General features: G+C 36.3%; 1 long non-coding RNA gene across 1 annotated transcript; it reads right to left on the bottom strand.

Annotated features, from left to right (window-relative positions):
* Positions 1 to 565: 565 nt before the first annotated feature.
* Positions 566 to 45,062, bottom strand: LOC113926270. Its single transcript, XR_003521258.2, has 3 exons — positions 44,959 to 45,062; positions 5,415 to 5,546; positions 566 to 758 (listed from the first exon to the last, which is right to left on the bottom strand). It is a non-coding gene; the product is annotated as an uncharacterized LOC113926270 (long non-coding RNA).
* Positions 45,063 to 72,089: the final 27,027 nt, after the last annotated feature.

Raw genomic sequence — 72,089 nt, forward strand, 5'->3', positions numbered from 1 at the left:
TATGGGGCAATCACAACCACTTAAATTTTATAATTTCAGGGCCTCTAGAGCAGCTTATTAAGTGCACATTAATAGGTAATATTAAGACTTAGGGTGCCTGGGTGGCTCAGTCGTTAAGCGTCTGCTTTCGGCTCAGGTCATGATCCCAGGGTCCTGGGATTGAATCCCACACCTGGCTCCCTGCTCCACAGGAAGCCTGCTTCTCCCTCTCCCACTCCCCCTGCTGTGTTCCTGCTCTCACTCTCTGTCAAATAAATAAATAAAATCTTAAAAAAAAAAAAAAAAAAAGACTTATATGGCATATATGCCATTCCTTTCATTTTAAAGACTGACCTTTAAAGACACTTAGGCATAGGAGATTAGCGAATATATCTAGATCTAATTTATACCCAAATTGACAGATATCTACCATCCCTATCTTGTCTATTTCTATATCTGAATCAACTTAGATATTTAAATAAGGATTTGAATATTCAAAGTGCTCACATGTGTAGAAAGTATTATATTTTAGTTTTTATTACATCAAACTCCATCTGATTCTCTGAGAGAATCAGAGAATCCTCAGCCCTCTGAGATGGTTGGAAGTTCAGTCTCGGACACTTAGGATCCTGCAGCTCTTACACAGGGCACAATCTCCAGTGCCACTCCCATCCCAACTGGGTCTTCAGTCTATGCCAACTCCTGGTTGCTGGTTCCATTCTCTGGGCACTCTGAAGTTTGAAGATGATGGCGGTGGTGGTTGGAGCTTAGGCTGGCTTCTGAAGGAGAGCAATCTCAAGGTTTAATAGGCCCTAAGTGTTTTTTGTTTTGTTGTTTTAAATAATGTTAGTCACCTAGTTCCTTGGCTACCTCTATATTTTACAGCATAACTAGTATATGCCCATTTTTGTGTATAAAGTTTTTAAAAGCAGGCTAAAGATTCTTAATAGTTCACCCATTTATACCTAAATATAACTTTTAAAGCTATAAAATTGACAGTGCTCACTTAGTAACCAGACATCAGACTTCCATCCTTGAAACTTCCTTAATTTATGTAGTTTAAAAGGACTCATGTTTTCACAGAACACCCTTCTAAGTAGGAGGTTATAGCAAGAGAGGGACTGAGGTTAAAGTAACAGGAGTAGGCAGAGTGTTCTTTAGGTTCTGCTTAAATTTACTAACTCCCCCTTTAAATATTAAATTTAACAATTCATTTAACAATTATGTTTCAATACATATGTTTTTTGAACAAATGCCTAGGTTTAGGGAATTCTATGGGTTTCTTCCTAATCAAAAATGAAAATGAGATTGAAATGGTAGTACATATTTAGTGACTTTCAAAGTTTAAAATATTTCTTCCTGAGGGAATTTATTAATTAAGGTCAAGGTTTTGGGTGATTTTTTTTATTGCAGTTTCATGAATTTTGGGGTGCAGTTTTAGGATCCATTCAAAAGATATCTGCCAACCTAATGCAAGGTGCCTTCCATATCAAAACAAGAAGGCCATGAAATGTGTATATAGTGTTATAATTTATAGTTGGTATTTGGTTTATTCATGCTCTCCAAAGAAATCCCATTGTGGTAATTCTTGATAAACAGACAATGAAGCTATATAATGCAACTGATTTCTCAAGGTAAGAATTTGAGATAAATAAGTCTTATGGAATTCAAGTTTCATTAATTTTAATATCGTGAAATGGTGATTTACAAGTTTAATGAAAAGATATTTCACCATAAAACAAAGGTAATTTAAAAGCTACTTTTTCCAAAAAATAAAAAAGCTACAATTGCTATCTTTCTTATTACACGTAGCAGTGAAAAACTATCTAAAGATCTATATTATGTGAAGGTAACAGTTACTACTTTTAGGCCACTAAATATTAGTTAATAGTGAGAACTGCCAGTTAATGTGTTTAGTTCCAACTGTATAAATGGTTATAACTTTGTGGATTTAAGTCTATATTAACATCCAAGTAGGTTTAAAATTTGAGGTTCTTCACTTAGATTAACTTCCGGCCAAAATCCATTTTCACTGTCATGTGAATGCTAATAAACTGATAACATGTGTTATCATTTTCATCACAAATAGCTGTATTTGAAACTGAATTTTTTTAATCATTCAGGAGGAGTTAACAATTGTCATCCTTACCTACATAGTATTATAAGTTTTAGAATCAGAGCTCTTCTTGTTTTAAGAGTTCAACTATTCCCCATCACAGAAATTCATGCTAAGCTATTTCATGCAGTCTAAAGATATCTCACATCTGTCCTCTATTTTATGGTGATTTCATTGAATCTCAAAATTTTGTCAAACACCTCATAAAGGTGTTAATACCTGAGAGTGGTAGCATTTGAAAACTTCATTAGAACACTTAGGTGAGACCACAGACACAATATAAGTGGAGTATAAAACACAGGGTAAGCCCTCAGAGACACAGGATAGTGTGACTTAGGAATGAAGACGAAGAGGCCTCTCTGAAGGAAAGAGGGTGAGCAATGATCATAAAGATCAAATTCTCATTACCTCCAAATTTTGCCTCAGGTAATTGCTTTTGAAATTATGCAATGCTTCTAGAATGATAGATTTCAAAGTATTAGATGATTATGAAGTTTTTTTTAAATGTAGAATCATTTTCTAAGAATGTATTCTGATAATATTTTAATTCTCAGTACTAGTATCAAGGACAGAAAGTTGTTCCCATATTTCCCAACAGCATTTACATAATTGCTAAGTTTTCCTTGTTAAAGTGATATATTTAAGGGACTTTTAAAACACTTTATAACTTGGGATAGAAAATGATATGAAATATTAACTGTTTTTGGTGTGTTCCTTCCATGGGCAACATTTTCTTATCAATTAAAGGGCCAGATCTATCACAGCATAGGCAGGGATATAAATGTACTTTGGAAACATAAACGTCGTCTCCCTTGGAAAGGTAGGTTTGAAGAGGATACCTTGATTCTCAGGAAAAAGATGTAAGGCAAAATTGTGTCTCTTTCCTAAAACAAATACCCTGCATCTTCCACTGAGAAGGAAGGAGTGCTAGAAAGTAGGAAAGATGGGAAATGAAGTAGAGCCAGGTTTCTGGAAATGATTTGCCTCTAGGAAGTGACTATTAGAAACCAAGAGAGCTATAACTCTGGATCCCAAGAAGGATGGCATGATGTAAAAGTGTAGAAGCCTGGATGTGGAATCAGCAAAGAAGGTACAGTGTTCTGTCCAAATGACTGTGCAGAACAGATCAATAATAGAAACAAGAAATGACTTTGTCATTTTATATGTGGCTTTGGGAGAGTTATGTTTGGACAGGTTTGGACAAGTTTCTTAGGAAACTCAAAATGTGTATATGAAGGGAGTGTTAGTATTTGAATATCACAACCTCTGGTGATTATCTCATCTTCCTCTCTTGATTCACATCACTCTTATTTCAGAATTTTTTTATATCAGTTCTCTGAATCATTTGTTTTCCTTTATAATAAAGATCTATAAATAAACCATTTTTGTCTGTTTATTGGACATTTCAGATACCAAAAAGCAAAATACTTACAAATCCTTCTCTTACAAGTACATTAAAAACCACCAATCCCAAAATTAACAGGCTAGTATTTTACTCTGTGTTTAACAGACCTATCAAAAGCTTTCTTCCATTTATCTTTTTTCTCATGTGACTGATCTTCAGCCCATACCCAGATATCTTTTAGGGTAGTCTCACTCAGTAGCTATTACTTCTAGACAAAATTTATAAAGGATGTTTTGAACACTCATGAAGAACTCAAAACTACTCTTACAGAGACCCCATGAAAGTCTAATACATGGAGCATACAATCTCTCTCCAATGAAATTTCAAATCTTTCCACCATCTAATCCTAAGTATTTTCCTACATTTTACAATGTAAATGTTCCTACAAGGAACTGCTACTGTCTCAACTGTGTTGATGGATGCAATTAAAGTACACCCATTGTCTGAACAGCAGAAATGGAAAAGGCTAGAACCTATCAAGGCAGAAATCACCAGCTGCTCTAATAGTCTACTCCAAGCCAATGAAAAAGTCATATCTAACATAGGAACAGCAAGTGCAAGCAAAGCATACTACCACTTTCTACTTCCATCTCCGTATCACCAGCACCAGTCTTGGCTTCAGAAGCTATGTCAACAGAGCAATCCAGGTAGTAACTACAAACTGATGATAGTGGAAGAACTAGTTAGAGTCCATTTGTCATATTGGAATAGCTTGTTTGTAGAAACTGTGGCTCATCCCTAATTACAGAGGATACAGAAACTAGTAAACTAGAAAAAAACATAGGTGAAAACTAGATGATCTTGGGTATGGTGATTCCTTTACAGACATAGTATCAAAGATATGATCTATAAAATAATTGATAAACTAGACCATTAAAATTAAGAACTTTTTTTTAGGTGAAAGACAATATAAAAATAGGAAAACAAGCCACAAACTGGGAGAAAATATTACTAAGAGACATCTGATTGAGGATTGTTATCCAAAATATATAAAGAGCTCTTAAAATTCAATTAGAAGATGAACACAGATTGCTGGTCTTCACTCCTGTGATTCAGAATTCTTAGGACAGCTAACAAGAAACAAAGTATTTTGACATTGTCAGGCAAGTGATGGATGCTTCCAAGACCCTTGAACCACATATATTTTAAAAGAATAATTATTTTAATCTTCTAGTATTCTGCTTTATGTGGAAATGAGAAGCTTGAAAGACCATTTTGCAGATGTATAAAAATTCATATGCATTCTGCATAAAGAGACAGCACAGACTATAAAAGGTTGTTAGACTTTGTTCTACCTGAGGTCTCTGTGGTTATGTATATTATTTCGCAACTTGAAAGAAACAGGTTATTAAGTTTGACAGAGACAAGACCAAGTCACAACAGGAAAGTTCTACTCAATTTTATCTGCCGTGCAGCCCTAGGATTAGGAGTTGAACACCTCAAATTAGAGAGCACTAATCTGGGGTCACAAATCTAAATATTACTAAAATGAGTGTTTTGATACATATGGAGCTGAGAAGTAGTTTTATGCCCAGAGAAAACGAGTCCTGTGTTTACTTCTAACTTCTGGCCTCAACTTGCTCTGATTTAGGTGTCTAAGGATCCTTCTGATCCCTACTACTAGTCAAGTCAGTAGTAAATTGATAGTCAGCTGGTTGAAAAGCTTCCAGATTTAGAAACTTAGGAGAAAAAAAAATGAGAAATCTTCACCTATCGTAAACACTAATATTCAAAACAGGTTTTCCTGTTTGAATGTGTTTTTTAAACAATATTTGCTTAAATCTTTTAATTAATTCTAAGTATTTGCTAATTGGCATATTGAGGGTTTTTCCCCCAATAATGATGAATATTATATTCTCTAGAAACACAGTGTTTAACCATTTTAACTGGACTTGCAGTTTTCTTGTGTTATACCTTTAGAAGAGATTGAAAGAGGCCAGTGAGTTGTTGGTCCATGTCTTGGCACTGGGCATTGCTGCAGTGATCAAGGTCCTTCAGCTTTTACTGCCAAAGAATGATGTAATCAGTTTTTACCATCAGCTGGCCCTGGGGGAATCCATGATGTATTTTAGTGCATTGTGGTGTCGTAAGTACACTGCTGCTAGGTACACACATTTAAAATTGGTCTAGATAATGATTGCTGGCATTCCCAGTCCTGCATGAACTGACTCTAAATAGTAGTACTAATAGAGAAAAATTGAAATCAAAATTAGATTCCATCAATCTGCCAACAGATCCCCCCACCATTTTTTGTTGTAGATGTTCATTTGCGGATCATTTGTTCTTCTGTCAAAAGCTAGAATATGATCAAGGAGTCATTAGTATTTTAGGCACATCTATGTTTCTAGAAAGTGACTTGACCAGTACTTTTGAAGAAAGCTTTAAAATGGCAGTCAGACTTCTATGCTTAATCCTGCTTATGCTGTACGTTAGTTCTACAGTCTGACCTCATGCCTGGATCTTTTTCTGCTTTTATATCTTTAAATTGAGACAACCTCCCTAAGGTTTTTCTGCTTCCAGAAATTCTACAAGTTTATAACTGACTGCAAAAATCAACATTTCAGATTATTTTTAAGGAAATAAGGCTATTAAAATATAAGCATATTAAGTTTTTTGTTTAAATTTATTAACATAACTGTGTCAATTTCAAGATCAAAGACCAAAACAATGCATCTTTTAAATTTTATTTTATTATGTTATATTAATCACCATACATTACATCATTAGTTTTTGATGTAGTGTTCCATGATTCATTATTTGCGTATAACACCCAATGCTCCGTTCAATACGTGCCCTCTTTTAATACCCATCACCAGGCTAACCTCTCCCCCCACCCCCTCCCGAACCCTCAGTTTCTCAGAGTCCATAGTCTCTCATGGTTCTTCTCCCCCCCGATTTCCCCTTTCATTTTTCCCTTCCTTTTTTTAACATATACTGTGTTATTTGTTTCAGAGGTATAGGTCTGTGATTCAACAGTCTTACACAATTCACAGTGCTCCCCTTAGCACATACCCCCCTCAGTGTCCATCACCCAGCCACCCCAACCTTCCCACCACTCCAGCAACCCTCAGTTTGTTTCCTGGGATTAAGAATTCCTCATATCAGTGAGATCAAATGATACATGTCTTTCTCTGACTTATTTTGCTTAGCACAATACCCTCCAGTTCCATCCATGTCATCACAAATGGCAAGATCTTGTTTTTTTTGATGGCTGCATAATATTCCATTGTGTATATATATACCACATCTTCTTTAACCATTCATCTGTTGATGATGAACATCTTATGCTTATTATCACATAAAGACTCATCTCCATATCAACTCAACTTTCAAATTTGTATTAGTTAAAGTTCTTTGGTCTCAAGTAACAGAAGCAACTCCCAAAACACAATGGCAGGGAATACACCTGGACCCTGTGAAGGAGCTGAACCAGAGCCTGGACAGCCCTCAGGAGACCTGTGGCAGTCAGAGTTCATGTTCTTCTCTAAGCCCTTCTATTAGCTTTAAAGGGCACTTTTTCAGAAGAGTTCTATCCTTCCCAACTTCCTCCCATCTGAAATATTTCCCCTTGTTACACTTCAAGTGTTTTTGCTTTCTTGGCTCCTCAGAGAATTTCTATTACATATTTACTATATGAGTATACATATTCATTATGTACCTATTGTGCCCATCTCACTGTGAACTTAAGCTCTCAGAAGACATAAGTCATAACTGTTAGGTTTATTGTTTCCCAAGCAGCTAGTACCAAGGTAAAGTAGGTTCTGCTGGATGGATAGGGCCACATGGTCTCTTTCATCTTTATTCTTCTCTGCAGTGTCAGCTCCTTCCCCTCCCCTATGTACAGGCCTCCTTCCCTGTTTCTTCGTAGATATGGTTGTCATTCTGACCATTGATCATCTACCTGTCAATCTTAATTCCAAATGCCACCTCTGAGATCATCACTATATAATAGAATGTAAGCGTCAAAAGTGCCCCATCTGGCTTCATTTAAATCACTAATTAAAAATTTAAAAAAAGTTCTCAGGGCATAGTAAGGGAGAGATGCCAAGATTAAGATAGAAGCTCTCCTTCCCCACCAATAAAAGCATAGTCTCAAGCAGGGAGAAGAGGATCACCAAAGAACACGGACATATCAAGGAAACATTTTTTTAGTTCCTACTATATTTTTAGATCCTTTAAAATATCATCACAAAAAGGGTATCAAAGTTCCTACCCTACAACTTATATTCTTTAAAGTTAAGCTCTACATTAGACATAGAAAAAATAGTTTTTTTCTAGTATCTAATTATGATTTCTATCCTTTGGAAGACTTTGATTTATGAAGGCCAAATTCCTTGATAAGGCATACCAACTCTAAAAATATTTATGAAAAGTATACATATACCTATATGAGCTATGTGAAAATATATTAATGAAAAATTATATGAAGTCTTTGAAGTCTTCAAAAAAATAAATCATTGATGTTTCTATAAGTTTCTTGGGTGTCATGTATGTAATAAAGAAAACTTAGAAGATAAACAAATATGATGGTTACCTAGGTGGGTCAGAGAATGAGGTAAAAAAGGTGAGGAATAGAAGCTAGTTTCGTTCTGTTTTTTTGAAAAGTATAGCTTTTTGTATAAGTAGGAATTACTTGACAAAGAGTTGACTGATTTTTCACTAGAAGAGAGGCCTAGTACATTAAGGTTAGAAACAGCATTTGTGGTCTTAAGTTTATTAGAAATAATTTTTGTTTGCTAGACAAATCAAGCATTGTTTCTATGGATTATGTAACTAAGGAAACTGCCTAGTTGAAAGCAAGTTCTAGTTATGTTTGCTGCAAGAATAAGCAGTAATAGAGACCACTAACAAAACAAATGCATTGATTTTGCATTTCTTCCTATATTATCACAGTGTTATTCATGGTCTTTAAATGCTTTTCCTCTAGCTAATACAGCCACAGTCCATAAGTCAGTCCTCCTTTTACTCTTTTAGAGCCAGTTAGCATAAGAAAGTTAGCCTTGTTTCAATTTTTTTTTTCTCTCATGGAAGATTTCCCCATGACCTATCTCTTGGCATAAGAACCAGGAGATATATTAATGACATATCAATAACAACAAAAACTAAAGGAAGTTAGACATTTTGAAAGAGATGGAGAAATATATGTAGGCAACTTGGGGCAAAGTAGAGCATTAACAAAACTGAAAATTTTGACATCTTCACATATCTACTGCAGATGGACAAATTTGCAACAACATGGATGAACCTGGAGAGCATTATGCTAAGTGAAATAAATCAGACACAGAAAGGAATAACTGCATAATAACATTTATAGGTGGGATCTGAAAGAGTCAAATACGTAGAAACAGAACAATGAGTACCAGGGGTGGGGAGGTAGAGGAATGAAGATATGTTGGTCAAATGTTCAAAGTGGCAGTTATATAGAATAAGTCTAAAGACCTAATGTACAGCTTGATGACTAAAGTTAGAAATACTGTATTAAACACTGGAAATTTGGTAAGAGTAGACTTCAGGTGCTCTCATCACAGACATACACAAAAATGGTAATTATATGATTGGTATATTAATTAGCTTGCCTGTAGTTATTTTACTGTGTGTATATCAAGTCAAGTTGTATATCTTAAATATATACACATTAAAAAAATTACATAGAAGGTAAATTTAAGAGAAATATAAGATTGCCTTTCTCTATGCTATAAAAGAAAAAGTCAAGGAGGGCACATGGGTGGCTCAGTCCATTGAGCATACAACTCGATTTCCTTCAGGTCATGATCTCAGGGTCATGAGATGAAACCCTGCATTGAGCTCCTCACTCAGCATGAGTCTACTTGAGATTCTTCCTCTTCATCTGGAAGCCCTTCTAATATAGGAATCTCATTATAATGATATCATAACTAAACTCTACTATAGGAGTATACTCTTACTAAAAAATAAAAAAAATGGTAGTTTGATAAGAGTTACAACATTGGAAGACATCCAATGAGGGGGGGTGCAAAATGTTCTAAAAATGTGTTAAATCACTGGAAGTTAGAAAACCTGAATGTTAACACTTGTTCTACTATATACTAGCTGTGTGATAATGTGCACATAGGGTGACCAGGGAGGAGGAAACTTGGTTGCTAGTCTTTAACAAGAGATAATAATGACTCCCTTTTTACCTTACAGTGTTGTTAGGACCAGGTATCATAATGGACATAAAAATTCATAAAACCATTTATCCTTTAAGTATTAAGATAAGCTCAACTATGTTGTACAACTACAGTCATAAACATTTTCCAAAGACATTTAGTGAAGGTATTTGCCACAAGGATCTAAAATAAGAATATGATCCATTCCTGTGTTGTGAAGGTTTCTATAGTGTAGACTGCCAAGACTATATCACTGTAACAATCATGTGTGGTTGGAGAAACACCCCCCCGCCCAACAAGCATCTTTAGGACTGAGAAAAGTTTTGAAAGAAACTTTCAGCTACCATCTGAATTATACAAATGTTAACATTTTCACACATTTGCTTCACAGCTTAGGATTTCTAGAGAAATATGAAGTCAAAGCCTCCCTCCCTCCTCATGGATAACTATTCTCTTGAAATTGTGTTTTCCATTTCATGATGAGTTTTCCTAAAAATGAGTGTGTGCATCTGTGAATAACACAGTATTTGATGTGATTTTTTTAAAAAAATATGAAAGTTTCTGTAGCAATTATCTATGGGCAACTCATATTTTCAACCATCTATGCTCTCGCCTTTTCACAACTGCTTGGGGGCCTGGGAAATATTTCCCAGAATCCCTACCAACCATGTTGTGTGTTAGTGTCTTTCTGTAAAGCAACTTATAGATCACATTATAGTAAAAATTTTAATTCCTTATAAGATTAATTTGGTGATATTAGGTTTGGAGAGAATAAAGACATGTGTGATCAGGTTATTAAAAAAATCTTAGTGTTTCTCAAATCATATGACCACTGTGTTTACTTATAGGGTCTAACCTGTGTGGCATATGGCAATTAAATAGACTTAACTGAAATTAGATACCATTGTCTTTCCATTTCTGCCACTTACTGTCAACTCTAAATTCCCTTCTAGGGGTCGGTGGGTGGGTGTGTGGGTGGGTGTGTGGGTGTGTGTGTGTGTGTTGATACTCTGCTACTAAAATGAAACAATTTTTACATGTCAAATTATATGGGAAGAATCTGTAAAAGGGATGCAGATAGTTTAAAAAGTGTGCCCCATGTTGTCATCAAAATATTAATATTAAAGTCTTTTCCAACCCTACCCAGTATCTACCCATTTATAAGAGCAGAAAGTCTAAGCACTTCTTCTCAGTCATGTATAGGTTTAGAGACACAAAAATATGTATCGTCCATTCCTGTTTCATTTCAAAGGAAAAAGTCAAATAGGTTGTAGGTTGTTTTATTTGAGGTATAACTGACACATTAGTCTCAGGTGTATAACATAACGAATTGACATTTGTATATATTGCCAAATGGTCACCACAATAAGACTAGTTGCTATTTGTCACCTTACAAAATTATGAATATTCCCCATGCTGTATATTAGATCCCCATGCCTTGTTTTATAATTGGAAGTTTGTACTTAATCCTGTTCATCCAGTTTACCCCCAAACTCTACTCCCCTCTAGCAACCACTAATCTGTTCTGTGAGTTTAGATTCTCTTGTTACTTTTTAGATTCCACATATAAGTGAAATCATGCTGTACATATGTCTTTCTCCAACTTAGCACAGTACTGAAGTTCCATCCATGTTGTCACAAAGGCAAGATTTTTTTATGGCTGAGTAGTATTTTATGTGTGCACACACACACACAGATGTGATATTTAGATGTTCTCAATTGTGTTCTATTAGGGGAATATGAATGTATCCAATTAAAAATAGTAATCCTAAATAATTCTACAATTCAAGATGTTTCAAAATACATTACCAAAATTAATTCTAGTGTATTATTTGAACTTTCACTGTTTAGTTTGTTCAATTTAACCTGCTTTTCTGGATTAAAATTGTATGCCTTGCTGCTTGCAAGCATTGTTTTTAATCAATTAGCTATAAGCCTCATAGGATTATTTTTTCTGGCCCTATTAATATTTTGATTAGAATTTTATAAAAATTGATTTTGAAAATACAATAAAATAGTGGACTCAAATTTAAAATCTTTGCTGTACACCTAGGTTGATCTTGAAAGTAACAGTACAAAGGCCCATGCATTTCTAAAACCCATTTGATGGGGGGGGCAGAATCCTTAGGCAAATTTTGTTTTCAACATTAACCTTCACAAAAATGCTTTGTAGTTTAGTTATTATGTTTATATCTAATATTTTTAATCTTGAGAACTATTTTAATTTCTATTGGTAGGATATTACAGTTTTTAAGTTATGAATTGTATATGAACATAAATGAAGTATCTCTGTTCCCTGGGTTTTAGTTAGAAAACAATTTTGACCACAGAATTATGCCAAAACAAAATTTGTATTCATATTGTTTAAAAAACCCTACCAATTTTGAACTACTTATTTATGATGGCATTTATGATGAGGTCTCTGTAATTGCTAATTGGAATATCTAAAGTTAAATAGCTGCCTTTTTGGAATTAACTGATAGAGCATCTGATGACTGATTTAGAACGGACAACATTTCCCTATTTGTGAAGTTATTTTTCAGCTAACTGGGTAATATATTAATGGCTATTGTTTTATTTTTTCTACAAAGCAAATTTATATTAAAACTCAGAAAAATTAGTTTAAATCATTCATTTGATTAAGTGAAAAATGTTTCAAAAGTGGTATAAAAAAAGCATGTTTTGCTGCTGTACATGTAATATTGTTGTCTTTGAACACAATGTCCTTAAAATAACTCCTAAGTTTTGAGGTAGATTCTGATTCTTTATCATCAGATTAGTGTCTTTGTGTTTTCATAAGATAAGAAATGTTATGGTACTCATAGAAGATAGTGAATGCTGACTACCTTTTGTGCAAGGTAAGCATATCTATTTTCTTGAAAACAAATTCAGTATTTGACTTCATTATATATTTACTCCTATTAAGTCATTGCTGTCAGTTTTTAACTGCAGAACAAACTAGTGTTATCAAACAACCAATTAGATTTGTACTATATCCAAAATGGTAATACCATTTTAAAAAGAAAGTTTGGGCTATATAATACACACTGATGATTGAACTACTCAGCTATTTCCTGCTCATACATGTGTATACACGTACACATGTAATTTTCACTCACCCCCACCAACTGGCTTCTAGTGGCTTTTTACTTTTCAGTAGCAAGGGCAATGACATAACTGGTTGGAATACCCAGTGAACAGCAAAGGATAGCAGTTTAAATACTTGGCTAATACAACCTAAGAGCAGGAAGAACTAGTAGTCTTCAATTGCTAATATCCAAAAAGCACTTACCTTTATCAGCAGACACTTTGAATGCTGCCCTTAAAAAAAGTGTTGAGTAGGTCTTAAGTGGTCTGTGAAGAATCAGTAAGAAAAATGGGATACTGCTATTTTCAGATTTAAGCAGGTGTCAAACCACTAACTTTGCTGCCTGTATTACTAGCTGAGACCATGGCAGAAATGACAGATTAAAGTAGAAGCCTATAAAACCCACCCCAATGTATTTTAATTAGTACTCTAAAATGAAGATGAATAAGTCAGAAAGACAAATACTTCATGACCTCACTTATATATGAAATCTAAAAAATAAAAAACGAAACCAAGCTCATGGATTTAGAGAACATATTGGCAGTTGCCAGAGGGGAAGAGGTTTGGGGTTGATAAAAATGGGTAAAGGGTTGGAACCCAAGGTACAAATTTCCAGTTATAAAGTAAGTCATGGGGATGTAATATATAGCATGGTGACTATAGTTGATACTGTATCATATTTGTAAGTTGCAAATGGTGACTCTTAAAAGACCTCAAAAGAAAAATTTTTACCTGTGGGGATGGATGGTAACTAGATTTATTGTGATCATTTCACAATGTATACAAATATTTTGTTGTACACCTAAAACTATGTTATTTCAAATATATCTCAATTTTTTTTAAAGCGAAAAGAAATGTAGGGCAATTGCTAAATTGGGCAGGGCATAGAGGAGCTCCAGCATAAACCATGACTGGCCAAGGAAAACATAGTCACCCCAGTGATAGCCTGAGGAAGAATACTGGCATGAAGTAGAGGCTGGTCTGGCTGATTCCTGCCCAGTATATAGAAGTTAGAATTTGCCCTACATATTAAGCAAAGGATTTAAGGCACATGGAGAAGCACATGGGGAGAGGTTCTACTTTAGTCCATTCAGGCTGCTATTAATTCTGTAGACAGAATGTCCTTTCTCACAAACCTGGAGGCTGGCGGAGTTCAAGATCAATGTGCTAGCAGATTCTGGGTTTGGTGAGGGTCTGCTTCCTGGTTCATAGATGGCTGTCTTCTCACTACATCCTCACATGGCAGAAAGGGATGAGGGAGCTTGCTGGGGTCATTTTCATCAACTAATTCCATTCTTGAGGGCTCCACCCTCATGACCTAATCACCTCCCAAATACTTCAATACCATCACATTGGGGATTAAATGTCAACATATCAATCTCAGTGTGGCGGGGGAGGGGGTACAAATATTTAGTCTATAGCAGGCACCAGTGCAGGTGAAGGTGTCCGTATTTACAGGGAATATATACTTATCCAACCATTCTTAATTTGTACGCAGATTCACCTCTAGGGATTATGCATTAGTTCCAGGATGTCCTTTCAGATTTGCTTCAGATACTTACCCTCGTGAAAGAAACCACCATCTTCCTTCTTATTCCCCTGGGAGTACTTTAGGGGTTAGGAAGCATTTCCAACAACATCCTCAGATTACAAAACATTCTAATATTATCCACTTTTCCTAGAGTTCTCCTCACTATTTACTTCTAAATATAGCTACAGTAGATTCAGATGACCCTCTAGTTCTCACTTTCTAATAGAGACTACTTTCAATGAGTCAGACTATTTTCAGGTACTCCTACTCTTTGTGCTAAGAGGATAAACAATTTAACCATTAACAAGGTCTCTAACAAAAAACATAGATGTCATGACTAGCATCTCAAAAAGCAGTTCAGTATATAAAACCATTTCTAATTTGATATTTGTTTATTCACTTTATAATAATCCAAGTCTATTCTAGCTCATGTTGGTCCATTTTTCTACCTCTTTGTTTATTGCAGAAGTTAAATAAGAGCCCATTTTAAAAATATTCACAGAATATAAGATATTTTGTGCTGATGCAAGCTCACAGAGGGAAATTTCCATTTGCCAAGAGTACTTTTTGCCTTCTGGCACACAACATTTTATTTTATATAAAGGAGTTCTCATTTGACAAAAGTGAAACAAATGCTCATCATAAATCAAATCAATTGTGGAAAAAAGTCATACTTTAGCTGAACTGTAGTAATTTCTGGGGTCAAATCTAAGATGCCAGAACCACTAGTGCTTGCCAACACCTAGGATGTGTCACTTAAAAAATGAGGGCTTGGGACCCTAGCAAGGAATAAGGTAACCCAAATTGGATAAGAACCTCAGAAGGATAAGGAAGGGCAGCCAAGGGCAGTTCTATTAGGAAAATTTAATACAGATATGTTAATAGGATAAAGAAATTATTAAGAGTAGGGTGAGGCTATAATTCTTTCAACCAGATAGATACAAACATCCAAATTAGAAGTCCTTGCTGATAGGGAAGCTTATAATAAGGGAATCTGGGCTATGAATGTCTAAAAAGAAATCCTATAGAGGGAGGGTAAGTAGTCACTAGAAAAAGAGCAATAGGTAGAGAGTGCTGTTTCATGGAAACCAAAGGATGGTAGTGTTTCAAGGAAATAAAATGGTCAATAATCCTGAGTGTTGCTAGGATGTAAAAGATGAGAGCAAAACAATGTCTATTAGATCTAGCAAAGTAGAGATCAAAGTTGAATTAGTGAGACCCAAATAAAGCTTATGTGTTTTTATGGTTTGATAGGATCTGAGAAGCTATAAACTATGTAAGTCATACAGGATAACAAGGGTTAGTTTCAAAGCGTTGATTTTGGTACCTTAAAGCTATCTTTGAATTCTGTCTCTACCTCTTGTCAGGTCTGTGACTTGGGGTAAATTTGTAGTTTCTCTAAGCCTCCATTTTCTTATCTCTGGAATGATAATCCAAGTCTTGTCAGCAACATTTATTGTTAATATTAAGTTGGAGAATAAATGTAATAGATTAAACATAGCAACAAAAAAAATCAATAGGAGCAGCGAAATATATTAACTACAAACAAATAATGGCAAATGAAGTTAAAAATTGTTGAAATGATTATTCATTTGGCAACTTTGGCTCTAACAGGATAGCTACTTTAAATAGAGGAACTTCACATTATTATATGGATGGAAAAGAAAAAGTAATGTAGTTTTAGAATTCTCAGGCAAATTAGAAAACTTCAGAGGACTTAATATTTAAATCAATATTAAGAGAAATTTCAAAAGAATAACTTTTCCTTGAATCCGAATTTTCAAATCAGAATCTTTACCTCAGAACACACAAATTCCTTCTCTCAGTACCAAGAAGAAAAAAATAAAAAATCAATTTCTTTGTCCGACATTATACCCTTTGAGGTAAATAGAGGCATGTGTGAACTTGAAGGACCTTTGAGCTTCCATTTGAAAATGAAAACTGATTTCAAACATAGCCTCTCCCAGATTAAGCATTACAAAAGATATTGTCACTCTACAGAAGACTTTGAACTTACACTTCACAAAAGATGACCAAGAACCAATAAACAAAGATGTACTCATCAAGAAAAGGCAAATTAAACCTTAAGGTACAGCACATGCCCATCAAAATGGCCAAAATTTAAACCATGGAAAATACCAAGTGTTGGTGAGATTCTGGAACAACTAGAGCGCGCATGCACTCCTGGTACAACTGCCTTGAAATACTGACTCAAGCAACTCATTGTGACCCAAAAATTTCTCTCCTAGGCAACAAAAATTCATATGTATGTTCACCAAAAGACATACTATGATGTTCATAGTGAAACTATTTCTAATGGTTTTAATGGTGTTAGTCGAAGGTCCAACATTATGGATGAATGTCACAATGTTGAGCAAAAGCCAGACAAAGAGTATGTATGATAGGACTCTACTTAGATAAAATATAGAAATAGTCTAAACTAATCTGCATTTTAGAAGTCAAAGAGAGTGGAATGGAGAATAAGGAGAGATTAAGAAAGAGATTATGGCCAAAACTCCCTAAGAGAGTTAACTGCAGGAATGTATTCAGTTGTAAATATTCAGCAATACATTTATGTATATTTTTCTTTGTGTATTATGCTTCAAATGCAAAATTTTAAAATTTGTTAACATAGCTATTCAATAATTGTTTCTTTGAAAATTGTGTTAAACTTTTTAAAAGTTAAGTTAGTGAAGAGATTGAGTTTTGAATCAAATTACTCTATCACCAAATTCTTTCCCTACTCAAAAAAATCATAATGAAGTGGTTAAGAAAAATAGCTAGCAAATATTGATCAGTTTTTAAAAAATCATCTTATTTTATCTTAGGGTATGGTCTTGTTTCTTATTCCCATGATTTTGAATTGACACCTTTTTCAGCCATGGTTTTGACCCCTTCCCCTTAAAAAAATAATAATAAAGCATTTTTAAAGCCTATTCTTACGTTGGATGTTAATACCTTATCAGAGAAGTGTATCTACTTATGAATAGTTGAGGTTCTGCAGGCCACATCTAGGTCCACTATTCAAGGTGACACTATGTACAAATATCTGCTAAAACCATCTATAGATGCTAGATAATGATTTTGCTCTGTAAGCTTTTGTATCTGAGATTCATAATTTGAAAATTCATAAGCAAAACCTTTTGAGTGAAAAATCTACATAAACATTCTATTTCCTAATCGACTGTTTTAATTACTTATTAAAAGTAAAACAAACCAAACAGACCAAAAGTAGAAATAGACCCATAAATACAGAGATGGTTGCCAGAGGGGAGGAGAATAAGGGGATGGCAAAATGAGTGAAAGGGAGTGTGAATCACAGGCTTCCTATTATGGAATAAGTTATGGTAATAAAAGGTACAACATAGGGAATATATTCGATGGTATTGTACGGTGATAGCTGACAAGTAACGACACTTGTGGTGAGCATTAGCACAACATAAGTTTGTCCAGTCACTAGCTCATATCCTTGAAACTAATATTGTGTGCTAAATACTGACTTAAAAAAATAAGTACATTCTCTCATTTTAAAATCATTGGACAAATATACGATCTGTTATATGTGAAATCTTAAAAGTTCATAATTATAGAGCAGACTGCTGATTGCCAGAGGCAGAGGTTGAAGGGTAGGAAAAAGGGGTAAAGGGAGTCAAAAGATATAAATTTCTGGTTATAAGTCAGAGATATGTTTTTTTCATCAAAAAATAAAATAATCTCATTGAAGAGAAGCTAGGCTCACCACCAGGAGAATCCTCCAAGGTATAATTCTTAAGGCACCACTTGCAGAGGGGTAACATGTTATTCTTGCTTATGCTCTGACCTCAGGAACTCGGTTCTGTCCCTTGGTTCCTTTATCTATTCCTTATGATCTAGACAACACTAACACATGATTTGATCAGTGGTTCAAATAATGATCATGAGGACCCAGTGTCTTTGATTCCAGTCTCTACTCTTCTCCATGCTGACTTTATCTCAGACAGAAAACCTCTGGTAGATACAAGATAACTACAATACCTCCTAACCCCGTCTTTCTACTTTCAAATTCTGTGGGAAAGAGCAAGAGTTTTTCCTCCATGAACAAAAGCTTAATTTCATCTCAATGGCTCAGGTTGGGCTAAATGCCCAGCCTAAGTCCATCACTGTAGCTAAAGAAGATGCAATATATTAAGAGGGCTAAGTGTGGTTCATTTCATCCATATCCCAGGAATAGCAGTAAGAAATGTATTCAAACCTCATGGATTGAACATAGGGAGAGAGAAGGGTGTATTGCCAAATCATTGAAAGTTGAGCGCATGGATCTTGGTCAGCCAAAAACCAATCAATGTCTTCTATATGTTCTTTGGAGTAGCACACATACTTCTGTCCCTTTTAAACAGCCCCTCAACTACTTCCTCAAAGGGACATATTGGATTCATATGTAACAATCTGGTTCTCTAAATATAAATATTAACTACTGTGGTAAAATCACAAATAAGTTACTTATCAAGCAACTACTATTTACCAGTTGATACCCTAAGTCTTCTGCATTATACTTATTCAATCTCATACATAGAAGGTAGAAATACTCTATGATGAGACAAAGATTCAGAGACCCTAGAGACAGGTCCAGTATTTCATGGTTTAATAGAAAAGTTACATTTTGCATCTAGACCTGCTGGACTCTGCATGCTAGGTGCTTGGCATATACCATATACAATGGCCAGTAAACATTTACACTTGAAGAAAATCACCCTTAGAAGCAATATCAAAAATAGACTTACAGTATCAGGATAGTTCCCAAAATAAGATAATCCAGACATCAATCACATGCTTCATTTCTTACTTTTAATACAGACATTTTTCTTCTCAGGAAGGAAAAAAAACAGTCAAATACTGAAAGTGGAGGTGTTCTTTTAAAATATCAAAATTCCAACAAGATTTTTAAATCTAGAGGAATGTTATTTTTTTAGTTTTAAATTTTATTATGTTATGTTAATCACCATACATCACATCATTAGTATTTGATTGAGTGTTCCATGATTCATTGTTTGCATATAACACCCAGTGCTCCATTCAGTACATGCCCTCTTTAATACCCATTAGCAGGCTAACGCATCCCCCCACCCCCCTCCCCTCTAGAACCCTCAGTTTGTTTCTCAGAGTCCATACTCTTTCATGGTTCATCTCCCCCTCCGATTTCTCCCCCTTCATTTTTCCCTTCCTACTCTTTTTTTCTTTAACATATAATGTATTTGTTTCAGAAGTATAGGTCTGTGATTCAACAGTCTTACACAATTTGCAGCGCTCACCATAGCACATACCCTCCCCAATGTCTATCACCAGGCACCCCATCCCTCCCACCTCCCCCCACTCCAGTAGAGGAATGTTATTTTTAAAACAAGTCTGTATTTAAGTTAAATAGTTTCCTCTGAATTTTTGCCAACAATGGAGTCACATTTCCCTCTTAAGCATCCTAGGTGTATACTCTTGATTCACAATTTATTCATAGTCCACTGGTTTCAGAATGTAAAGTTTCCAGCTTATAGTATTATGTTTGCTAACACATGAAACAACATTTAATAAGCTATTCTTGGTTTTTCATTGTACTAATGACTTTACATGAGATTTCATGAACATAAGCCCAGCATCAAAGCCATGCTTAATTAACTTGTAACTCAAGCTTCAGTGCCAGATTATATATCACATAATCCTTTAAAGACCCCAGGTTTTTAGTTCCCATCACAGAATTTTTAGAGCAAAAATCCCTTCCTTCTGCAAGAAGGATCCAGAGAAATTCATACTTCCCCTGTTATCTTTTTTCTAACATCTTTGGTACCAACATCCATGATTTCTGTTCATTGCCTGAGAGGATACCATACCACTACCTAGTTACCCACTCAGTCCTTATGCAGAGACTGACCTTAGCAGCATATATTGACCTCTGTAGATATTGTTCCTTTAGATAAATACAAATATGAGACTTTTGCTATAGACAAATTATAATTGTCTAGAAAGATGTTCAAAATATTAGGGAAAAATGGATTCAGAACTGATGGACTTTCAAGAAATATTTTACCTAGATTGGCTCAACTATCCCCTGCCAAAGTTATATCTTTATACTTACCTATCCAAAATTTCTGCCCTGAATAGAATGGCCTAGGTACCACCCCTGCACATAGTTGCTCATTTTTGCTTTTGGGTCTCACCTCAAACTATTCTCTCCCTTCTTCCAGTCTCTGATTTTTATTATTGATCAAAATACTACTTATGGAAACCAGGTAGCATTCAGATACTCTCAGCTATTAATCATTTGACTAGAACTCAGTAACTGGTCATTAATTGTAATAAGAATTGTATCTATGAGAGTAAATAATTGCCAATTAGTGCGGGTTGGAGTAATCTAAGAATTAGAGATAAGGCAAATAAGAATGTGGCAGATAATATAGTCCAATTTTTCACTGAGTTCTATATGTCACCCTGGTGGGCTTCGGGTGAGAAAAAAAAGTGAAAGAAGCATGTTCATATCCTCAGAAACATAAATATTACTTTTCAACCTTAGATTCTAACAGATAAGCACATAAGATTATTTTAAACTAACTCACTGCATGACTTTCTATACAGTAAACAGGAGAGTAGAGTTTTATTCAGCCTTTGCATGTGTATGTTCCTGTTGGTCATGGGGAAAGCTTCCCTGGAAGAGAGACATCAGAGATGATATATGAAGAGGAGAAAAAAATTAGGTAAAACAAATGAGGGAATCAGGCAGACAGAATGGTCTGAGCAAAAGCCCCAAGACAGGAATAAGCAGGATGCTGTAGGAATTTAATAAACCTAAGCTGACTCCATAGAAATTGGGCGGGGGGGGCAGGGGGGGAATTAATGGAAGATGCTGTTCAAGTGACAGAGACCATTTATATGAGGCCACTTCAGCATGACATGTTGAAGAAATTCATTCTTATCGAAGGGGCTGTGGGAAACAATTGAAGGGTTATAGTCAAGGGCATGACAAAATAAGATCTACTTTTTAAATGATTAGATACCTTATAGGGAATGAACTAGAAAAGCCAAGATAGTGAGTTCTCTGGCATCCTAGGAGGATATTGCAGTTTTCAGGTCAAAAATGACAGCTTGAATTATAGGAGTTGTGATGAAGTTACTGAGGAGTGGAAGATATGAAGAAGATCTAGAGGTAACAGTTAATGGGACTTGGTGATAGACTAGATATAAGAAGGCAGAGGTGATGTTAAAAATAACAGAGTTCTTGGGGTGCCTGGGTGGCTCAGTTGGTTAATCGACTGCCTTCGGCTCAGGTCATGATCCTGGAGTCCCGGGATCGAGTCCCGCATTGGGCTCCCTGCTTGGCAGGGAGTCTGCTTCTCCCTCTAACCCTCCCCTCTCTCATGCTCTCTCTCTCTCTCTCAAATAAATAAATAAAATCTTTAAAAAAAAAAAAAAAAAAAAAAAAAAAAAAAAAAAATAACAGAGTTCTTGCCTTTCAGCATAATTAAAAGTGATGATAATCACTGAGAAAGAATACCGAAATAGAAAGTTTTGGTTTTGTTTTCTTTCATTTTAGTATGAGAAAAGTTGAAGTCATTTGTTTCAGAGATTGTGTCAAAGAGGCTTTGAGACAGACAAGAACAGATTTTGAATGGACAACTAGGTAAGTAGCCCTGTAGCAATGAGAGGAGATGGAATTTGGAAGAGATTGAGCTAAATGGTGCAGTAGGCATGGATGCAGCCATCTGGATAGAGCGCAGTTTCATATTCCCTCCACCTTCTTGGTTCTTCTGTCAAATGGACCTAATTTGGAGCTTTTTACGTTAGTAACATTTGACACAGGGCAATACAGAATGGTTAAAATATGTGAGGTGACTCCAGGAAGAATAGAGGACATCTATAAGATGATGAAAATTAAGATTCTCTCACTCAGGTATTTTATAGACCTGCAGTTTTAGAATTTAGAATTTTAGAATTTACTGTATTTGCAAAAGCATCTTTATTTTTTTATGTTATGTTAATCACCATACATTACATCATTAGTTTTTGAGGTAGTGTTCCAGGATTCATTGCTTACGTACAACACCCAGTTCTCCTATAATCATACCAAGTGTTGAAAGTTGCTGAGTGAGACTAAATTTCTGGAATCACTAAAAGCTAGACTGAAATTAGCAGTAGAGATTATATTGTAGTTATATTACATTTATATTTATATTTAAGATTTATATTTAAGATTATATTTAAGAGCAGTGACTCTGACAGATGACTAATTTTTCTTCTAATTGTTATCCACCCCTTCACAAAGGTTTCTGCAAGCAATATAGAAAGAAGCTTGAAACAATACGAATAAAACCATCCAGGACAGCCCTTAGCTCAGAGAGAAAGAGATAAAACAACCATCACCACCTCTAACCTAGCTTATCATATTATTAGTTGCAGTGCTAGTGACTTGGATATGCCGACTGGAGCCAAGGGACTTGAAGGCCAGCCTGTCAACATGCTATATTTTCATGGCAAATTCAATCTTTTAATGGCTATGTGTTTGCCGATTATTTTATTGATCTCTAAGGAAAATGTTCAGAAGTTGATGTATTTCCTTCTAATATGGAAACTAGCCAAAGACTCTAGTTGTAGAAATAAGGTCCCAACCTCCCCAATTATTCTACTTTAGGTTGCACACATAGTTCCTTTAACAACAAAGAACAGCAATCACTATTATATGGAGCTATAAAAGTGACTCTTCAAAGATTTATATGGTGTGTGTGTGTGTGTGTGTGTGTGTGTGTGTGTGCGTGCACGCGCGCTTATTAATCTACCAGAAAAACTCTGGTAGAAAATAATTAGTGGGGAAGAAAAAGCTATCAATATTTGTTCCCACTGTGGGTAGAGCACTGTTAGAGCAGACTTCTGGGTATGCTGTCTCAATACAAAAATTGAGTGGTAAGAGGTGCATCTCTTGTCATTTCCCTACTTCATAGTGCCTGAACTTGAAGGTCTTCCTATTCTAGATTCACCTGAAAAACCTATTTATTCTCCACCTTCTTCCCATAAAAGCAAACAAAATCCCACCCGATAGAACAAATTCATACTGTTTCTGTATCTTATTAGGATTTTCACTACATCCAACAGCTTGGCCTTTGAGTTCTTGACCTCCTCACCTTCTAAGGGCTTTTCTTTCATCTTAGTTCAGTCATGTATTACACTATTACCATATCTTATTAACACCAAACATACTTCTGACATTTTAATTTCAAGAATCTAGCTTCTGGAAAGCTACTTCTATCCTTTTTAGTACACTCAAAAGGAACACTCCTATTTGAGTTCTTCAAGGATAGCGCATTTATTGACCCTACCTCTACATGTCCTCACCCTCCCTCTTACAAAGTTTAGATCCATTATACTCCTCCCTTCAAAATAGCTTTAATTTCATTGTTCCCTTCTCTCTACATTTTACTCATCTGAAAAAAATCTAATCTTGTTAAACATACTAGTCACCTACTCTGCACTGCCACTCAGGCAATTAAAATTGTAAAAATATGCACACATTTTAACACAAACTTACTCATGCTTCTTTCTTTTGCTTCCCAGTTTCCAAGTTGTTTTTTTTTTTCCTCTATAAAACTCCTCTAGCATGTTCCCCTAAAACTCTTGCCTTCTATAATAGAAGGCATCACATGGCAGGTCTCATATCCTTTTACCTTCTTATGCTTTTAACATCTGCCTTCCCTTATGTTAGAATAAAGTGTCCCTGATCTTCTCAAACAGCCAGCTTTCCCCTTTTTCTCAGGTTTCCTCTCATTTTTTTCCAGCAATTTCCTTCATCAATTCTGCCTTTTTTAAAGATTTTATTTATGTATTTCAGAGAGAGACAGTGAGAGGGAACACAAGCAGGGGGAGTGGGAGAGGGAGAAGCAGGCTTCCCACTGAGCAGGGAGCCCAATGTGGGGCTCCATCCCAGGACCCAGGGACCACAACCTGAGCCAAAGGCAGATGCTTAACAACTCAGCCACCCAGGTGCGCTGCCCTTTCTCTTCTGAGTCACAACATTCTCCCACTCTTCTGAATTATTCCCAACTTTGCACAAATATTCTAGTATTTTCCATTTAAAACTCCCTTTGCTTTTACCTTCCTCTTTAGCAACCATCTTATCTCTGTGATAAAATGTCAACGAAAAAAATGTTCCTATTTCTGACCTGATATTTTTCTCTGGATAGCATAAGCATTGTTGATTTCTTCCTTCTCTAAGTTTTCCTTCTCGTGAAGATGTTTCCTCTCCTGATTTCCTCCTCTTGTGTCCATGCTTTCACTTTTTTTCCTTGCTGGTTCTAACTCTTATGCTTGATGTCTAAGAATCAGAGCTTCCCACAGCTCTGTTCCTTGCTATTTTTATTTTTTTTATATACCTTGACCCTCTCCCTAAGTAACTTAGCAATCAATTCCATGACTTTAAACTGTCTGTATACAATGAACCCCAAATTATAATCTTCATTCATGACATTTCTGTTGAATTCCTTTATTGGATATCTATTGCCTATATAAATCTCCTTATAGGTCTACTAAGCATCTCTAAATCAACATTGCCCAAACTACAAAAAATCCAGCCCATTATCTAGAACCCCTGAATTAACTTCATATCCTGTCATCCTGATTTCACTCCTACTACACTGAAATAAGTTCTTGGCTTCTGAGACCAGGTATTACCCAGCTTTTAACTTACTGGAAATAGCTGTTATATTATTTCCTATTTGAGCTATACTATACACCAACTTGTCTATCAACTTTTCATACTGCCTATTTAAAAGGAACCTCCACTATGATTTTTTCATTCTATAAAAGTAGTCTCCACTCATGAAAATAACTAAGATAAAAACAGATGTAAGAAATCTAGTTTTTATCCATTTATTCTCTATTAGAATTTAGTTTATATGAAATTGATTCCACTGAAATTTTAGGAAGAAGTGAAATCTCATAACTTTTCTAAAGAAAAGTCAAATTTAAGGGCATTCATATTTCTATATTAACATGCGGTAGATGAGAAATATGGGAAATTGTGGAATTGTTATAATTTGTTAACCCATGTTATTTGCTTCCTGTTGGCCATCTGTATCAATCTACACACAATAGACAAAAACCACACGGCAATTTAAACAGGAAATGTTTAGGGCTGCCTGTGTGTCTCAGCGGGTTAAGCAACCAACTATTGATTTCCACTCAGGACATGATCTCAGGGTTGTGGGACTGAGCCCCACATAGGGTTCCCTGCTCAGCAGGAAGTCTGTTTGAGATTCTCATCTCCCTCTCCCTCTGCTGCCCTCCCTCCCGTGCATACTCTCTAAGAATAAACAGGAAGTGTTTAATATAAAAAATAAGTTACAATAATAAAGCACCCTATAAAATATAAAGAGAACTCTAACAAATACTCTACTGCTGAGAGAGAGTAACCAAGGAAGAGGACACTGGAATGATAGTCCCTTTTTTTTTTTTTTTTAAGATTTTTATTTGAGAGAGAGAGATACAGCGAGAGAGGGAACACAAGCAGGGGGAGTGGGAGAGGGAGAAGCAGGCTTCCTGCAGAGCAGGGAGCCTGATGCGGGGCTCGATCCCAGGACCCTGGGATCATGACCTGAGCTGAAGGCAGACACTTAACGTCTGAGCCACCCAGGTGCCCCGATAGTCCCTATTTAACAAGACAAAGTTTAGACATCACTGAAGATGGTATAATAACCATCCTTCATATGGCAGATAACTTCACTGGTTAGTCCAGGCTGCAGGGGATACACAGTTACCTGACAAGCAGAGATCCTCCAGGCCCAAGTGAGCCAGAGCCTAAGAGTAGGCAAGCCAGCGTGGGGGGTGGTGGGGAACGGGGGTGTGGGTGGGGAGTCAGAGCACTGCTGTGGGTCACAGGCCTGGGGCAGCTGTCCTCAGAAGGCTGTAGGAGAGATATCACTAGCCAGGTCAGATCTTGCCTTCAGCCCAAAAGCTGTCAGCTGATTTACTCTGAATAGAAGTGACAATGCTCCAGAATTTATCACCCTAAGGTTGATTACACTAGGGTGAAGTCTGGGCCTTGTCTTCCTTACCTGCCCACCCTACAAGTACTTAGTGCAGCATCTGACACATAGTAAGAGCTCAAGAAATGAGGTGCTAACACTGTCATTAGCAAGATGTCCTACAAGAACTCAATAAATAACTTCAAACATGACTCCCATACTGTTTCAAATATTTTCTTTCATCAAATAGGAATCGTTAACCTTTCATCAAAATGAAACAAGAAAATTTATGTCTTTATTTCATCTTAACTATAAAACCACTGCCATTTGAATAAATTCTTCTTCCCCTTTTTCTTCCCCCCATTGAAATTCCATTTCCCACTTTTTTAGACCTCAGAAGTATAAGGTTCTAAGACATCATTTCACTTTAGGTCAGAAGTAAAAGCTACAATGTCTTGGATTATTTGAGCCATTAATGACACTACTGAAGCCCAATGGCATCAATAAAAATGAACGTACGAGTACTCAGAAGTGCATGCATTTTTAATGTACTGCATGAATAACTGACTAAATCCTACTGGACCCCATATTTTTTTAAGAGCAGTTTTAGGGGGGTGGAGCAAGATGGTGGAGGAGTAGGAGACCTGGATTTCATCTGGTCTCAGGAATTCAGCTGAATAGGGATCAAACCATTTTGAACACCTACAAACTCAACGGAGATAAAGAGAAAAATAGCAACAACTCTCTGAACAGAAAAGCGACCACTTACTGGAAGTCGTCTTCCATCCCTTCATTGTATCAACCCTTATTTTGTACATATATGTCTTTCTTCCTTTAAAATTTTAGGAGGCACTTTCCTCTAACAGACCAAAATACGTCGAAAATCTAGTGTGTGGCCCTGATCTATGCACTAGCCTGATCACATTTGACAATATGCTGTTTTTGTTTTGTTCTGTTTTTGTTTGTTTTTCTCTTTTTCTCTTTTTTCTTTCTTTCTCTTTCTTTTCCCCTGGTTTCAGGTCTTTTCTGATTTGTATAGAGTATATTTGCTGGGGACGTTGTTAACCTGTTAGCATTTTGTTCTCTCATTCATCTATTCTCCTCTGGACAAAATGAGAAGACGAAAAAAAAAATCACCTCAGCAAAAAGAACAAGAGGTAGTACCGTCTGCCAGGGACCTACTCAATACGGACATTAGTACAATGTCGGACCTAGAGTTCAGAATCATGACTTTAAAGATACTAGCTGGGCTTGAAAAAAGCATGGAAGTTATTAGAGAAACCCTTTCTGCAGAAATAAAAGAACTAAAATCTAACCAAGTCAAAATCAAAAAGGCTATTAATAAGGTCCAATCAAAAATGGGGGCACTAACAGCTAGGATAAATGAGGCAGAAGAGAGAATCAGCGATATAGAAGAGCAAATGATGGAAAATAAAGAGGCTGAGAAAAAGATAAACAACTACAGGATCACGAGGGCAGAATTCGAGAGATAAGCGATATGATAAGATGAAACAACATTAGAATAATAGGGATCCCAGAAGAAGAAAGAGAGAGGGGCAGAAGGTATATTGGAGCAAATTATAGCAGAGAACTTCCCTAATGTGGGGAAGAAAACAGGCATCAAAATCCAGGAGGCAGAGAACCCCTCTCAAAAATCAATAAAAATAGGTCAACACCCCAACATCTAATAGTAAAACTTACGAGTCTCAGAGACAAAGAAAAATCTTGAAAGGAGCTCGGGAGAAGAGATATGTAACCTACAATGGTAGAAACATTAGATTGGCAACAGACCTATCCACAGAGACCTGGCAGGCCAGAAAGGACTGGTATATCATCTTCAGAGCACTAAACGAGAAAAATATGCAGCCAAGAATACTAGATCCAGCTAGGCTGTCATTGAAAATAGGAGAGATAAAAAGCTTCCAGGACAAACAAAAACTAAAGGAATTTGCAAACACGAAACCAGCCCTCCAAGAAATATTGAAGGGGGTCCTCTAAGCAGAGAGAGAGCCTAAAAGCAGCATAGATCAGAAAGGAACACAGACAATATACAGTAACAGTCACCTTACAGGCAATACAATGGCACTAAATTCATACCTTTCAATAGTTACCCTGAATGTAAATGGGCTCAATGCCCCAATCAAAAGACAGAGGCTATCAGATTGGATTAAAAAAGACCCATCAATATGCTGTCTGTAAGAGACTCATTTCAGACCCAAAGACACCCCCAGATTGAAAGTGAGTGGAAAACCATTTACCATGCTAATGGACACCAAAAGAAAGTTGGGGTGGCAATCCTTATATCAGACAAATTAGATATTAAAACAAAGACTGTAATAAGATGAGGAAGGACACTATATCCTACTTAAAGGGTCTATGCAACAAGAAGATCTAACAATTGTAAATAACTATGCCCCTAACATGGGAGCAGCTAATTATATAAGGCAATTAATAACAAAAAGCAAAGAAACACATTGACAACAATACAATAATACTGGGGGACTTTAACACCCCCCCTAACTGAATGGACAGATCATCTAAGCAAAAGATCAACAAGGAAATAAAGACTTTAAATGACACACTGGACCAAATGGACTTCAGACATATTCAGAACATTCCATCCCAAAGCAACAGAATACACATTCTTCTCTAGTGCCCATGGAACATTCTCCAGAATTGATCACATCCTAGGTCACAAATCAGGTCTCAACCGGTACCAAAAGATTGGGATTATTCCCTGCATATTTACAGACCACAATGCTTTGAAACTAGAACTCAATCACAAGAGGAAAGTTGGAAAGAACTCAAATACATGGAGGCTAAAGAGCATCGTACTAAACAATGAATGGGTCAACCAGGAAATTAAAGAAGAATTAAAAATTCATGGCAACCAATGAAAATGAAAACACAACTGTTCAAAATCTTTGGGATACATCAAAGGCAGTCCTGAGAGGAAAGTCTATAGAAATACAAGCCTTTCTCAAGAAACAAGAAAGGTCTCAAATACACAACCTAACCCTACACCTAAAGGAGCTGGAGAAAGAACAGCAAATAAAGCTAAACCCAGCAGGAGAAGAGAAATAAAGATCAGAGCAAAAATCAATGAAATAGAAACCAAAAGAACAGTAGAACAGATCAATGAAACTAGGAGCAGGTTCTTTGAAAGAATTAAGATTGATAAACCCCTGGCCAGACTTATCCAAAAGAAAAATGACTCAAATCAACAAAATCATGAAAGAGGAGAGATCACAACCCACACCAAAGACATACAAACAATTATAAGAACATATTATGAGCAACTATGCCAGCAAATTAGATAACCTGGAAGAAATGGGTGCATTCCTAGAGATGTATCAACTACCAAAATTGAACCAGGAAAAATTGAAAACCTGAACAGACCTATAACCCCTAAAGAAATTGAAGCAGTCATCAAAAATCTCCCAACAAACAAAAGCCCAGGGCCAGATGGCTTCCCAGGGGAATTCTACCAAACATTTAAAGAATTAATACCTATTCTCCTGAAACTGTTCCAAAAAATAGAAATGGAAGGAAAACTTCCAAACTCATTTTATGAGGCCACCATTACCTTGATCCCAAAACCAAAGACCCCATCAAAAAGGAGAATTACAGACCAATATCCTTGATGAACATGGATGCAAAAATTCTCACCAAAATACTAGCCAACAGGATCCAACAGTACATTAAAAGGATTATTCACCATGACCAAGTGGGATTTATCCCTGGGCTGCAAGGTTGGTTCAACATCCGCAAATCAATGTGATACAATACATTAACAAAAGAACAAGAACCATATGATCCTCTCAATAGATGCAGAAAAAACATTTGACAAAGTACAGCATCCTTTCTTGATCAAAACTCTTCAGAGTAGAGGGATAGAGGGTACCTACCTCAATATCATAAAAGCCATCTATGAAAAACATACAGCCAATATCATTCTCAGTGGGGAAAAGCTGAGAGCTTTTCCCCTAAGGTCAGGAACGCAGCAGGGATGTCCACTGTCACCACTGCTATTCAACATAGTATTAGAAGTCCTAGCCACAGCAATCAGACAACAAAAAGAAATCAAAGGCATCCAAATTGACAAGGAAGAAGTCAAACTCTCACTCTTTGCAGATGATGATACGATACTGTATGTGGAAAACCCAAAAGACTCCACCCCAAAACTGCTAGAACTCATACAGGAATTCAGTAAAGTGGCAGGATATAAAATCAATGCACAGAAAGCAGTGGCATTCCTATACACCAACAAGACAGAAGAGAGACAAATCAAAGAGTCGAACCCATTTACAATTGCACCCCAAATCATAAGATACCTAGGAATAAATTTAACCAAAGAGGCAAAAGATCTGGACTCAAAACTATAAAATACTCATGAAAGAAATTGAAGACACAAAGAAATGGAAAAACGTTCCATGCTCATGGATTGGAAGAACAAACATTGTGAAGATGTCAATGCGACCTAGAGCAATCTACACATTCAATGCAATCCCCATCAAAATACCATCCACTTTTTTTAAAGAGATGGAACAAGTAATCCTAAAATTTGTATGGAACCAGAAGAGATCCCGAATAGTCAGAGGAATCTTGAAAAAGAAAAGCAAAGCTGGCGGCATCACAATTCCGGACTTCCAGCTCTATTACAAAGCTGTCATCATCAAGACAGTATGGTACTGGCACAAAAACAGACACATAGATCAATGGAACAGAATCGAGAGCCCAGAAATGGACCCTCAACTCTATGCTGAACTCATCTTCAAAAGAGCAGGAAAGAATTTCCAATGGAAATAAGACAGTCTCTTCAACAAATGGTGTTGGGAAAATTGGACAGCCACATGCAGAAGAATGAAACTGGACCATTTCCTTACACCACACACAAAAGTAGACTCAAAATGGTTGAAAGACCTAGATGTGAGACAGGAGTCCATCAAAATCCTAAAGGAGAACACGGGTAGCAACCTCTTCGACCTCAGCCGCAGCAACTTCTTCCTAGAAACATCACCAAAGGCAAGGGAAGCAAGAGCAAAAATGAACTATTGGGATTTCATCAAGATAAAAAGCTTTTGCACAGCAAAAGAAACAGTCAACAAAACCAAAGGAAACCAACAGAATGGGAGAAAATATTTGCAAATGACATATCAGATAAAGGGCTAGTATCCAAAATCTATAAAGAACTTATCAAACTCAACACCCAAAGAACAAATAATCCAATCAAGAAATGGGCAGAAGACATGAACAGATATTTCTCCAAAGAAGACATACAAATGGCCAACAGACACATGAAAAAGTGCTCAACATTGCTCGGCATCAGGGAAATCCAAATCAAAGCCTCAATGAGATACCACCTCACACGCGTCAGAATGGCTAAAATTAACAAGTCAGGAAATGACACATGTTGGCGGGGATGTGGAGAAAGGGGAACCCTCCTACACTGTTGGTGGGAATGCAAGCTGGTGCAGCCACTCTGGAAAACAGTATGGAGGTTCCTCAAAAAGTTGAAAATAGAGCTACCATACGATCCAGCAATTGCACTACTGGGTCTCTACCACAAAGATACAAATGTAGGGATCCGAAGGGGTACGTGCACCCCGATGTTTATAGCAGCAATGTCCACAATAGCCAAACTGTGGCAAGAGCCAAGATGTCCATCAACAGATGAATGGATAAAGAAGAAGTGGTATATATACACAATGGAATATTATGCAGCCATCAAAAGGAATGAGATCTTACCATTTGCAGCAACGTGGTTGGAGCTGGAGGGTGTTATGCTGAGTGAAATAAGTCAATCAGAGAAAGACATGTATCATATGACCTCACTGATATGAGGAATTCTTAATCTCAGGAAACAAACTGAGGGTTGCTGGAGTGGTGGGGGGTGGGAGGGAGGGGGTGGCTGGGTGATAGACATTCGGGAGGGTATGTGCTATGGTGAGCGCTGTGAATTGTGCAAGACTGTTGAATCACAGATCTGTACCTCTGAAGCATAATGCAATATGTTACGAAAAAAAAGAAGATAGCAGGAGGGGAAGAATGAAGGGGAGTAAGTCGGAGGGGGAGACGAACCATGAGAGACTATGGACTCTGAAAAACAAACTGAGGCTTCTAGAGGGGAGGGGTGGGGGGATGGGTTAGCCTGGTGATGGGTATTAAAGAGGGTACATTCTGCATAGAGCACTGGGTGTTATGCACAAACAATGAATCATGGAACACTACATCAAAAACTAATGATGTAATGTATGGTGATTAACATAATAAAAAAATTTTAAAAAATCCTACTGGAAATGGCAAAGCTTTGAGTGCAGAAAACTTACCAGTTACATTTCTCATTTTCATAGGAATGGGTAGTTGAATTTTAGGGGGGAATTCATGACCTAAAAAGCTTGTCTAGAAGTCTAGAAGAAGCTAACAGGAGGAAAACAAATATGAATCTCATTCATTCCCCAATATTGTCCACAGATGGCTAAAATAGAGAAAGTAAATAGTCATCTTGACATAATTTTAAAGGTCTACAAGATTTGTATATACACACATATGTATATGTGTATATATATATAAATTTTTTCCAAGTGAGGTTCTTTTTATTTCAATTCCCACTGTTATCTGACATTAAGTTCCTAAAGGTTACAATTACTTCAAGAAAGCATTACTGGGCCCTCCCACTCCCCAGTCCCAACCATGCCATCACCACTGCCAAATTCTTATACCCCAAGTAGAGAATGACTTCATTTTTTGTTCCTTGATGGATTTTTTAAATACACGTTGTTGTTTAAAAAATTGCAAAGATAATAGCTCGAGTACCTGTATACTCACTCTTTGTGCTTGACATTTCCCAGGAGCATTAAGGTGAATAGGTCACTTTAGTTTTGAGTAATATGGTACTCTACTTCAAATGACCTTTAAAGGTAATAACCAACCCAGCGTTTTGTTGGTTTGTCTGTGGCATTTGCTCTTTGTTAAAGGAAGCCATAAAAAAAAAAAAAAAAAAAAAGAGTGAAAGGGGCCTTTTCAAGATCCAGTCAGTTTAATAGGCCTTATTCATGGAAAAGGTTATGTGAGGAAGTTGAATAGCCACAGCTCCTCTTTCTCATATGCTTCCTAAATTTTAAACCCCCTTCCTTTTCTAGAGAGGCCCTTTCCCTGCAAACCTCAGAACATGACTATAGTTCCATTTGTCTTTGATTCCAATCAGCTTAAATTGATGAATTATTTCAGGGTGGGGGAGGGTAGCAATAAGGAGATTGGAGTAAAAAGTGTTGAAAAGATTTTCTGTAGTAAAAGTCAAACCAGGACTAATCCACCTGCCCCAGCTGCTGCTAAGTCTCAGCTTTTCACTGAAATGCCCTATCACCTGTACTGTGACTTCAGTGTGGATAAGACAAGAACAGCAGCTGCTTCAAATTATCACAGGAGGTGGCTCTGGCAAACTTCAGGGAAAGCAGCCAAAGCTCCTGCAGTCTCTGCACTTTTGACTTATCTAGAATCCTTGAGATGAAATTATTTGGTGCTCTGTACTTCTCTCCAAAGTCCTTAGAACCCTTTGGGAAACAGATGGTGGTTAAGGAGCTCAGGTGTGTGTTTTTAACTTGAGGAAGTCCAAGTAACTGCCTAATGAAGTTTTATATTTCCCATCATCCTGGAATCAGACTCCTACCTCTCTGCACTAACTGGGAAGTCAACAGCCTGTTAGAAAACCATGCTAGAGCAGGAGCAAAGGAAGCCAAGGACTATTCTAACCCACCATTTAATCTCTGAATAGGTGGGGAGTACAGGTGACTAAGTTGTCAAAAGTCTCCTGTCCTGCCCCAGGCTCACAGTGCCTGATTAACTCCATCTTAGAGGTTAGCATAGCCCTTTCCAAAGGATGAGAAAAATCTCTGGATATATTGGACCACTGGACATCAAGCCTTAAATAATTGGGAAGGTATCATTTTGTTCATATATACTATTACAGATCAGATGCTCATTTATGCTAAGTGAAACAAGTCAATCAGAAAAACAATTATAATATGGTTTCACTCATATGTAATATAAGAAATACCACAGAGGATCATAGCTGAAGGGAGGGAAAACTGAATAGGAAGAAATCAGAGAGGGAGACAAACCATGAGAGACTCTTGACTCTGGGGAAACTGAGGGCTGTGGAAGGGGAGGTGGATGGGGGGTGGGGTAACTGGGTGATGGGCATTAAGGAGGGCATGTGATGTGATGAGCACTGATATATGCAACTAATGAATCACTGAACACTATCAAAAACTAATGATGTACTGTGTGTTGGCTAATTGAATTTAAATTAATTAATTTCAACAGTCCATTCACTGCATGCCTCTCATGGTGTGATCATTTTGACATACAGATTTCAATGCCATTGTTTAAGATAATTATTTTTAAATGTTGTAAGGTTTCTAACTGCATGCCTCATGCCTAATCCTTTTACTGGTGTTCAGCTGTGTTAACAGTGATGTCTGACATAAGAAACCAACCAATGACTATATTGGAGATATTAATTCATCTCTACCAATTCTTCCTGAAGAATTTTCTAGGATCATTTTGAACACAGGTGATTTCACCTCGTATAGTGACCTTTGACATAATCATCCTCCCTTGAAATCAGAACACCCCTTCACTAGTCCCTATGCCACTGAGATCAGAGTCCAGCTGAATCTTCTGATGAAGTTCACCTGAGGTGCTAATGGGACTAGATTGAGTGGCTCCGGCATTGTGAGAAGCAGGCAACAAAAGGAAATGAGGCACCCAGGAAGAAGGGAGGACTGTTCATGGAAGGAAAGAATAAGACAGCAAGGGTATTATTCTCTGGGATTGGGGGTCACGGGATAGGAGTTACTCCTGTGAGTACTGCCAACTTAGTCCTTCATACTTAGTACAATTGTTTGTAAAAAAAAAAAAAAACAAAAAAAAAAAACTATACACTGTGTCCCATCTATGGAATTCAAAGAAAAAAGGTAGAAATAAGACAAATACAGGAAAAAAATGAGAAAAAGCACATAAAAATTAAAATGGCAGGAGTAGAGAAATTTTTAAAATAGTCAACAAAACTTAAAGCTCTAAGAGACTTATCCTAAGGAAATAATATTTTAAAGGGCTAAGACTTACAGCATGAAGATATTTGTTAGAAGAATGGACAGTTATAGTTTTGAAACATGGTTAACTAAAATTTTCCATAAGGAAGCACAGAACCTGAAGAGAACAAAATGAGAACATTTGCCCACAGTAAGACAAAGTCCAGTATCTTGTAGGAAGAGCGGATTCTGGATTCAGAATAACTGCTATGGCAGCAAGTGCTTTAGACACCAAACTAAAACAGTGTAAAAAAAAAAAAAAAATCAATAACCTTATATTTCCTCCCACTAAAAAAAAAAAAATACTGAAACTTCAAGGAAAAAAGGGAAAAGGGACAAAATTTAGGACCAACAGTGGGGAAAAATTTTTTTTAACCCCCAGCCGAACATGGCACCTGCACTGCCTCAGAGCATTCATGGTAACAGTAAACACAGACTTTAGAAAGGTGCATCTGTGGTGAGCACTCCATGCCTGGCCAAACTGTCCATTACAGTACAGGAATATACCTGTTGTAGCAGAGGGTTTCATAGGTTCCCTAACAAACTGTCAGAATTATATCGAGAGAATATCTAGAATCTTATCGCACTCATTCTGATTTACTTGTACCTAGAAATTGTTCTGCTGCTTATTAAGCCATTGTCAGATCCAGCCTTTTATAACCTCTGTGATGTTGGAGTTAACTGCATAGCAGGATTTTGCCATAAAAAGAGCCTCTATGCCAGGCTCTGACAAGATGGGTAACTGGAGTGTGGCACACAGATGGGGAGGGACTGGCTCCTTCCTGTTTCCATCAGTGATTCCCCAGAAATACTTCCCATCCAGGCAATAGTAACTGGTCCGGTAGCAGCAGCAGACTCTAGTTTCACTGTTTTCCAACAATCCCAGAACCAGTATCCTCGTGCCCCCTTAGAGATCGGCATCAGCCATTCAGCAACCCGGTCTCAGAGGTCCGGGTCCGACCCCACAGTCCCTTCTCCAACCTCAGAGACCCCACACCACCCAAGGCCCTCCTCATGGGTCAGAGGTCAGCTCCAGGAGTCTTTTCCTCCAAGTTTCTTAATTATAATCCCAACCACTTCTATTTGTTCTGCCGATCCTGGATGCCGTAGCTGCTACCTGCAGTTATTACCTCAGAGACACCAGAGTTTTTCCTTTTAGACTTTTCAGTTCTCCAGTATCTGGCTTAACAGTTTTTAATTCAGAAATTCTGTTAAAATACAAATCAAATTTGCCTTAACATTTTCTTGTCTTGAAAGCCCACCTATAAGAGATAGGTTTCACAAATCAATTTTCAAGTAATCTTAAAACATATTTTTACAGAGAACAAAATAAGTGTTCCAAATAATAGTGATAGCTAGAACATGGTTTTCTGTTTTGTTTTTTTCCATAAGTCAATGAAATATAAGAGACAGAAATTTACATATGAATTAGTGGCAAAATGAGACCATAAACCAAATTATTCCTTCATTTGTTTCTTCATTCTATAAATATTCACCAAGTGCACAAACGTTTCAGAAATATCAGTGAACAAGAACAAAATGAATATGTAACTAAAAGTATAAAGCAGCTGTGAAGAAAAACAAATTATGATAAACAGGTTGTATGTTTCCTATTAGTTTTGTAACAAATCATGACAAAAACTTAATGGTTAAAAAAAATAAAAATTTGTTATCTTACAGTTTTGTAGGTCAGACTTCTCCTGTGGATCTCAGGAGCTGAAATCAACATGTTGGCAGGACTCCACTCCTTCTGGAGGCTCTAAGGGAGAACTCTTTTTCTTGCTTTCACCATCTTCTAAGGGCTACCTACATTCCTTGGCTTATAAGTCCCTTCATTTTGCAAGCCCAGCAATGGAGGCCTGAGCTCTTCTCACAATAACTCTGAGCCTGTCTTCCTCCTTCTACTTTTATAGGATCATGATTACATCAGGTTCACCTGGATACTCCAGGGTACTCTCCTTAGCTAGGGTCAGCTGATTAGCAACCTTAAGTCCCTGTTGCCAAATACTAGCATATTCACAGGTTTTGGTAATTAGGATGTGGCCATTATGGGGAGACCCTAGTCTGCCTACCACACAGGTGAACCAAGTTGAGATCATTAGTTGGCTCAAAGTTGGGAGTAGAATGACATTTTTGAAAATATTCCTGAGCCAAGAAAGAGTATGGTACATTCAGTAAAATGATAGAAGGACAATAAAGCTCAAGCAGACAGTAAGTGGGAGAGTAGGGAAAATGAGAATGAGAAGTTAGCAGGGACCACATCCTACTGGCTTAGAAATAGTTCATGTTTTTTAATGGATAGATAATAGGAAAACTAAAAATAAATTTAAGCAGCAGAGTGGCATGATTATATTTGTTTTTAGAAGACTGTTTCGACTTAACAGAGAGAACAGATTTAAAAGGCAGAGGAATGGGGCACCTGGGTGGCTCAGTTGGTTAAGCAACTGCCTTCAGCTCAGGTCATGATCCCAGAGTCCTGGGATCGAGTCCCACGTTGGGCTACCGGCTTAGCGGGGAGCCTGCTTCTCCCTCTAACCCTCTCCCCTCTCATGCTGTTTCTCCCTCAAATAAATAAAATCTTTTTAAAAAATAAAAAAGGCAGAGGAATGTCTAAAGGGACTGCTGCAGTGTCTGAAGCTAGATAAGATGGTGGCCTGGTTAAGAGAGGTGTCAATAGAAAGAGAGAAATGGTCGGGTTTAAGAGAGATTTTAGAGTGACAATCAACAGGAAACAGTATTTTTTTTTATTTTTAACATCTTTTTACTGAGGTATAATCAATATACAATATTATATTAGTTTCAGGTGTACAACCCATTGATTCAACAGTTCTATACATTACTCAGTGCTCACCACAATAGTGTGGTCATCATCTGTCACCAAACAATGTTATTACAATATTATTGACTATATTCCCTATGTTGTACTTTAAATCTCCATAACTTATTTATTTAATAACTGGAAGTTTGTACTTCTTAATCCCCTTAATCTATTTCACCCATCCCTCTATCCACCTCCACTCTAGCAACCCATCAGTCTGTTCTCTTGGAAGAGTCTGTTTCCTTTCTTTTCTTTTCTTCTTTTTCTTTTCTCTTTCTTTCTTTCTTTCTTTCCTTCCTTTTTTTTTTTTTTGGTTTTTCATTAGTTTTATTTTTTAGATTCCACACATAAGTAAAATCATATGATGTTTGGCTTTCTCATTCTGACTCATTTCATTTAGCATACCCACCAGGTCCATCCATGTTGTGATTACTTTTTAATCAGGCATTGAATCCAATGTTTCTGCCACAAGTACTTAGATGGGCTCATTTGGTGAGGCTCACAAATAAAGAGGGGCAAGTATCATGGTGGGGAATAATTAGCTTAATTTCAAACCTTTTAAATAATTAAATATGATGCCTACCAACAAGGTGGCTGAGATGGTGTTTGACTAAATGTCTTGAGAATTGAATATAGGATGGGTACAAGTCAAAAGAAACCATGTAAACAATGAGATCACCTAGAACAGTGGTTCTCCACTGGGGTGATTTTGCCTCTGAGAACACATTTGACAAAGTAGATGTTTTTAGTCACCACAAGTAGGAGGAAGACAGGGCTGTTAAACATCCTCAAATACACAGAACAGCCCCCCACAAAAAAACAACCATCTAGTTCAAAATGTCAATAGTGCCAAGATTGAGAAACCCTCACCTAGAGAAACAGCAGGTTCTAAGAAGAAAGATAATTGAGATAGATCCCTGAAACTTTCCAATATTTAACATTTTTTTAAAGATTTTACTTATTGACTGGTTGATTTAGAGAGCACACTCAAGAGCACAAGCAGGGGGAGGAGCAGAGGGAGAGGGAAAAAGAATCTTAAGCAGACTCTGTGCTGAGCACAGAGCCCTACACGGGGCTCCATCTCACGAACCTAAGATTATGACCTGTGCTGAAATCAAGAGTTGGACACAACACTGAGCCATCCAGGTGCCCCTTTAATGGTTTTGATTAAATAAAAGATGTGGTAAAGGAGCAGCCAAAGAGATGAAGAATTGAATACAATGTAGTATCATGGACAAGAGTATGTATTTCTTAGTAAATCATCAATGTCAAATATTTGCAGAGTGATCAATTATAATGACCAGTGAAAGGGAGTGTTTAATTTGGATATATTTGTTATTTGGCTATATATTGTCGACCTTTGGAAAAATGCCTTCAACAGAGAATTGAGGACAGGAACCATATTGGTATAGTCTGGGAAGTGAGTCAAATGTAAGAACATGGAAAACACTTGAGAATTTTTATTTTGATGGAGAAGAAAGAGAGCTGTTAATAGAGGTGTACATGGGCAAAAGGTTGTTTTGTTTTGGTATGGTTTTGATTTTCCTTCCCTCTTAGAATCTTAAAGATTCAACAAATGCTAATGGAAGGGAGCAAAAAGAAACAGAGGGATGGACTTATAAGAGAGTTAAGGACAGCTGATAATGTAAGTTTCTTAAAAATAAAAGAGAATATTCATTCACTCATTCATTCATTCATTTACCTAATAATTTATTTATCTAAATAATGTTTACTGAATGCCTCCTGAATGTCTTCTTGTAAAAGTTGAACTTAAATGGGAGAGGTACTTCCTCCACTGTAACAGGAGGAGAGAAGAAATTAATGTAGCGTTTGAATGGTATGCATATTTTATTAGGGCTTAGAGATCTTTTCATTCCAATTTTGATGCTTTTGCTCTCACTGTCTACAAAGTTAAAGTGTTTCATTACGATATTTTGGTGGGGAAACACTAGGAGATATATAGAAGAGACTATCATAACAGCTTTTGATACAAGTAGGAATTATTTTATTCTAACATTGTATGAAATAAAATATATATGCAGAACTTATAAAGCATTAAATTTGTCCTAGATTGCATAACCTAGATAAATACCACAAATTGGTAATAAATTTCTTCAATATTATAATGTAGAAAACTAAGGCTACAAAATTTTCAATTTTGCTGAATAGTTCTACAGCAGCATTCCAAATAGACAGTCTATAAGGTATAGATATATAGATACAGATACAAATATTTAGCCACAATTAACGAGTTTTCAGATTCAAAACAAAGCTTGTTTTATAATGTTTCTATTGATATTAAAAATTCCTGAGAAAAACAATTAAGAGAAAACACTTGTTTTGCATAATTGATGCTTTATAGGTATATAGGAAAGTTGTAATTCGTCACCATCTGGAATATAAAATTCTAGCTACTGCTATGGTTTGTGTTTCTTTGACTAAAGTGGCAAGCATTAACTTTTTTTTTTTATGTTCTGTAGAAGGTAACTATTTAATATTCTCAAAGCATATGCCTGAGATGCAATGCAGGGTTGGAACTGACCCCAGTCTCTTCTTTGGATATGATAAAGGGAACAAGATTATTCCTCCAGGAGGAGAAATCACAGAATTATAAAACAAAATTATAAATTTTAGGTGACCATCAAAAATAGGTTCCTCCTTGGGCACCTGGGTGGCTCAGTTGGTTAAGCGATTGCCTTCAGCTCAGGTCATGATCCTGGAGTCCCGGGATCGAGTCCCACATTGGGCTCCCTGCTCAACAGGGAGTCTGCTTCTCCCTCTGACCCTCTTCCCTCTCATGCTCTCTATGTCTCATTCTCTCTCTCTCAAATAAATAAATAAAATCTTTAAAAAAAAATTGGTTCCTCAAGGAAATCCTACCATGCTGCTACAACATTGATGGACCTTGAAGGCATTATGCTAAGTGACATAAGTCAGACAGAGAAAAGACAAATACTGTATGATTTCACTTATATATAGAATGCAAAAAAAAAAAAAAAAAACCCTCATAGAAAAAGAGATCAGACTTGTGGTTACCAAAGGCAGAAGGTGGGGAGACAGGAAAATGGAGGAAGGTGGTCAAAAAGTACAGATGTCCATTTATAAGATAAATAAGTACAGTTGACCCTTGAACAACATGGGGGTTAGGAGTGTCAAACCCCCACACAAACATCTGCATATAACTTTTAACTCCCAAAAAAACTTAACTATTAATAGCCTATTGTTCACCAGAAGTTTTACTGATAATAGAGTCAATTAACACATATTTTGTATGGTATACATATTATATACTGTATTCTTACAATAGAGTAAGCTAGAGAAAAGAAAATATCATTAAGAAAACATAAGGAAGAGAATAAATTTACAGTGCTGGACTGTCAATAAAAAACTCCTTCTGTAAGTGGACTTCCACAGTTCAAACCCATGCTGTTCAAGGGTCAACTCTAGGGCTGTGATGTCCAGCATGATGACTGTAGCTATAACTGCTATCTGATACATAGAAAAGTTGTCAAGAGAGTACATCTTAAGAGTTCTCATCACAAGGAGAACTTTTTTCTTTTTTCTTTCCTTTTGTTTTGTTGTATCTATATGAAGAGACAGGTGTTAGCTGAAACTATTGTGGTAATCATTTTCCAACATATGTAAATCAAAGTATCATTGCATAATTTTCCTCATACAATGATAGATATCAATTATTGCTCCATGAGACTAATAAAAAAATTTCCTATTAAGAGTGGGCTTTGGCCTCGACTGAGTTTGACATAAAGAAATTGCCTTGTAGATAATTCAGGTCTTAGGGCCAATTTAAAACTGAACTCTACTATTCTCCTGTGATTTCCCTTACCCTATATGCCTGTATCCCTTATTTACTCTATGATTCTTTGCCTTAAGATATCGTCTTTTATTCAAACTTTGATGTTAAATAGTTTCTTAAATATTAATAATATCTGGTGCCTAGCACAAGGGCAGAGAATAATTTATGGTTAGTATAATCTTGTCAAATAGAGGCATTCAGGCTTTAAAATGTTTCTAGGTTTTGTACAAAAGTGAAAGAAAATGTTTTGAACAAAATATCAGGTTCTCTAGAAAACACCTACAAAAAAAGGGTAGAGGAAACATCTGGTTTTAAATAAGATAGAACTAAACTTTAGAGTTCAGCAGGCAGAAAAAAAAAAGTGTGGAGATTTTACACAGACTTGTGTCGTCAAACTACAGTACTTTTCTTTATCTTTATGGTTGATAATAAAGTTCTAAAAGAAGCAGAAGAGAAGGGAAGCTTGAAACAGCAAATCTGACCTTTTCTCTTATTAATTTAAAGCAGGATGGGGCGCCTGGGTGGCTCAGTCGTTAAGCGTCTGCCTTGGCTCAGGTCATGATCCCAGGGTCCTGGGATCGAGCCCTGCATCAGGCTCCCTGCTCCGCAGGAAGCCTGCTTCTCCCTCTCCCACTCCCCCTGCTTGTGTTCCCTCTCACTGTCTCTCTCTGTCAAATAAATAAATAAAATCTTAAAAAAAAAAAATAAAGCAGGAAATACCCGGTTTCCTCTGTTGGAAATAACAATCAAAGGCCACTTGTAAATTACTTTTAAGAACCATCTGAGATAAGTCTCCCCAAATCCCTATAATAAATGTGGTCATGGACCAGCTCTAAGACATATTCTTTCCAAATCAGAAGAATTATAGTAAGTTAGGATTATTGGAAGTCTATATAGAAGGAGGCTGGCAAGGCAATTAGTTTAGAAATCTGGGAGAAGGAACATTTTTTGAGGTTATATTTGCATAGCAGACAAGCTGTTTTTACTAAGCTTATAGATTACATTTTAGTGCTTGGGGTGGGAGGGGATGATGGAACTTATGTGGAAGAGGAAGCATTCCCTCCCAACCCACTCCTTGGTTTTGACACCACTGGAACTTTATGGAAAGTCGTAGACACAGTTGTTCAATATAAAGATTTCTATTAATCCAGAGGAGCTTATCAAGCATTGCATTTTTCCTACATTACATAACCTTTTTAAATATCAAGTTATTTTATGACCATACCAAGATTAATTCAGAAAAAAAATGTTTACTTTAAAATGACAAAATGGAGTTGAACATCCTATTGTTTTTTGTTTGTTTTGTTTTTTTATCCAATTTCCCTTGATTATGGAAAACTGGAATAAACTACAAAAAGCCATAGTGTTGGCAAGGATGCAGAGAAAGGGGAACCCTCCTACCCTGTTGGTGGGAATGCAAGCTGGTGCAGCCACTCTGGAAAACAGTATGGAGGTTCCTCAAAAAGTTGAAAATGGAGCTACCCTATGACCCAGCAATTGCACTATTGGGTATTTACCCGAAAGATACAAATGTAGGGATCTGAAGGGGTACGTGCACCCTGATGTTTACAGCAGCAATGTCCACAAGAGCCAAACTATGGAAAGAGCCAAGAGGTCCATCAACCAATGAATGGATGAAGAAGCTGTGGTGTGTACACACACACACACACACACACACACACACACAAGAATATTATGCAACCATCAAAAAAAAACCCTGAAATCTTGCCATTTGCAACAACGTGGATGGAACTAGAGGGTATTATGCTAAGCAAAATAAGTCAATCAGAGAAAGACAAATACCATATGATCTCACTGATATGATGAATTTAAGAAACAAGACAGAGGCGCATAGGGGAAGGGAGGACATAATATTAATGAACAATTTTCAGATGGGCATAGAGGCTTTGGCCTCATAATCCATAATCCATTGTATCTATTGACTACTCCCACGTGCTTCCCTTTCTATATTTTATAAACACACTACCCATAATCAGGAAATAGAATTATCACAGACTGATGGCTTTATGCCTTTATTCATATCATAGTGGATCCTCTGCAAACTCTCTTAAAAGCCCTCCATTTACCTTTAAATAACCAAAAAAGTTTATCTCACAAGTTCTTCACAGATTACCTACAATACCACCATTTGACATAGAAATTAAAATATGCAACCATCCTTAACAAATATGTATGCAAGTGATTTAACAAAAAATGGAATGTAAATGTTTTAAGAAATAATAGTCCAAAAATCCATTTCATTGGTCTATTATCATAAATGTATATAGACTATGACCACTTCTCATAAACATTATTGCAATTATCCTCATCCATGCCACAGGTATCTCTTACGCAGATTTTTGCCAAAGCCTTCTAACTCATTTCCCCTTTTTCTATCCTTACTTTCCTCGGCAATTCTCAAAACAGCAGCTAATATGACACTGTTAGTTTATCAGTAAAATTATGCGACTCATCTTCTCAAAAGCTGCCGCAGATTCACCTTTTCACTCAGTAAATGGAAAGGGCCAGCAGGCTTGGTTGCCCAGTGACATGTTTAAGTTCAGGTGCTGTCCTTCCCCCACCTCTGTCTCAAGCCTCTTTGACCTCCTTGCTCTCCCTACAACACAATAGGCACACGTCCACATCATGGTTTGGCACTCAGCCTGAAATGCTCTTCCCCAGAGAGCCAGAGGACTCATCTCCTTCAGAGTAAACCCTCTCAGTGCAGGCTAGTTTAACTGTTTCAAGCTGTGTCACCCATTCACACGTCTCCATGCCCATTTTTCCCTGTTCTACTTTTGCCTCCATTGTACATACTAACTCCTTATAGACTATATGATTTAATTGCTCTGTTGAGGATGTATGCTCCACAAAGGCAAGAATTTTTCTGTTTTGTTCATTGCTATATCCCCATTATCTAGAGTAATGCCTGATACAACATAGGCTTTTAATATGTGTTGAATGGGTGAAACAAACAAACAAACAAAAAGATAGGGACTGTTATCTACTTACTCAAATATTGTCTAGCTATTAAGGATTCTGAGTTTTACTGGTTAGGCTTACACAGGAATGGAAGCCATGGAAAGGCCTTAGCAGCCAGATGGGCTCTGTTCTATTGCTCAGGCTCCAAATGCCTTTTTGGCTCATCCGACTCACTTGGTTACAAGAATGCAATCATTCCACAGTTCTCTCATTGTTACCTCACCTGATTCTCCACAGTAATTTTTCTGACCTTTATATGTTGCCCTGGATATGCTGAATTAAAATCTTGTATTGTCACTGGCTGAGTCTAATAAGTTTTATACCACACTCTTTACATTCTGTTCTGTATTATCAAAACATGCTTGAAATTTATCCAAAAACATACAAATTTTAAAAACTTGGACAGCATATTAAACCTCTCTAACTTCAATTTCTTCAACTTTTAAGCTCAAATAATAATAGCTATGTTTCAGAATTTCCTTGAGATGTAAGTAATGTGTACAGAGAAACATTTTGTAAAGTGTTATAAAAGGCAATATTATTTATTTTATTGAAATTGGCTCTTTTCCTGGGATATGCCATGGGCCAGAAGGCAAATCAATGACGATTATAGTTTGCATGTCCTGTTAATATTTTTCACCCAAAAAGAGAACAAGATTCATAATAGCCAAATATATTAAACTCACAAAAAGAATTCAAAAGAGCTGGTGCCTGTTGAACCTTTAAGCAGTATCCAATATTTCTTATATTATCTATGATGACTTTGAATATAGTAAAGCTAACTTATTTAATCATGAGCCACCACAGCATAAAATTCACTAGGTATTTCCCCTTAATCAAAAATGAGATTTGATCACGGTAAAACAAATGTGTGTAAATTACAGAATTATATCACTAGTTGGTTGTGTTGTTCTTGTGTGTGTGTGTGTGTGTGTGTGTGTGTGTGTGTGTTAAATATCTCCAAGGCAAATGTGATTTATAAAACGATTGAAAAAATATCACTTTGCAAGAGCTAAATTGCATAAACAAGTAAGATACTAAATTTACAACAGCATCTGAATTACCATGGAAAAGGAAAGATGGATTTATTTTGCATCATTTTTTTCAACAAGTACATTTTTTGTAAACATTGCCATCAGGGTATTTCCTTTTGTTTCCTACATTATAGAATTACCTGTTTTACATAAGTAAATTTTCTGGATAATTTAAACATTATTTTAAGAATTAAATCTACTAGAAAAAAATACCCTTAAAAAACATTTTAAAAGATTTCCAAGGACGCCTGGATGGTGCAATTGGTTAAGCATCTGCCTTCAGCTCAAGTCATGATCCCAGGGTCCTAGGATCAAGTCTCACATCAGGCTCCTTGCTCAGTGGGGACACTGTTTCTCCCTCTGCCTGCCACTCCTCCTGCTTGTGCTCTCTCTCTCTCTCTGACAAATAAATAAATAGCATCTTTTAAAAATAAATAAATGAATAGATAATAAAAAAACTTTCTAAAATATGTTACACTTTTCATGGATTTTTGTCTGAATAAAATGAACATATGATGATATGATTAGAATATATATGCATAAATGTATAAAATCATCAAAAAAGTAAATTCTGTTTGTGACACATTATTTATTCTACCTGAATTTCAGTTTCCTTATCTGTAAAAGAGAACAATTTTTACCTTAAAAGATTCACATTGGCTTAAATGTGATGTGTATGTGTGTGAGTGTGTAGGCTTTTTGCTATCACGCTAAATGTTGATTAAATTCCTCAACCACAGTCTTGTCAACACATTTAGTTTCTTTTACTAATATTCCAAACTCCAAGCCAACACCTAATCCATTTCTCATTTTCATATGCAAAATTTTAAAAATGGAACTAAATTTTTTATATATTGGTTTAATGATAATTCTAAGTCAGAAACATCTAGAGTATTTGGCTAAAAACACAGACATTGGAAACCAATTTCCTAGAATGACTGACTTGTTTTATGATTACTCTGAATAACTAGAAAATCTGAACAAAATGTAAATAAATAATGGGGGAAAACCACCTGGCTTTAGGTATTAGAGAGCAACAAAGATGTAAGAATTTATAGGGTCAAGATTTTGAAGAAGGAAGATGAGTGAGTAAGATGAGCATGTATAATAATGTTTTCCCCTTAAGGTGATTGCCAATTTTAAAAGTAAAACACAAAACAAAGAACTAGGAAATGGAGCATAACTTTTGGCAGCCTTAAGGGCAAGGGAAAACAAAAATTAAAGTTTAGGGTTCACCAAGAGGACAGAACAAACCATTCCTCAAAAGAAATTTATCTTTGAATGACCTCACCCATGACTGAAATAAGGTGATTGTCCCCAAATAAACTTCCTTCTAAAATCAAATGTAAATCTTTATGAAAAAATTATATTATTTAAAGCCTTGAATTATTTCTAAAATTTTTCATTCACAGTGTCACAGGCATACAGAAAGAAAACAATTTACAAAAAAAAAAAACAGCAAAAGGAAAAACAGAATAAAAACACAGGATATAAAGCACACTGTAATCATCAGACATGGGCTTCTAAATAAGTTGATTAATAGATTCAGAAATTTAAATGACCAGATAAAGAAATTCAGCACATAATTTAAAACTATAAAAATAATGAAATGGAAATTCTAGAAATTAAAATTAAAATGACAGTAATTTGAAAATTCTCCAAATAGATTTAAGAGAGATTAGACAAACTGAAGACAAAATTTAGGAACTGGTAGACAGGTCAGAACAAAATGTTCAAATGAAGGACGAAAGGACTAAGAAATTAAAAACATGGAAAAGTTCATTAAAGACATACAGAAAATAGCAAAAGGCATAACGTACATTTAATTTGAGTGTCAGAAATAGAAGAGTAAAAGAAGAAGGCAGAAGCAAGTTTAGTTTTTGGTTTTCAGCAATCCAATTTTGATGCCTAGATGTGTTTTTATTTATATTTATTATACTCAGGTTTTTAATGTTTCTTTTATCTGTAGCTGAAGGGCTTTAGTTTGTTTTGGAAATTTCTTGGTTATTGTCACTTTAAAAATTAAGGTGAATGAAAGACACTTCTGAGACAAATAAAATCTAAGAGAATTTAGCAGTAGTATACTAGTATTAAGGGAAATAAAGGAGACAGATGAAAAATCATTCCAGATAGAAAAGATGTAGAAAAGAACAAGGAGCAACATCTAGGAAAAACACTTGGGGAACTCTAAATGAATATTGATTATATGATACAATAATATAATATCTTAAAGGGCTTCAGCTTATAGGGAATTAAAATACTTGACAAAAATAGGACAAAAACCTGGAGAGATGAATTAATGTTTTAAGTTTTTAGCTTTGGTGATTGACAAATGTCAATTACCTTAATTTAATCTTTAAGGAAAAGATAACTATGATCATCTTTAGGCTAACTATTGCAAAATAGTAAAATAATGTATCACAAGCTATTAACAGAGCAAAAGTAACAATAACAAAACAACAACAAAATTGGGTGCCTGGGTAGCTCAGTGGGTTAAGCATCCAATGCCTAGTTTTGGCTCAGGTCAGGACCTTGCAGTTGTGGGATCAAGAACGTGCATCAGGCTTTGTGCTCAGTGCAGAGTCTGCTTTGGATTTTTTCTCCCTTTCCCTCTGCCCCTCACCACTCACTCTCTCTCTCTCTCTCTCTCTCTAAAATGAATGAATAGAAATCTTTTGAAAAATGTTACTTAACCAAAAAAGGACAAAGAAAGAGAGAATAATACATAGGGTAGTTAGGACAAATGAAAGCTGAAGGTGGTAAAGTGAAACATCAAATAATTAAACCACATGTCAATAATATAAATATGCTAACTAAAAGACAAAGATTCCAAAATGAGGTTTAAAAAAATAATAGTTGTCATCTAAAATATGTGGAATGTTTGAGAGCATATAGATGGAAAAAACAAACAAAATTAGCCTGATGTAGCAACATTAGTAGTAGACCTTAAGACAAATATTATGAATGATAATGTCAGATATGATGAAAGTGACAATGCACCAGAAAAATACACCATTTCTAAATATGTAGGTACTTACTAACATAGCTTCAAAATAAAAAGAAATACAGAACTAAAAGGAGAAATAAACACAAAGCCATAATGATATCAAGAGATTTAAATATACTAGCCTTAATAACTTATCTGAAAAGCCTCCAAAAAAATCAAGAAAATTTGAATAGTTGAGCACAACTACAACTTAGTCATATGTAGAACTCTCTCTTAAAAGTACAAAATGCACTTTTTTTCCAATTGTACATGCAATAGTTACCAAAATTGACCACTGTTGCACTACAAAGTGAGTCTCAACAAATTTCAGTGGATTGAATTCACATATAGCATATTCTTCTGAACACTGAAAAATTAAGCTAGAAATCAATTATAAGAGAACAAGAAAGTTCTCAAATGTTACACAGTTAAGAAACAATTCTTTAAAAACAAATAAGGAAACAAATAAACTAAATACAAAAGCACTATGTAAATCAAAACTGAAAGACAAAGGAAAAATGATGTCAAAACCTATAATATTCAGCTATTATCTACACGGATAGGTATTTGAAACTTTTAATTTATATTTTAGAAAAGAAAGCTAAAACTCAATGACTAAAACCTCTAAATCAAGAATTGAGAAAAGCACAGCTTTTGTTTTCTCCAAATACAAAGAAAGTAGAAAGAAGGGGATTAAATTAAAAGCATATATTTATTTTAAAGTTTGGTTTATTAGTCTTCTCAGCCTGGCATAACATAATACCACAGACTGAGTGGTTTAAACAACAGAAGTTTATTTTGTCACAGTTTTGGAGAATAGAAATCCAAGATTAAGGTAACAGATTGTTTTCTGGTGAAACACCTTTTTTTTTCTGGCTTGTAGACAGCTAGCTCCCTTCTAAGTGTGTCCTTACATGACCTTTCTTCAGTGCTGATGCAGAAAGAAAAGGGGGTTGGGGAGAGAAAAGGAGAGAGAGGGGGAAGAAAGATTGAGAAGTATTTCAATGGAACCTCTTCTTCTTATAGGGACACCAGTCCTATGGGATTGGAGCCCTACCCTTATGACTTAATTTTACTAATTACCTCTTAAGGCCCTGTCTCCAAAACAGTCATATTGGGGGGTAAAAATTCAACATATGAATTTTGGGGGACACAATTCAGACATTAACAATTGGCTTTTCAACAGAACTAATAAAACCGATAAACACAGCAAGCCTGACCACACTAAAAAGAGAGAAGAAACATATCCAACTTCAGGAATGATAAAAGATCACAATGATCAATATTACAGAAAGTTTTTTAAAAGGGTATATTTTGAATAATTTTAAACTAATACATATAAAAATTTTGAAAAAATTGACAAAATGTCCAGAAAAATAAAATGTATCAAAACTGACCCAAAGATACAGAATATCTGTTAAATTTCATAACCATTAAAAATAATAATAACATAGAATTCAAAGAAATAAAAGGCAAATTAGCAAGGAAGAAGTCAAATTTTCACTATTTGCAGAGGACATGATACTCTATGTAGAAAACCCAAAAGACTCCACCAAAAAATTGCTAGAACTCATACATGAATTCAACAAAGTTGCAGAATATAAAATGAATCTACAGAAACCTGTTGCATTTCTATACACCAATAACAAAGCAGCAGAAAAAGAAATCAAGGAATCAATCCCATTTGCAATTGCACCAAAAACAATGATACCTAGGACTAAATCTAACTAAAGAAGTAAAAATCTATACTCTGAAAACTACAGAACACCAATCAAAGTAATTGAAAAGGATACAAAGAAATGGAAAAACATTGCATGCTCATTGGTTGGGAGAAAAAACATTGTTAAAATGTCTTTACTACCCAATGCAACCTAAACATTCAATGCAATCCCTATCAAAATAACACCAGCATTTTTCACAGAGCTAGAACAAACAATCCTAAAATTGGTATGGAACCACAAAAGACCCCAAATAACCAAAGCAATTTTGAAAAAGAAAAACAAAACTGGAGGCATCACGATTCCAAACTTAAAAGCTGTATTACAAAACTGCAGTCATCAAGACAGTATGGCACTTGCACAAAAACAGACACATAGACCAATGGAACAGAATAGAAAACCCACAAATGGACCTACAATTATATGGTCAACTACTCTTTGACAAGCAGGAAAGAATATCCAATGGAAAAAAAGACAATCACTTCAACAAAAGGTGTTGGGAAAAGGGGACAGCAACATGCAGAAGAATGAAACTGGACCACTTTCTTACACCATACACAAAAATAAATTCAAAATGGGAGAAGGGAGCAAGATGGTGGAGGAGTAGGAGACCTGGATTTCGTCTGGTCTCAGGAATTCAACTGGATAGGGATCAAACCACTCTGAACACCTACGAACTCAACAGGAGATCAAAGGAAAGAATAGCAACAACTCTCTGAACGGAAAAGCGACCACTTTCTGGAAGGTAGGACCTGCGGAGAAGTGAATCCGAGGCAATATTCAGGAGGATAGACAGCAGGGGAGGAGGCCTTCGTCGGCCGCTTCTGACAAATGATAGAGCACGGAGCACAAAATCGGAACTTTTAGAAGTCGGCTTCGCTGAGGGACGTCGCTCCAGTGGCTAAGCTGGGGGTGGAACCCTCGCAGGACAGTGTGGTCTCAGGACCCTCGGGGTCACAGAAAGACCAGGGGTGCCTGAGTGCGCCAGAGCTCCCAGGTATCGGAGCGGGGAAGCCGGCTGCAGAGACGGAGCACAGGCGTGGGCTCTCAGCTCGGGGCTGCCATAAACTGTGATTGGTGACAGTTGAGCCACTACTCCTCGAGCAGGGACCCAAGAAGCGGCAGAGATGGGGAGACTCCCCTTTCTCCCCGGGGAGGAGCGGCTCGGGAGCGCACCCCAGGGATCTGCTGGGTTTGGAGACTCCACATGGGGTTGGGTGCCAAAGATAGAAACGTTCGGTCACAGGCCAGGTGAGCACGGAGTGCGGACGGAGACCAGGGAGACGGGAGTAAGTGACTGCTTTTCTCTGGGGGCGCACTGAGGAGCGGGCCCCGAGTTCTCGGCTCCTCCCGGTCGGAGATTGGGAGGACACCATTTTCACTCTCGTCCTCCAAAGCTGTACAGAAACCTTGCAGGGAACAAAAGCTCCCAAGAGCAAACCCGAGCAGATTACTTAGCTCAGACCGGCGAGGGCAGTGCAATTCCGCCTCCTGCAAAGACATTTGGGAACCACAGCAACAGTCCCCTCCCCCAGAAGATCAGCAGGAACAGGCAGCCAAGACCAAGTTTACTGATCAATGAGAACGGGAGAACTCCAGCGCTAGGGGAATATAGCACATAGAATTCATGGCTTTTTTTACCATGATTCATTAGTCTTTCAAAGTTAATTTTTTTAACTGTCTTTTTTTTTTTGAATTTTTCTTTTTCCCTTTTTCAACCAACATCTTATCAATTCCTTTAAAAAAAAATTTTTTTTTCATTTTTAGAGACATAGTCTATCCCTTCATAGTAGTTACCCTTATTTTTGGCACATATATATATATAAGATGTTCTCTTTTTAAAATTTTGAGATAGTTTCTTCTAACATATCAAAATATACCCTAAATCTGTGTATGGCTTTGTTATTGTCTCCTGCCTGATCACATTCTCTCCTGTTTTTTTTCTTTCTTTTTTTTTTAATCCTCCTCTTTCTTTTTTCAAACAACTTCTGATCAATTCCTTTTTTAAAATTTTTTATAATTTTCATCTTTACAGTCATATTCCATCCCTTCATCTTATCAGCCCTTATTTTGTACATATTTAAGTCTTTCTTTCTTTAAAGTTTTAGGAGGCACTTTCTTCTAACAGACGAAAATACACCCAAAATCTAGTGTGTGGCACTGATCTATGCACCAGCCTGATCATATTTGATCATATTCTGTTTTTTTTATTTTGTTCTGTTTTTATTTTTTTATCTTTTTCTTTTTCTTTTTTTTTTCTCTTTCTATTTTCTTTCTTTCCCTTTCTTTTCCCCTGCTTTCAGGTCTTTTCTGATTTGTTTAGAGTATATTTACTGGGGGTGTTGTTAACCTGTTAGCATTTTGTTCTCTCATTCATCTATTCTCCTCTGGACAAAATGACAAGACGAAAAAAATCACCTCGACAAAAGGAACAAGAACGTTTGCCAGGGACCTACTCAATAGGACATTAGTACAATGTCGGACCTAGAGTTAAGACATGATTTTAAAAATATTAGCTGGGCTTGAAAAAAGCATGAAAGTTATTAGAGAAACCCTTTCTGGAGAAATAAAAGAACTAAAATCTAACCAAGTCGAAATCAAAAAGGCTATTAATGAGGTGCAATCAAAACTGAGGGCACTAACTGCTACAATAAATGAAGCAGAAGAGAGAATAAGTAATATAGAAGTCCAAATGATGGAAAATAAAGAAGCTGAGGAAAAGAGAGATAAACAACTACTGGATCACGAGGGCAGATTCAAGAGATAAGCGATATGATAAGATGAAACATTAGAATAATTGGGATCTCAGAAGAAGAAGAAAGAGAGGGGCAGAAGGTATATTGGAGCAAATTATAGCAGAGAACTTCCCTAATGTGGGGAAGGAAACAGGCATCAAAGTCCAGGAGGCACAGAGAACCCCTCTCAAAAATCAATAAAAATAGGTCAACACCCTGCCATCTAATAGTAAAACTTACGAATCTCAGAGACAAAGAGAAAAATCTTGAAAGCAGCTAGGGAGAAGAGATATGTAACCTACGATAGAAACATTACATTGGCAACAGACCTATCCACAGAGACCTGGCAGGCCAGAAAGGACTGGCATGATATATTCACAGCACTAAACAAGAAAAATATGCAGCCAAGAATACTATATCCAGCTAGGCTGTCATTGAAAATAGAAGGAGAGATAAAAAGCTTCCAGAACAAACAAAAAGTAAGGAATTTGCAAACACGAAACCAGCCCCCCAAGAAATATTGAAAGGGGTCCTTTAAGCAAAGAGAGAGCCTAAAAGAAGCATAGACCAGAAAGGAACACAGACAATATACAGTAACAGTCACCTTACAGGCAATACAATGGCACTAAATTCATCTTTCAATAGTTACCCTGAATGTAAATGGGCTAAATCCCCAATCAAAAGACACAGGCTATCAGATTGGATTAAAAAACAAGACCTAACAATATGCTGTCTGCAAAAGACTCATTTTAGACCCAAAGACACCCCCAGATTGAAAGTGAGGGGGTAAAAAACCATTTACCATGCTAATGGATACCAAAAGAAAGCTAGGGTGGCAATCCTTATATCAGACAAATTAGATTTTAAACCAAAGTCTGTAATAAGAGATGAGGAAGGACACTATATCCTACTTAAAGGGTCTATCAAACAAGAAGATCTAACAGCTGTAAATATCTATGCCCCTAACATGGGAGCAGCCAGTTATATAAGGCAATTAATAACAAAAGCAAAGAAACACATTGACAACAATACAATAATAGTGGGGGACTTTAACACCTCCCTGACTGATATGGACAGATCATCTAAGCAAAAGATCAACAAGGAAATAAAGACTTTAAATGACACACTGGACCAAATGCACTTCACAGATATAGTCAGAACATTCCATACCAAAGCAATGGAATACACATTCTTCTCTAGTGTCCACGGAACATTCTCCAGAATAGATCACATCCTAGGTCAGAAATCAAGTCTCAACCAGTACCAAAAGATTAGGATCATTCCCTGCCTATTTTCAGACCACAATCTTTGAAACTACAACTCAATCACAAGAGGAAAGTCAGAAAGAATTCAAATACATGGAGGCTAAAGAGCATCCTACTAAAGAATGAATGGGTCAACCAGGAAATTAAGGATGAATTAAAAAAATTCATGGCACCCAATGAAAATGAAAACACAACTGTTCAAAATCTTTGTGATGCAACAAAGGCAGTCCTAAGAGGAAAGTATATAGCAATAGAAGCCTTTTTCAAGAAAAAGAAAGGTCTCAAATACACAACCTAACCCTACACCTAAACGAGCTAGAGAAAGAACAGCAAATAAAGCCTAAACCCAGGAGGAGAAGAGAAATAATAGTCATCAGAGCAGAAATCAATGAAATAGAAACCAAAAGAACAGTAGAACAGATCAACGAAACTAGGAACTGGTTCTTTGAAAGAATTAACAAGATTGATAAACCCCTGGCCAGACTTATCAAAAAGAAAAGAGAAATGACCCAAATCCACAAAATCATGAATGAAAGAGGAGAGATCACAACCAACACCAAAGAAATACAAACAATTATAAGAACATATTATGAGCAACTCTATGCCAGCAAATTAGATAACCTGGAAGAAATGGATGCATTCCTAGAGATGTATCAACTACCAAAATTGAACCAGGAAGAAATAGAAAACCTGAACAGACCTATAACCACTAAGGAAATTGAAGCAGTCATCAAAAATCTCCCAACAAACAAAAGCCCAGGGCCAGATGGCCTCCCAGGGGAATTCGACCAAACATTTCAAGAAGAATTAATGCCCATTCTCCTGAAATTGTTCCAAAAAATAGAAATGGAAGGAAAACTTCCAAACTCATTTTATGAGGCCACCATTACCTTCATCCCCAAACCAGAGAAAGACCCCATCAAAAAGGAGAATTATAGACCAATATCCTTGATGAACACGGATGCAAAAATTCTCACCAAAATCCTAGCCAATAGGATCCAACAGTACATTAAAAGGATTATTCACCATGACCAAGTGGGATTTATCCCTGTGCAGCAAGGTTGGATCAACATCTGCAAATCAATCAACGTGATACAATACATTAACAAAAGAAAGAACAAGAATCATATGATCCTCTCAAAAGATGCAGAAAAAGCATTTGACAAAGTACAGCATCCTTTCTTGATCAAAACTCTTCAGAGTATAGGGATAGAGGGTACATACCTCAATATCATAAAGGCCATCTATGAAAAACCTACAGCGAATATCATTCTCAATGGGAAAAAACTTAGAGCTTTCCCCCAAAGGTCAGGAACATGGCAGGGATGTCCACTATCAACACTGCTATTCAACATAGTATTAGAAGTCCTAGCCACAGCAATCAGACAACAAAGAGAAATAAAAGGCATCCGAATCGGCAAAGAAGTCAAACTCCCACTCTTTACAGATGATACTTTATGTGGAAAACCCAAAAGACTCCACCGCAGAACTACTAGAAATCACACAGGAATTAAGTAAAGTGGCAGGATATAAAATCAATGCACAGAAATCAGTGGCATTCCTATACACCAACAACAAGACAGAAGAAAGAGAAATTAAGGAGTCGTTCCCATTGACAATTGCACCCAAAACCATAAGATACCTAGGAATAAATCTAACCAAGGAGGCAAAGGATCTGTACTCAGAAAAGTATAAAATACTCATGAAAGAAATTAAGGAAGACACAAAGGAATGGAAAAACGTTCCATGCTCATGGATTGGAAGAACAAATATTGTGAAGATCTCAATGCTACCTAGAGCAATCTACACATTCAATGCAATCCCCATCAAAAGACATCCACTTTTTTCAAAGAAATGGAACAAATAATCCTGAAATTTGTATGGAACTAGAAAGAAAAGACCCTGAATTGCCAGAGGAATGTTGAAAAAGAAAAGCAATCCTGGCAGCATCACAATTCCAGACTTAAGGTCTATTACAAAGCTGTCATCATTAAGACAGTATGGTACTGGCACAAAAACAGACACATAGATCAATGGAACAGAATACAGAGCCCAAAGTGGACCCTCAGCACTATGGTCAACTAATCTTTGACAAAGCAGGAAAGAATGTCCAGTGGAAAAAAGACAGTCTCTTCAACAAATGGTGTTGGGAATATTGGACAGCCACAGGCAGAAGAATGAAACTGGACCATTTCCTTACACCACACACAAAAATAGACTCCAAATGGTTGAAGGACCTAAATGTGAGACAGGAGTCCATCAAAATCCTAAAGCAGAACACAGGCAGCAACCTCATCGACCTCAACCACAGCAACTTCTTCCTAGAAACATTGCCAAAGGCAAGGGAAGCAAGGGCAAAAATGAACTATTGAGACTTCATCAAGATAAAAAGCTTTTGCACAGCAAAAGAAACAGGCCACAAAACCAAAAGACAACCGACAGAATAGGAGAATATATTTGCAAATGACATATCAGATAAAGGGCTACTATCCAGAATCTATAAAGAACTTATCAAACTCAACACCCAAAGAACAAATAGTCCAATCAAGAAATGGACAGAAGACATGAACAGACATTTTTCCAAAGAAGACATCCAAATGGCCAACAGACACATGAAAAAGTGCTCAACATCACTCAGCATCAGGGGAATCCAAATCAAAGCCTCAGTGGGATATCACTTCACACCAGTCAGAATGGCGAAAATTAACAAGTCAGGAAACGTTAGATGTTGGCGGGGATGCAGAGAAAGGGGAACCCTCCTACATTGTTGGTGGGAATGCAAGCTGGTGCAGCCACTCTGGAAAACAGTGTGGAGGTTCCTCAAAAAGTTGAAAATAGAGCTACCCTATGATCCAGCAATTGCACCACTGGCAATTTACCCCAAAGATACAAATGTAGGGATCCGAAGGGGTATGTGCACAGAGATGTTTATAGCAGCCATGTCCACAATAGCCAAACTGTGGAAAGAGCCAAGATGTCCATCGACAGATGAATGGATAAAGAAGATGTGGGATATATATACAATGGAATATTATGCAGCCATCAAAAGGAATGAAATCTTGCCATTTGCAACAACATGGATGGAACTGGAGGGTGTTATGCTGAGTGAAAAAAGTCAATCAGAGAAAGACATGTATCATATGACCTCACTGATATGAGGAATTCTTAATCTCAGGAAACAAACTGAGGGTTTCTGGAGTTGGGGGCGTGGGAGGGATGAGGTGGCTGGTTGATAGACATTAGGGAGGGTATGTGCTCTGGTGAGCGCTGTGAATTGAGCAAGACTGTTGAATCACAGGTCTGTACCTCTGAAAAAAATAATACATCATATGTTAAAAAAAAAAAAGAAGAAGATAGCAGGAGGGGAAGTATGAATGGGGGAAATGGGAGGTGAAGTGAACCATGATAGATGATGTACTCTGAAAAACAAACTGAGGGTTCTAGAGTGGAGGGGGGGTGCGAGGATGAGTTAGCCTGGTGATGAGTATTAAAGAGGGCACGTTCTGCATGGGTCACTGGGCATTATATGCAAACAATGAATCATGGAACACTACATCAAAAACTAATGATGTAATGTATAGTGATTAACATAACATAATAATTAAAAAAAAGAAAAAATAAATGCTTGGTAGAATCCATCAGTTTAAAAAAAAGCTAAACTTAAAGGTAGCCTATGAAATGGGAGAAGATATTTGCAAATGACTTATCAGATAAAGGGTTACTATCCAAATTCTACAAAGAACTTATCAAACTCCACACCCAAAATAAAATAACTCAGTTTAAAAATGGGCAAAAGACATCAATAGATACTTTTCCAAAAAAAGACATCCAGATGGCTAACAAACACATGAAAAGATGCTCAACATCACTCTTCATCCGGGAAATATAAATCAAAGCCATGATGAGCTACCATCTCATACTTTTTAGGATAGCTGAAATTAACAACTCAGAAAACAACAGATGTTGGCAAGGATGTGGAGAAAAGGGAACACTCTTACACTGTTGGTGGGAATGCAAACTGATGCAGCCACTCTGAAAAACAGTATGGAGATTCCTCAATATCTTAAAATTAGAACTACCCTATGATCTAGCAATTGCGTTACTAGGTATTTACCCAAAGGATACAAAAATACAGATTTGAAGGGTAAAATACACCTTGATATTTATAGTAGCATTAATAACAGTAACCAGTCTATGGAGAGATTCCAAATGTTTATCAACTGATGAATGGATAAAGAAGATGTGGTATACATACACAATAGAATATTAGTCATCAAAAAGAATGAAATCTTGCTATTTGTAAGGACATGGATAGAGCTAGAATGAATCTATTATGCTGAGTGAAATAAATCAGTCAGAGAAAGACAAATACCATATGATCTCACTCATATGTGGAATTTAAGAAAGAAAACAGATGAACATATGGGAAGGGGGAAAAGAAAAAAAAGAGAGAGGGAAACAAGCCATAAGAGACTCTTAACAATAGAGAACAAACTGAGGGTTGATGGAGGGAGGTGGGTGAGGGATGGGCTAGATGGTGATGGGTGTTAAGGAGGGCACTGGGTGTTGTATGTAAGTGATGAATCACTGAATTCTACTCCAGAAACCAATATTGCACTCTATGTTAACAACCTAAAATTTAAATTTAATGCCCCCTAAAAAACCCCAAAACTTCCCCATAGTATAGATCTTTCAGCCTTAGATTTTTGAATAAATTAGTAAATCCTATCTGTGACAAGCAAAAAATAAACTGGATGACATTGGTAAGAACGTGTACTCCAGACATGGAAACCAACCAAAGATACACAAGAAACTGAAGAACAGTTTTCTTAAAGAAATTTATTCTTAAAGAACTGTTAAAGCTTTGGATAAGGATAATGGGAATCTATAGCCTTCTTCTCTTTGTAGCCTCTTCCATACACACACCCAGCTTGGTCAGTGAGTATTGCAGTTTAATCAAAGTGCATTTTGCAGCTGTAAAACCAGTAACATTGCTGCCAGAGAATGCATAGTAACTTTGAGGTAGGAGACAAAAATCTTTGGATTTATCAGCTAACAATGATGAACCAGGTAGGAAGTAAAGAGGAAAATATCTTATTATGCCTAGCTTTTGGTTGAGATCTTAGCTGGAGAATGAGAGAGAATATAGAAAGGCTCGTTAGATATCATTTATCTGTGGCTGACTGAAAAACTACATGTTTTCATTTGTATGGGAGACCCAAGATAGCCCAGCAGAAAGTAAAATGAAATGAGGACTTGTCAATGTACGTACCAAACCACACAGATCCAACAAGAGAAGGCAGAAGCCTTAATTCTCCAGATGTATTAGCACAGTCTCTGCTAAGCCAAAGCACTGGTTGGTCACTAAGCTATGCAGATAAAGAGGCAACACCTATAGGCTAAAGAGTAAAACTAAGACTTAAGATATTAGCAATTACACATTGTCATGTATGTAGATCCCATAGTTTAAGGTCAGGCAAGTACTAAAAAGAAAAAAAAATCAGAAAAATAAATCAGAATCCAGAGTTGATATGAGATATTATCCAAAATGTCAAGGATAAAGCAACAATAAATATGAGATATACTAAAGAAACAGAAAAGAGTAGGTTTTGTTTTGTTTTGTTTTGTTTTGAAGTCAGGAACAAGATGGGGATCTCTACTCTGACCACTGTTATTTAACATAGTACTGGAAGTCCTAGCCACAGCAATCAGACAGCAAAAAGAAATAAAAGGGATCCAAATTGGCAAGTAAGAAGTCAAACTTTCACTATTTGCAGATGACATAATACTCCATATAGAAAATCCAAAAGACTTCACCCAAAAAAAAAAAAAAAATTGCTAGAATAAATGAATTCAGTAAGGCTGCAGGATATAAAATCAATACACAGAAACCTTTTGAATTTCTATACACTCATAATGAAGTAGCAGAAAGAGAAATTAAGAAAACAATCCATTTACAATTACACCAAAAATAACAAGATACCTTGTAATAAACTTAAGCAAAGAGGTGAAAGACTTGTCACTGAAAACTATAAAACATTGATTAAAGAAATGGAAGATAACACAACCAATGGAAAGATATTCCAAGTTCATGTGTTGGGTGAACAAATATTGTTAAAATGTCCATATTATCCAAAGCAATCTACAGATTGAATGCAATCCTTATCAAAATACCAACAGCATTTTTCACAGAACTAGAAAAAATAATCCTAAAATTTCTATGGAATCACAGAAGACCCCAAATAGCTAAAGCAATCTTGAAAAAGAAGAACAAAACTGGAGGTATCACAATCCTAGATTTCAAAATATACTACAAAGCTATAGAAATCAAAACAGTTTGGTACAGTCACAAAAATAGACACATATATCAATAGAACAGAATAGAGAACCTAGAAATAAACTCATGATTATATGGTCAATTAATCTTCAACAAAGGAAGCAAGAAATTGCAACAGGAAAAAGAAAGTTGCAACAAATTGTATTGGGAAAATTGGACAGCTACATGCCAAAAAAAAAAAAAGGAAAGAAAGAAAGAAAGAAAGAAAGAAAGAAAGAAAGAAAGAAAGAAAGAAAGAAAGAAAGAAAAAGAAAGAAAGAGAGAAAGAAAGAAAGAAAGAAAGAAAGAAAGAAAGAAAGAAAGAAAGAAAGAAAGAAAGAAAGAAAAGAAAGAAAAGAAACTAGAGCACTTTCTTATATGATACACAAAAATAAATTCAAAATGGATTAAGGACCTAAATGTGAGACCTGAAACTATAGAAATCCTAGAGGAGAGCATTGGCCATAGCAATATTTTTCTAGATATGTTTCCTGAGGCAAGGGAAACAAAAGCAAAAATAAAATATTGGAACCACATCAAAATAAAAAGTTTTTCCACAGTAAAGGAAACAATCAACAAAACAAAAAGATAACCTGTTCAACAAGGAGTTAGTATCCTAAATATATAAAGTACTTACAGAACTCAGCATCAAAAAAAATATATATATATCCAATTAAAAAGAGGCAGAAGACATGAACAGCTTTCTCCAAAGACATACATATGGTCAGCAGACACATGAAAAGATGTTCAACATCACTAATCATCATGGAAATGCGATTCAAAACCACAATGAGATATTACTTCACACCTTACAGAATAGCTAAAATCAAAAACACAAATAAACAACAAGTGTTGGGAAGAATATAGAGAAAAAGGAACCCTCATGCACTGTTGGTGGGAATGCAAACTGGTGCAGCCACTGTGGAAAACAGTATGGAGTTTACTCAAAAAAAATCAAAAATGAAATTACCATATGATCAAGTAACTCCACTACTGGGTATTTACCTAAATAATGTGAAAACATTAATACTAAAAGATGTACGCACCCTTATGTTTATTGAAGCATTATTTAGAATAGCCTAATTATGAAAGCAACCCAAGTGTCCATTGATAGATGAATAAAGAAAATGTGGTATATATTTACATGGAATATTACACAACTAAAAAAAATGAACTCTTGGCATTCACAGCAAGATGGATGGATCTAGATGGTATAATGCTAAGTGAAGTAAGTCAGTCACAGAAAGACAAATGCCATATTATTTCATCCATGTGTGTGGAATTTAAGAAACAAAACAAAGAAAGAAAAGAAGAAATAAACAAAGAAAACCAGATTCTTAAATATAGGGAACAAACTGGTGGTTGCCAAAGAGGACGTGTGTGGTGGGATATGTGAAATAAGTGAGGAGGGATTAAGACTACACTTATCATGGGGCATCTGGGTGGTTCAGTAGGTTAAGCATCTAATGTTGTTTCAGGTCATTATCTCAGGTTCTTGGGATTGTCTCAGGTTCCTGGGATTGAGCCCTGCCTCAGGCTTCCCACTCAGCAGGGACTGTTTGTCCCTCTGCCCCTCCCCTCACTTGCGCACATGTGCGTGTGCACTCTCTCTCTCTCAAATAAGTAAATAAAATCTTTTTTTTTTTGAAGTACATTTATGATGAACACTGAGTAATGTATAAAATTCTGGAATCACTGACTTGTACACCAGAAAGTAACATTGTACATTAATTATATTGGAATTTAACAATAAATAAATAAATAAGAGTGATTATAAATATATTCAATAATTGAGGGAAGCTATGTTCAAAGAATTAGAGGAAAATATGATGACTCAAAAATAAGGAATTTCAATAATTCCAATTTCAATAAATAAATAGAAATTCTCAAAAAGAACTGAAAAAAATCTTGAGTAGTAAAATGCAATATGCAAAATAAAAAACTTACTAAATAAACTCAAAGGCAGATTTTAGATGGCAGGAGTGAGAATTAGTAAACTTGAGGATAGATCAGTGGAATTTATTCAGTTTGAAGAATGGAAAGACAAAAACTGAATAAAACTTATCAGAGCTTCAGAGATCTGTAAAATAATGTCTGGTTTACCAACAAAAATGTTATAGAAGTCTCAGAATGAGAGAAAATAATGGCACAAAAAATATATTTAAAGGAAAAAATGGCCAGAACTTCCAAATTGGATGAAAATAGATTTAAGAATCTCAATAAACTCTAAGTGGGATCATGATAATGATAAAGAACTATACCTTGAAAATGAACTAATGTTACATGAAACATATGATGAATTCTACAAAAATGTTGAATGAAAGAAGACAGAAACAAAAATATATTTACTATATGAATCCAAATTTGTAAAGTTCAAAAATAGGCAAAACTAGTGTTATAAGTCAAGATAAAGGTTACCTTTGGAGTGGAGAGTAGTAGTGATTGGGATGAGTTATGAAAGAGTTCATAGATTTTGATGATTATCTGTTTTTTTCCCATGGCTGGTGGTTATATGGGTGTGTTCAATTTGTGACAATTCATTAAACTAAACCCTCATGATTTATAGTTTTTTCTCTATGTTATAATTAAATAAAAAAAGTTTATTAACCAAAGACTATAGCGTATAGATTCAGACAGCTTGGGTTAGAATTCCAGCACCACTAGTTTTTCAATTTGACTTTGGGTAAGATATTAACCATCAACTTTTCTGTTTCTTCACTACTGAGAATAATAATAGTACCCACTTTGTTTTGTTTGTTTGTGGAGAAATATGGAAAAACAAGAGAAGTAGTGCATACAAAATGCTTAAAAGATAATCCATCACACATTAAGTGATCAAGAAAAGTTAGCTGGGATCATCATCACTATCACCATTATTAGGTATGTGTGGTGAACAGACTCTAAGATGACTCACAATTATACCTTCCTCCTAGTATTCACACCCTTGGGTGAATTCCTGTCCTTGAGTGTAGATGAGATTGACATACCTCTAACCTATAGAGCAAAAAGTACTGACTCTTATTTCTATCATTATGTTACATAAAACTATAACTTCCATAGTGCTTGCAGAATCTCTTTATTGGCTTCCTTGCTGGCTTTAAGAGGTACAATAGCAAGTTCTACAGAACTTTTTAAAAATCATTTATTGGTTTATTTTGTTTCTACAAAACACATTAGTCATTCAACATTTAAATATCTGACTTCATTAGAAACCATTTTAACACTTTCTCACTCCTGCCATAAAAATAAAGTAATAAGTAATTTGCTTAAAAAAAAAAAAACTATGAACAAGTGTTCTGGTTTCCTCTCACTCACCTAATGTGTACCTCAGTGATTGACAGGAATCTGTAAATCAGTAAAACAGTAGGCTGAAGACTGAGGTTCAGATGATCTTCCACTTACAAGTGCTAATCAGCTATGGAACCTGCTGTCTCTCTACCTCTCTTCACGTCCTGAGATATCAAATGAGATATCAAAAGCTTGATTTCTATACTGATTTTCACTAGGCTGTTTCCTTTGCAAGGAACTGGGAGCAGCCTCCAGCCAACAATTAGTAAGGTACTAAAGTGCTCTAAAACGCACAGAAAATGAATCCTGCAAGAGCCTTACAACCTTAGAAGCAGATCCTTCCCCACTCTGGCCTCATAAGACCCCAGCCCTGGACTTGTAAGAGACATGGAAACAGAGGACCAACTCAGCCATGCCTGGATTCCTGAATCATAGTAACTGTCATATGATAAGTGCATGTTTTAAGTCTCCAGGTTTGTAATAATATTTCTATGTAGTTATAGATAACTAATACCACATATGACTAAGTTTGGCTCCAAGCTTCTCTGGGGAATTAAAGTACAAAAAATTTGTGGCAAGGGGGCACCTGGGTGGCTCAGTCATTAAGCGTCTGCCTTCAGCTCAGGTCATCATCCCAGGGTCTTGGGATTGAGCCCCACATCAGGCTCCCTGCTCAGCAGGAAGCCTGCTTCTCCCTCTCCTACTACCCCTTCTTGTGTTCCCTCTTTCACTCTCTCTCTCTCTTTCTGTCATATAAATAAATAAAATCTTCAAAATAAAATTTGTAGCAAGTATTGTGACTAAAATCTAAGAGAATTTTTTCTTAATTCTGTATTTGTAACTGTACTTTAAATGGTTTATTTTGCCTGGTATTTTTCACCAAGATAGAATGAGGCAACATTGTCCCAAATATGTAATTACAAAGAACTATAAGTAAAAAATACTTTGGTTAGAAATATGTTGCACCCACTTACATTCCATCAGTATAGTTGTTAAATGAGTTACTTTCCTAGCTTGCAAATCAACTACCAGATAGAAAGTAACAGCTTGAATAGGATCACAAGAAAACAAATTAGTAATATGTAACTTTTTTCCTTTTCTTTTGTTGATCTGTGCTCCTTAGTTGATAAATGAGACAGGTTCTTTAAGAATTTATTTTGAAGATCATAAATTAATCAAAATGGGTAGGCAAATATACCAAATGAAGCAAAATGATAGTGAGCAGTGGCATGTAGTGAATATTGGTGAATAGCAATGCAAGCTGTATCAAAAAAAATTAAATTATAGTATTTTAAGTACCATAAGGGCAAACTAAATATGTCTATAGGTCACATGCAGCACACATATAGGCTGCCAGTTTGTGGCCCGTGCTTCAGTGTAACAGAAATATTAATCTTTCTAAACATTATGTTTCAGTAAGACCTAAGGTAGTCTCTAAGTCAAGAAGGGTTTCTAATTTATGCTTCCTAACACAGAAAGATCCCTTTAAAATACCCACGTACATACAGAAATTTAGCAGCTCTGAGAGCCTGAAATCAAACACAGGGAACACGTGGGATATTCTACAAATTTTATTATTTATATTACTAAGGTATAAACCAGAGTAAGGGTGGTCGTTTGACATCATGGATCAAATTATCATCACTCTATATGTGATACTTTCTCTGAATCTTCCAGTCAATTTGCCACTAGTTCTAACACATCCCCAGATTGTTTTAGACACACTTCTATTTTCATGTGCAGGTTGCCCTATGTTTGGTTAGCTTTGTGTGTTCCACACCAGATGTTGAGCTCTTCCCTAAGGGCAGAATCCTCATTTCACTGCTTCTGGAAGATTTTGCACAGGTCCTATCACAGCAGAGGCATATATCAGTAGAATAAATAAATAAGCAAAAGAACAAATGCAGGAGTAGGAACACTGTGTATAAAATGAGGGTTCTGTATGTGTACAGTTACCTCTAAGTTTAACACCAATTATAACATGTGATACTTAAAAATTACATATCTATTGAGATTATGTTTCAATTCAACTCAGTTCATGATTTATTCAAATTTAATTGATATAAACCTAAATTACATGTCTGTTTTTAATACAAAGTAGAATTTTAACTTAAGAACAGACAAGATGTTTTGTAAAGTTATCAATAAAATAAGTACTGGTATTAAACTTTTAAAAGAGACATTTTATTTATGGTTTTATTTCCTGTGTTAATTAATTAGAAACTTTTAATCTCAAGTTATTTTGGAGATATCAAAAGCTTGATTTCTATACTGATTTCCACTAGGCTGTTTCCTTTGCAGTTTTTGTCTTTGATTTGTTTTGTTTTGAATTTACTGCACATTTTTTACCACTATAGAGTGCTTTTAACTTTATATAGAAACTTTAGCAGATCAACCTGAGGTGGAGAAAGTAAATAACCAGTAACCCTTGAGAAAAAAAAAATCGAACAGGCTATTAAAAAAGTCCTTTCCTTTCTATATCTCTGGATCCTTTTATATCACACAGAAAGCTTGGCTCCCCAGGCTATGATAAATGCTTACATTTTAATGCAAAACCTTCATAGTAATTCAGGTTTATTAGCCTAAGCTTGCAGATGGCCTAAATGTTGGCAGAGTCCAGCAAGGAAGGTGAGGGAAGGACACATGCACAGTGGTTAACCAACCTGTGGCTCTGTGCAGCTGTGCACTGTACTTCCAGTCCCAATTATCTCCTGTGGGGTAATGCTTTCTAGTTAGCAAAAGACAATATCAAGGCCAGAAATGAACTAGCTTTGAGGAAGAGATGGAAGGGAAAGGATGGGCATAAAAATCCACAGAGTTAGATCCTAAGAATTATCCTCAAAAGGTTTAGAAAAAGATGGGCTACACATTTGGGATGCTTGGTTTTTAAAGCAAAAAGAGAGCTACTCTTCCAATATAACTAGATAAAAAGGTAAAAAAAAAAAAAAGATGGGTGTACATGCCTGTTATTTCAAAAACATAAGGACAGGAAATGTATGACTTAATGATTTCTATTTTTCTTGTGATGAATGATATAAACACATCTTCTGATGATGAAGGATGAGAAAGTGGTGTTGACTTGGTTGAAGCTTTGGAGAAAGCATGAAAGGTTCAAAAGAGCCATACTGCAAAAACAGGTGATAAGAACCAAAGGGAAGATGTACTGGAAAAGACTGAGAAACCAAATGACAACTGAATCTCTAGATTATATTAGAACCAGTCTATGAAACTGTATGCTTTTCTTTAGCAGATGTCAACATTTGACATTTCATAGAGTACATATAGTTGGATATGTTCATAGTTGGGAGTTTTCTATTTGAGTAGAAAGGAAAGAAGAGGAAGTAAACATGTTGAAGTTACTTAGAAGAGTTTAAATGATGAATTACAAAATCTAAGTTACAGAAAGAAAGACGTAAAGTCAAGATGAAGCAGAACATTAAACAGATGAGAGTTTAGGCGCTGGATATTTAAGGTTAACATGAAGGTATAATGGGCATAAAAATCAGAAGATTGTGTTGAAAAGGTCATGTGCCTCAACTTAATATTTCAGATTAAATATCTTCAGTGTAGCCATGTGGTCAGAAAAATGAAGACAGAAGCCACAGCATATGACAAGTCAATGAAATATTAAGTTGAGAGTTGGATGGAACACTTTCAAAATCAAACCAGGGTGATATAGTATGTGTGAAAGACAGGAGGCTGTAAGTAGGTGCTATAGTCTTTAGAGAATGAGAGTCAGCAGGAGGCTCAAAGAGTACCATGACAGGGAAAACAGAATACCACAAGCCTAGACTAGCAAGGGTTTTCAACAAGGAGGAGAATGACATTCTGATCATCAAAGGAAATGAAGAGGTTTTCAGCCCCATTTCCTTAACAAAGGGTGAGCAGATCTCAGAGAACAAGCAATTTCTTCTTCACCTGCTCTCTCCCCTATAATAAAGATATAGAAGCTCTGATCTCAAGTGAGATAACATAAGTGAACTAGTTTGAAATACTTAAGGTAATAAGACAAAAGAGATATTTGATGAAATTTTGGCTACACAGTTCTAAGACAGAATATAATAAGCATCTTCTTCAGTGCCCTGAATTCACCAGAAAGAAAGAGAGCTCCCCAAGAGCCATAATAAAGAGGAAACAAGAAAACAGGGTTGCAAATTAAAGCCACAGCAACACTTGCTAAGATATTTGCAAATGACACTACAGATAAAGGGCTGATATCCAAGATCTATAAAGAACTTCTCAAACTCAACACCCAAAAAACAAATAATCAAGTCAAAAAATGGGCAGAAGACATGTACAGACACTTCTCCAAAGAAGACATACAAATGGCTAACAGACACATGAAAAAATGTTCAACATCATTAGCCAATAGGGAAATTCAAATCAAAACCACATTGACTGGATTATTTGTTCTTTTGATAAGTTTGATAAGTTCTTTATAGATTTTGGATACTAGCCCTTTATCTGATATGTCATTTGCAAATATCTTCTCCCATTCTATTAGTTGTCTTTTGGTTTTTTTACTGTTTCTTTTGCTGTGCAAAAGCTTTTTATCTTGATGAAGTCCCAGTAGTTCATTTTTGCCCTTGCCTCCCTTAATCAAGAAATGGGCAGAAGACATGAACAGACATTTTTCCAAAGAAGACATCCAAATGGCCAACAGACACATGAAAAAGTGCTCAACATCACTCAGCATCAGGGAAATCCAAATCAAAACCTCAATGAGACACCACCTCACACCAGTCAGAATGGCGAAAATTAACAAGTCAGGAAAAAATAGATGTTGGCGAGGATGCAGAGAAAGAGGAACCCTCCTACACTGTTGGTGGGAATGCAAGCTGGTGCAGCCACTCTGGAAAACAGTATGGAGGTTCCTCAAAAAGTTGAAAATAGAGCTACCCTACCCAGCAATTGCACTACTGTGTATTTACCCCAAAGATACACATGTAGTGATCTGAAGGGGTAGGGGCACCCAGATGTTTATAGCAGCAATGCTCACAATAGCCAAACTATGGAAAGAGCCAAGATGTCCATCGACCGATGAATGGATAAAGAAGAGGTGGTATATATATATATATATATATATATATATATATATATATATATACACAATGGAATATTATGCTGCCATCAAAAGGAATGAAATCTTTCCATTTGCAACAACATGGATGGAACTGGAGGGTATTATGCTGAGTGAAATAAGTCAATCAGAGAAAGACATGTATCATATGACCTCACTGATATGAGGAATTCTTAACCTCAGGAAACAAACTGAGAGTTGCTGGAGTGGTGGGGGGTGGAAGACATGGGGTGGCTGGGTTGATAGACATTGGGGAAGGTATGTGCTATGGTGAGGACTGTGAGTTGTGTAAGACTGTTGAATCACAGACCTGTACCTCTGAAACAAATAATATATTATATGTTTAAAAAAAGAAGAATATAGTAGGAAGGGGAAAATGAAAGGGGGGAAATTGGAGGGGGAGATGAACCATGAGAGACTATGGACTCTGAGAAACAAACTGAGGGTTCTAGAGGGGAGGGGGTGGGGAGATGGGTTAGCCTGGTGATGGGTATTAAAGAGGGCATGTATTGCATGGAGCCCTGGGTGTTATACGCAAACAATGAATCATGGAACACTACATCAAAAACTAATGATGTAATGTATGGTGATTAACATAACATAATAATAATAAAAAGAAAACATTGAGATACCACCTTAGACCAGTTAGAATGGCAAAAGTTAACAAGGCAAGAAACAACAAATGTTAGAGAGGCTGTGGAGAAAGGAAACACTCCTACACTGTTGGTGGTAATGCAAGTTGGTACAGCCACTTTGGAAAACAGTGTGGAGGTTCCTCAGAAAGTTAAAAATAGAGTTACCCTATGACCCAGCAACTGCCTACTGGGTATTTACCCCAAAGATACAGATGTAGTGAAAAGAAGGGCTATATGCACACCAATGTTCATAGCAGCAATCTCCACAATAGCCAAACTGTGGAAGAAGCCAAGATACCCTTCAATAAATGAATGGATAAAGAAGATGTGGTCCGTATATACAATGGAATATTACTCAGCCATCAGAAAGGACGAATACCCAACATTTGCATCAACATGGATGGAACTGGAGGAGATTATGCTAAGTGAAATAAGTCAAACAGAGAAAGACAATTATCATATGGTTTCACTTATTTGTGGAACATAAGGAATAGCATGGAGGACATTAGGAGAAGGAAGGGAAAATGAAGGGGGAAAATCAGAGGCAGAGATGAACCATGAGACTGTGGACTCTGGGAATCGCTATAAAGTCCACTATGGGTCACTCATGTTCTTCTCTTCTCTAAATGAACTCAATTTTCATATCATTGCAGAAGTTCCTGAATGTGAAGTATAATTATTCTCTAAACTATGTATCCAAAAGAGATAGTGAAAGTCTCCTTTTGTGGAAATCTTTAAATTTGAAATAACAGAAAATGCTATTTGCTATTCACTATTATCTTCTTCTTCCTGCCAAAAAAATTAAGTGCCCATCCTCCCTTGTAGCCAAGTGTGGTCAGATAAAATCTGGATGATGATATTTAAATGGAGTACTTTATAGAACTTTAATAAAGACCTTTTAGAAGAAACTGATGTGACAAGAGCATAATTTTTTGCTCCCCACATGTAGCCCTAAATCCTTCCTGTTGACTTAAATGCAGCTGTGACTCTGAAGCTCCAACACTTCCTTAAACCATGAGGTGATATTTAGGATGGAAGCTACCGAGTAGAATAATGGAACCAGAAGTGAGAAGTAATTTGAGTGAGTATCTGGTGATCATAAAGCCAGACCAGTCCTAATTTGTCTACTTCCTAATCTAAACTTCTTTTATGCAAGGAAGAAAAATTTTTAAGATTTATTTATTTATTTTAGAGAGAGATAGAGAGAGAGAGGAAGAGGAGGGGCAGAGGGAGAGAGAGAGTAAAAATTTCAAGTAGACTCCCCACTGAGCATAAAGCCCAGTGCAGGACTTGATCTCAGAACCCTGATACCATGACCTGAGCCTAAACTAAGAGTCACATGCTCAACCAACTGAGCCATCCAGGTACCCCACAGGAAGAAATTTCTGTGTAGCATTAACCGCTGCTATTTGGAGTTTCCTGATATATGTGACCAAACCTATTCCAAAGGCATTCAAGTTTTTTTGTTTGTTTGTTTGCTTGTTTTGTTTTGTTTTTAAGGCATTCAAATTTATAAAGCAACATTCATGTTCATGGATGCCAGAAAATTATTTAGGTGATTTCTGGAGGTCACTTACAACATGAAATTGTCATCATTTTTTTTGTTGGGATCCTCAAATATGCAATTTCTCATATTCTTTGGATTCTAAATTCACTGGTTTCCAAATATCCAGATAAAAGAGGACCAGGTCATTTGCCAGGAAATATTTATGATACTTGCAAGCCTGGAAATTCACCTGCTCCAGAAACCTTCCCTGCAGATATTTTCCTTGAAAATATCATTCTTTTTACTGTCACATTTAAATCTGGAACATTATCTCCAAAAGGCTCCAATTACAAAAATATGGGTAAAGATGAAATATAAAATAAAAATGGAAGTGTATTCAGATATCTTTCAGCTCTCTCATTTTTCTTCCTTTGTTTTTATAAGACCATCTTGAATGCTCTTTTACATGAATACTCACTTAGAACTATGCGCCCTAACTAGGATGGTTGGTTGTGAGAATAAATATGCCATGGTCTGAACCCACAGAAAGCAGATGCTAAATAATTAGGTGTAGATGTATGGAAGGGGAAGTTCTGGGCACCTGCCTCACAGAGGGAT

The sequence above is a fragment of the Zalophus californianus genome, chromosome 7 (genome assembly GCF_009762305.2).
Source record: "Zalophus californianus isolate mZalCal1 chromosome 7, mZalCal1.pri.v2, whole genome shotgun sequence".
NCBI lineage: Eukaryota > Metazoa > Chordata > Mammalia > Carnivora > Otariidae > Zalophus > Zalophus californianus.